General features: G+C 40.1%; 2 protein-coding genes and 1 non-coding gene across 3 annotated transcripts; all 3 read right to left on the bottom strand.

The window, feature by feature from the left end:
• Positions 1-498: 498 nt before the first annotated feature.
• Positions 499-33,820, bottom strand: Heatr3 (HEAT repeat containing 3). Its single transcript, XM_076838757.2, has 15 exons — positions 33,521-33,820; positions 33,221-33,393; positions 31,234-31,321; positions 28,831-28,943; positions 26,857-26,966; positions 24,114-24,254; positions 22,197-22,474; positions 17,985-18,075; positions 17,728-17,885; positions 17,388-17,470; positions 16,614-16,750; positions 10,072-10,160; positions 5,892-6,035; positions 3,467-3,643; positions 499-1,360 (listed from the first exon to the last, which is right to left on the bottom strand). Exons 1-15 carry the CDS (start codon positions 33,650-33,652, stop codon positions 1,238-1,240), a joined length of 2,037 nt encoding a protein of 678 aa, XP_076694872.1. The 5' UTR covers positions 33,653-33,820; the 3' UTR covers positions 499-1,237.
• Trnaa-cgc (transfer RNA alanine (anticodon CGC)) lies at positions 17,096-17,168 on the bottom strand. Its single transcript has one exon. It is a non-coding gene; the product is annotated as a tRNA-Ala (tRNA).
• A 9,851-nt stretch (positions 33,821-43,671) lies between the features above and the next one.
• Cnep1r1 (CTD nuclear envelope phosphatase 1 regulatory subunit 1) lies at positions 43,672-56,869 on the bottom strand. The gene is made up of 6 exons (XM_076838283.2): positions 56,751-56,869; positions 55,647-55,718; positions 52,552-52,625; positions 49,060-49,169; positions 48,882-48,936; positions 43,672-45,029 (listed from the first exon to the last, which is right to left on the bottom strand). The coding sequence occupies exons 1-6, from the start codon at positions 56,773-56,775 to the stop codon at positions 44,988-44,990; spliced, it is 378 nt and encodes a 125-aa protein (XP_076694398.1). The 5' UTR covers positions 56,776-56,869; the 3' UTR covers positions 43,672-44,987.
• Positions 56,870-57,546: the final 677 nt, after the last annotated feature.

The raw sequence follows: 57,546 nt of genomic DNA, 5'->3' as shown, positions 1-57,546 counted from the left end.
AGTCCCAGCTACTCGGGAAGTTGAGGAAGGAAAATTGTTTGAACCCATGAGAGCCTGAACCACACAGCAAGACTCTGCATCTTAAAAAAAAAAGTTCTAAAACAAAAAATCACCACGGAGTTCCTACCCCCACACTTACAGTGCTATGTATTTCTAGGGTACTGTTCTGGATGATTTTCAAAAAAATAAATATACATATATACATAAATGATAAATTTTCAAATCTCCATTGGCGACTCTTTTGATCTGGCAGATGGCTGGGTGATGGAGATGAGCCACGGGCTCCTCCCAATGATGTGCATTGAAATTTCCACCTCAATCCCCTGTTGTCACACTGTCACTCAAGGATATTGAGCGGTAATACTGGAAAGTCCTGCTGTCAGTCTTTTTTCAGGTCTCATATATTTGAAGCCATATTCTTTAGCAAGTAAATCACCCAGGAATAGGAATATTTGGTGAAAAAAAGATCGCAAAAAAAGGCTTTGTAAGACACAAAGCTTTCAATTAAAAAGTCATTTATTCAAAAATATTTTCTACCAGTTCTCATTCTATTAAATCAAGGGGCAGTGTTCTAAAACAACAGCTGATCAGACCTTCCTGTTTAGGAGGGCGGCGACCACCTCATTTAGCTCATCAGTACAATCTTTGGAGGGTGACATACAAACTCAATTCATTAATTTCTTCACAAAAGTTCATAATTGGTACATACTACTTCATACCAAAAAAATACTTTGCAAAGTTTGTCTTCATATTTCAGTTATAGATTCAGCAAATATAAAGTGATACAGGCTTTAATAAAGTACCCAAGCAATGATCTGGGCTTTCCTTTCTTGCAAAATTCAAGGACAATGATACTGAGGTTTCGTTCCTGTTCACACCGCAGTTAAGAACCACCTGAGGCTGAGCTGCATTTCCATGTTTTGTTTTGAGTGATGACAACACACTGGGGACAACAGTGAGCACACTAGAAATGCTCCAGGATCTCAAGGCTTAACCAGGAGTTTCTGACAGGATTTGAACCTCAAATTAATGTTCAGAATAAAGGCATTAAAAAAGGCCTCTAAGAAACATATAAAGGAATCCCTTTAGTATTCTCAGCCAAAAATACTTTGGGGAAGAACTTGTCATTCCCCCTCTTTCTTCTTTGCAGTGGAGAGAGGGACCCAGGGCCTTGCACTTCTAAGGGAGTGCTCTCCACTGAGCTCCATCCTCTAGCCCGGATCTCTCTTCCCGTGGTTCAAGAAGTTAGTCTTTTCTCAACAGTTTCTTGATAAGCAACAAACCTTCTCAAATTCATCTTCACATTGTCGAGAACACATAGCTGATCTGGACTGTATTTACCTCTCCCTTCTTTTCGTATCTGTGAAAAAAAATTTATTTATAAAATATTTCATTTGGGGTGTATTTAATCATTTTTTTGAATAAGACCACTGCAAGAATGTGGTAAAACAGTTTTACTTCCAAGGTAAACAGCACACAGAACATGAAGAATAAAGATAATTTAAAATGTACATCTTTAAAATGATAGTTACAGAAATAACCAAGACTTTAAAAAATAACTCTAGACTTTTAAAAACTGAGTTTTATAGCATGTGAGATATGTCTCACATCTGGTCTAGACAGATGGCTTTCAAGTTCTAGTGTGTAACAGTATCACCTGAAAGGTTTGTTTAAAAAAATGGGTTGGTGGGCCATCCACTGAGTTCCTGATGCAGAGGGTCTGGGGGTGGGGCTGAAAATCCATATTCCTAACAAGGTACCTGGTGCTGCTGGTGTTGCTGGTACCTTCACGAGGACACCTTGGGGGCTGGGGTTGTGGCTCAGAGGTAGAGCACTCGCCTAGCACATGTGAGGCACTGGGTTTGATCCTCAGCACCACATGAAAATAAAGTATTGTGTCCGTTTACAACTAAAACATATGTATTTAAAAGAAAAAGAGGGCACCTGGGAGAAACGCTGCTCTATTGAAGTTCTTAATAGAATGTGTGGTGTTATATTTAAATACAACTTGAGGCTAAATAGGTACTAAACATTTTTCAATGCAACTGTGGCCGGTTTCCCACAAAAGGGCTTCACATAAGCAACTGCAGGTGGGGGCTGGGGATGTGGCTCAGGGGTAGAGCACTTGCCCAGCATGTACGAGGCCCTGGTTTAGTTCCTAGCACTATAAAACAAAAAACAACAAAATCCCCAAACTTTAAGTTAGCCTTCCAGCTAACAAAAAAAATTTCATTAGGGCTGTATACCTTTGAGAAAAGAAATACGAAGAAATGTAATTACCACAGCAAAGCAGACTAAGTAGACAAATCAATTTGAACAATAGATTGAACAGACAGAAGCAAATGTCTAATTTAAAATCTAAAATATTGGGCTGGAAATGTGTTCAGTACTAGAATTTCATGCTAGCATGCTTGAGGCATTGGGTTTGATCCCTAGCACTATGAAAAAGGAAAAAAAAAACACCCTAAAATATACAATGATAAATATTTGTATTTTTTTAGAATTACATAATTTTAAAATTGAAATTTAGATAAAAGATTGACACATGATTCAACTTGTTTTTAAAATGCCTACAGGGTGGAGGTGTATCAAAGTGGAGGAGCAGGTGCTTGTTAACATGAGTGGGGCTCTAGGTTCAATCTGTAGCGCTCACACACGTGCATATACACACACAAGATCCTGGCTGCTGCCCTACCTGTCCCCGCCAAAGGTTTTTGAAATTATTTTTGATTCAAAGTTAGGGTTGTTATTTGTGATAAACACAGCAAATAGATAAAATTGCTAGTAAAGGTAGTAATAGCTACATTCTCCAGGATAGGAGGATTTGGAGTTTGCCTCTTTTCAAAAGAAAATATCCATAATAATAAAATCAAAATTTGATGTACTGTATGACATAAAATTCATTTAAAATGTACATGAAAGTGCTTTGTTATCTATAAACTATAGCACTTATGTATATGAAGACCCCCTCCCTTTTGCAGACTGGGAATTGAACCTAGAGCCTCACACATGCTAGACAAGCTTTCTATAAGCGAGCTACATCCCCAGTCCTTTTGAAAAACATTTTTTTTTTTTTTTTTTTTTTAGCTAGGGTCTTGCCAAACTGCCCACACTAGCCTCAAAATTGGCAATCCTCCTGCCTCAGCCTCCCAAGTAGCTGGGGCTACAGGCGTGTGCCACCACTCCTGGCTATATAAAGTATTTTAACAGTACTAACGTGTTAAAGAAATGAGGAACTTGTCAGATGTCATTCTGGCTCCAATTACAGTGATTCAACAGTCGGTGTGGAGCTATGACTCAGTCAAGAAGCATTTCACAAAGTACTGGGGATGAACTGCAATGTTAATCACTGAGATTTACAGGAATTCGACAGGCACAGGCCTCTAAACTGCAAGGTGCTAACTACACACACCCTCTTTCCCAGAGAATGCCGAGACCCGTGCACTCATATAAGACAGCTACAAACCTTCATCTTGAAGACTGGCTGGAACTCTTTCAGAGCTGATAACAATTTAATTTGAACTGAAGCTTTTTCAGCTTCTTCACCATCTGCAAAAACATCAAAGAGAGCATCCAAAGCTTCTCCTGCTACCACAAGGGAGGGATCTTTGGTGGCAACCTCAAGCAGAAAGCGCCCAATGGTCTGGAAACAGCAAACACATTACAACATGACTAAGGTCAGCCTCCAGATGCACGCTGACTTCAAATGAGGCAATGATTCACACATACTGTTTCTATAAAACACCAGGGGAGAAATGAAAACTTAAAGGACCAAACACTTCACAGATACTTATAAATATACCAATTATAACACCAGCAAGATAAACTAAACATATTATGGTTCCTAAGTAAAGTGAATGAACACCCATAAATGACATATGAAAAATTGATTTTGGAAATCATTAAATTTCTCTTTCCCTCTCTCAAATACAATTCTCTATGGTGTTAAAATACATAGAAATCTTATCTGTAATGAAAAAAAATCTGCTTTTAAAAGTATGTACACTAGAATAATTAAAAAAATAACCCAACACTTCATCTCATTTTGCTTTATTTACTGGTTGATTTTTAGCATCCATTCTTTCCTTCTCCCTACACGATTAGCTAGCAAAGGACTGTCCCAGGGTAACCTCACTCTACTTTGGCTACTCTGCATCACCCTTTATGCCTCGAGGGTGGTGTGCAACCCAGCATTATGGAGAGGGGACAGAAATGCTCAGGACACTGAGCCCCAAGTCCAACTATGCCCTAAGTAACAGGGTGACTGCTGGACAGTTAGTCAACCTCGCCAGGCTTCAGTTTTCTCATCTAAATTTACCAGGTCTACATAACCTCTAAGAGAGTATATACATATTGTATTCTAGAATGTCACACAAAGCACACAGAACCACCTATGAAGTCGTCTTATTAAAAACAATTCATGTGAATAGAATCCAGCTTTAGCTCCAAGTTCCAGGAAATACAGAGGATAAAGGAAGAATCCCAATCCTGTGAGAAAACCATCAGATGAATCAAGAAAACTGAAAACTGTTAACTGATCCAGGAGCCGAGAGCAGATAGTGCTGGGAGAACTGTTCTGGATCAACAGAGAGAAGATCCCAAACCAAACATATGGAATTTACTGATTCACACAAACTAAATAGGTCTCTCTAAGACAACTGGAAAATTATGAACACAGAACAGATATTAGACATATTAAGAAATAATTGTTAACTGCATGAGGCATGATAATGACATAAGGAACTATCCCTATTTTTAAGAGACGCTTACTGAGCCACAGGGGCCAAATACCATGTTGTCTTTCATTTACTTGTCTTTCATTTTCATATCCAGCAGAGACTCCATGATGAGTACAGGGTTGAACGGTAACTGTTAACTCTGCTGTGGGCACACAACTCATTGTACTTTTTCTTTACCCTTCATCCCCCATATTTGGAAACAAGACTAAATAAGAATATTTTAAAACTTTATATTTGAGAAAAACTTGCTGTTCAACTAGAATGGACCTCGGCAGCCAGTCTTATGGGCAAAGGAGCAACCCCACACCCCCATTTCACCTGTGTGTTGCACACACATGCCACGTAGCCAAGCTCACTCTTACCTGTGTGCACATTTATCAAACATCTCTGGAAGGATACAGAAGGAACAGATAACAGTGGTAAATGGGGGCACTGGAAATTTAGAAGTGGAGGTCAATCTTTTCATTATATACTGTTGTACTGTTTGAAATTTCTTGCTATGTTCATGTATCATTTTTCTGAAGGGATGCTTAAAATAATTCGTCATCACTATAAAGTTTTTAGCAGGTTAAGAGGTGCTTTACATAAACAGTTTATTAACCATTAGTCAGCAATCAGCACTCCAGCAGTTTTTAGTGCAATGAAGGGTCATTTCACTACTGCTGACCGTTGAGTGATTCCATACCTCTAGCAGGGCAGTTCCTGAGCAACTGTGCTGAGATTGAGTGCTGAAAGCAAACATGTCCAGTGAATTCCTATTGTGCTGGCGCTACCAGAGTTGCTGTTTGTAATTTGTGGAGTGATTAATTATTTGTATTTCTCAGAAATGTATTAGGTGGATTTTCATCAGCAGGAAAATATAACATCTTTAAAAATTCTGCATTTGATCTTTCACTGAAAACAAATTTATTTTTGAAAAGGTATCACCAGAGTAAAGTTAAATGACAAAATGAGGCTCAACATTTTACATACTTAGCTAATACCCGTAGCTAGAGCAAGCCAAAGGGCACATTCTAATAATATAACTTAGCAACTTTCTGATATGATATCTTCTCATCATGCTACAGAAGTTTTTAAAAATCCCACACCAACAGATACACTTCTTCCATTTCTGAAATTTTAACATTTTAGGTTAGAAGCAAAGTGTTTTACCTTGAGAGTTTCAAGTGTACCAGCTTCCTTGGCGAGGACACTGCCTGTGATTCCTAAAATGCCAACGACGTTCACTCTGACCCCGATGTTGCTACTGTGAATGCCTGCCTTGCAGAACGCCATCAGCTGATCAGGTGTCATGCACTGTTGGGAGAGCACAGGAGCATTCCCAGGGTTAGATTCAACCAAATCCAGTAGCACGTGAAGCCAGGGCTGATGGGCATCTCTTCTATAGCTGTATGGTGCCGGGAGCGGTAGGAATGCCTGGCTGAGAAGTTATTATGTATTCTGATCATTCCCAAATACAGCTGGCAATTCTGAGCTAAGACCAGCCCGTTCATGTCACTGTCATTATCCAATCTACAAGAGGCGCTTCAGGTCCTATTAGTTTCATTGAAGACTTTCATTCCAGATGTACACAGACTGAGATCTTAATTCCCTTTTAATGTTGATCATAAGGGTTTTGACAGTATAACAGAATCATGTAGATTTTAAAAAATAGGCTGAACCTATACAAGGTAAGAACTTTAATATGTTTTGTCATAAAGTATTAAAGACTGATATTACCTAGTGCTTCCACCAAGTGGTGGTAATTTTCAGTTTAAGATAATTTTTTTTCAATACTGAGGAGTAAACCCAGAGGTACTCTACCACTGAGCTACATCTCCAGTCCTTTTCATTTATTTTTATATAGTTTTTTAGTTATAGAGGGACACGATATCTTTATTTTATTTATTTATTTTTATGTGGTGCTGAAGATCAAACCCAGCGCCTCACACAAGGTAGGAGAGGGCTCTTACACTAAACCACAACCCCAGCCCCAGTCCTTTATTGATTTATTTATTTTTAAAATTTTGATACAGGGTCTTGTAGATTGCCCAGGCTGGTCTTGAACTTGTGATCTTCCTGCCTCAGTCTCCTGGGTTGTTGAGATTACAGATATGCGCCATTGTGCCTAGGAGTTAAATCTAACATGAGCACACATTTAGGCACAAGGACCATGAAAGAGCATGACTGTCGGGACATAGGCAATCTCTGGTGGGAAGCAGCACAGGGTGGTGATGAAGAGCTTGGATCTAGAGCCAGACACTCCAGGCTCCAATCCTAGCTTCACTCCCACTTGGCAGTCCATTTTCCCATCAGTAAAATGAGGGTGATAAAAGTCTTCATCACAGTTGTGACAGGGGTAAATGGTGCATATAAAACACTCACTAGTTATTATTTATAAAATTTATAAATTCTAAACTCATACTCATTTCTCAATCATGGGCATTGCTTCTGCCTACTCTACGGGCAACAGACTATGGGCCAGGCTCTCAGAAAATACTATAAGTCAAAAGCGGCGTCACTGTTCTTGTCAGGACTTTTGGTCCCAGCAGTGAGAAGGTGACCAAAACAACAACTAAGCTAGCACTACAGGTTCCTCATGGCTCGGACGAGGCTGCTGTGAATCATGAAGACAAGCTGCACCACTCCAGGTGATTTGTGAAGAAGCTGCGGAATGTATGCAAACCAACAAGGTACAGAACGGGCAGGAAGCAAGACAGCTGAATTCCAGGAGGGTTGCTGGCACTCAGCAAATAAGTTCTTGGTTTCTTCTCCCTGCGAAGCTTGGGAGAGTCAGAGTTCTTCCGGTTTGAACACTTTATGCTCATGTGCGGTATACAACCATTACGGTTTAGATATGAGATGTCCCTCAAAAGCTCATATGTGAGACAATGCAAGAAAGTTTAGCAGTGAAAGGCCTGGGCTAGAGCATTTTAACCTCATCAGTGCATTAATCCCAATAGGTGGTGACTATAGGCACAAAAGGTGTGGCTCGAGGAGGTAACTCATTGGAGGTCAGCCTTTGGGGTATATATATATTTTGTCCTTGGGGAGGGGAGTCTCTCTCTCTGCTTCTTGATGTCATATTCTAAGCCACCTTCCTCCATCATATTCTTCTGCCATGATGTTCTGCCACACTTTGAGCCCAGAACAATGGAGCCAGCGGTCTATGGACTGAAACCATGCGTGTGCCAAATAAACGTTTCCTCCTCTATAATTGTTCTTGGCAGGACTTTTGGTCACAGCAATGAAAAGCTGACTAAAACAACTAACCTAATAATTCAAGATCTTAATATGTATGAACGATTACCATTAACTGAGCATAAACTGAGTAATTTTTTTTTTAATTATCAGACTGATGCAGAAAATGATACCTGTACAATATGGAAAAATCAATAAACACTTTGTATTCCTATAAGGTTATAAGGTTATCTGATCCCCACCAAAAGCCATATGGCGGACTATGTATTATCAGCACTTCCATTTCATAAAAAGTGAGGGCCCAAAATTATGTCCTCAAAAAAAATCCTCAAACATACAAAGAAACCTTTTTAAATAATAAAGAATGCAATACTAACATGAAATCAATAGCACCTGCTATATTTAATAGTAAAACATCATTCCCATTAAACTCGGATAAGGTTTGGGAAGCACTGCTCTAAAGGGTGGCTTTGGAGGGATCAAAGACAAGGTCACTGGAGAAAAGGAGGCCCCAGGGCTGCACTACTAGGAGACCTTATCTCAAAATCTTGAAAAAGTAAAGTCTGCCAGTGTAACTCAGTGGTAGAACGCCCCGGGATTTAATCACCAGTACTGTTAAAAAAAAAAAAAAAAGAGTGAGATTCCGATATCTGCTAGCTGTATCATGGAGAAACCGCACCCAGACGGCCTGATCACAGACAGGAAAGGGGAGCAGTGGTTACCAGAGAGCAGGGCAGAGGGAGTCAGTGTGTAATGGGTTCAGTTTCAGTTTGGCAAAGTGAAAAACGTGTAAAGACAGTGGTGATGGGTACGCATTAGTGCACACTTGGCACCACTGAAGTACATTTAAAAATGGATGAAACAGCAAATTTGATGTTTCACCACAAAAAAAGAGAAGATATTTAAAGCTGGGGCATAGCTCAGTGGTAAGGCACGTGCCTAGTATAGTCTACCTTTTTAGTCTTTATCATTCTGTTTTTTATTTCGTGGTTTTTAAAAAATTTTTTTTTTTAAATTAAATTCAGGGGTGTTAAAGAAGAAAAAAACAAAGCTAACAAAAAAGTAATTTCTTTTTGCTGGGCAAAGTGGTGCATGCCTATAACTTCAGCTACTTGGGCCTAAAATAGGAGGATTGCAAATTCAAGGCCAGCCTGGGCAACCTAAGTGAGACCCCGTCTCAAAACAAAAAATTAAAAGGGCTGGGGATGTAGCTCTGTGGTAGAGCATGCCTAGTTTAATCCCTGCCCCCCATCTGTCTCCCACACACACACACAAGCACACACAAAAGTAATATTCCCCCCTTATTTATAAAAGTGAAAACTACAGCTAACTTTATTATAAGCATACACAGCTTTCAAGCAACTTTAAAACACAGTACTCTAGGGTGGGGAGGTAGTTCAGAGGTACAGCACTTTCCTAGCATGAACAAGGCCTTGGGTTCCATTCCTAGCACCACCACCAACACACACGCACACACACACACACACACACACACACACACAGAGCAAAACACCATACCCTTCTTCTTTAACCTGGAAATACCAGTGTGAACTTTATTTTGCTATTCCCTGGCTATTTCAACAAAAAGACTTAAAAGTGATGACAACATGGTGGCCATAAACCCCCCAAAATTCAGTTTTCCACTAAAGAAATCAGGGCTTTTAGAAAAATAGTTTCACGTTTTAAGCAGGAAAATTACAAGTTGAGTCTGAGACATTTTCTTTAACTTGAAAAGGAAAAAAAAATTAAAAATCTAGGGTTTGAATGTACAGTCCATGTCAAAGAGACACAGAAACTAATCTGAAGGGATTCCTATTATGTAAATATTGGTTTTTGCATGAAAGAAAAATATGAATCCATATTTTAAAAACCCTAAGATCACAATCTTCAATCACCAGTACCACGAAAGGAAAAGAGAAAAAAAAGCCAACGATATTCAGAAAATATTTTCAACATATATATCCAACAAGATCTTATAAAAAAGCACCTGTGTGTATTGCTTCACATTCTATTTCAAGCATTTCTGTTTTCTTTTTACAAAGATTGTACATTACTCTTGTAATAGAAATAAGGGTTTTAAAAAATTAGTTAATTTCACCTTCATAATACAGAATCTTCTTACGTTTCACATAAAAAAGCTTAAAACTCTTACCTGAGAAATGTTTTTGGAGGCCATTGTTTGTAAAAGGGCCCGCAAGGCACCACTTATGGCTTCCAGAAAGTCATCGTGTTTAGCAAAATCTAAAACACAAACAAAACATGAAGATAAAATGTAAGTCTTCTCTTTCTCCAGGACAAGCTATTTTGTAGAAAAAGAAACAGGATCAAAACAGAACATGTTAAGTATTCATCAACTATGATTAATAAAAATAATCTAGGTATTTAAACCCAGATGTACAGTGTGCACCAATTCTGACAATGAAACATATAAATGACAAGCTAGGGCATGGTGGAACTGTCACAGCAAGGGTGTGTCCCATAGACGGTTCTTGACTTGTGGGCTCTGGGTTTCATGTGATCTACGCTGCTCTGGCACATGATGAGCCTGAGCCAGTACCGTGAACTGAGTCCAGCCTTTTGCAGAGACCCGTCACGGAACTGGGCACACCTGTGGTACAGTCACCTCCTTGTCCAGTGCTTCCTTGTCCACCGAGCCCACAGCGGAGGGAAGAACTGCTGCTTGTGCAGAGACCTACCTTCTCCTTCACATTCCTGCTCCTAGTCACCACTTCTTTCTAGCTGTCCCTTCTGGCCATGCAGGATAGACCCAAGAGCAGCCATAAACAACTGTGCCAACACAGCCACATACAGGCCAGGGAGGGTCGCGCAGCAAGCTGGCTCCCTGTCCCCTTTTATAGGAAAGGAAAGCAATTCCCTTGGTGCTGTAGACTGTACTTTCCAAAAGGGCCACAGCAGTATCCCCAGTTCTGCGTGATCTCCTGGAGCCCTGCCACTTCCAGTAAAGATGTGCAGTCTGTTACTCTCCTCTTTGAGTCTGGGTAGGACTCTCTGACTTCTCAAAAACAAAACATATAAATGACAGGATGGGGCATAAAAAGCGAATGACTCGTGTGTGTCAGATGGAAGTCGTTTGCTTTTATGACCTTCTTCTCCTTAACTCTAGCCCTTGGAGCTGGGCCACCATGTTGTGAGGAAGCCTGGTCACATGAAGGGGTCATCTGTGGGTGTTCTGCCTCCCAGTTCTAGCACCAAATTTCAGACGAGTGAAAAACTTCCGATGATGCGGCCCCAAACCCTCAAGGTTTCCAGTATTCCTCCATCTCAGCACTATGGACACTTGGGACAGGATCACTAATGCTCTGTCATGTAGGCACAAGGTCTCCTGTGCACTGTAGGAAGTTTATTGCATCCCTGGACTAAATAATTTAGATTCCACTAGCAACTTCCAAGTTGTAACAATCGAAAATACCTCCAGACACTGCCAAATGTCCCTGCAGGTGGTGGTGCAAAATTGTCTCTGTCGAGATTCACTGCCTTAGACACCAACGGAGACAAACACTGTCCATGGTACCCTATGGGCGACCCAGAGGACAGTGAAATAACAGATTGGTTGTTTGATTTTTGAGTCAGGATCTCACTATGTTGCCCATGATGGTCTTGAACTCCTGAGCTATCATGCCCAGCTTGATTATTGTTGTTTTAAGCCATAACATTTTGGGGTAGTCTGTCGTACAGCAATAGAAATCTTGTGGTGCCTGGGACTCTGTCCCAGTCCTGACCCCCCTTTTAGGTTGCCTGGGTGAGAGATAAAGAGGTGACTCCCCACAATTTTTTTTTTTTTTCAGGGGCACTAGGGATTAAACCAAGGGGCATTTCACCACTGAACTATATCCCTAGCCTATTTTATTTTGAGACAGGGTTTTGCTAAGTTGCTTAGGGTCTTACTAAGTTGCTGAGGCTGTCCTCAAATTTGCAATCCTCTTCCTCAGCCTCCTGAGTCAAGAGGATTATAGGTGCACACCACCGTGCTTGGCTCCTTCCCACAAACTTTAAAGCTTATTAAATTTGTTGGTCCTTTCATTTTCAGATATATATTATGCACCGAAGTAGGGGATTTCCTGTAATTATCACAGGCCATAGAACAGGATAGATTTAGGATCAGATAGGCTGGGGATGAAGTCCTGCCTGACATTATGTGACCCTTGCCACTTCACTTTGGTCTCAGGTCACATGTTACCTCCTCAGAGAGGACTTCTGCACTTGCTTAGCCCAGCACTTCACACCACTCTGTTGAAATTACATTAAACATTATGTCAGAATGCAAGCTCCACAAACAAGTGCTCCTGCCTAACTCTTCAGGACCTAGATAGTGTACGGAATAAAGTAAGTGCTCAATGAACATATGCCAAACCATGAATGATCTGAAGAGGCCCCGTAACCTTTCTAAATCTCAGCTTCCTCTCCAGGAAAAGGGGACAATAAAGTATATCTCCTAACATTTGGCACCTTCTAATAGGCTCTTGAAAATTCATGTGAGGTTTATTTAACTTTTAAGAAGTTACCATATTGGCTCTTGGTTTAATGCTCCAAGAGTAGCCCTAGAAATTCACAAACTCCACATAAAACAATTAAGCTACAGTTGTGTCATGATAAACTTACTCAGTAAAACAAAACAAAACAAAACAAAAAAAACAAATCTCAGATTCAGTCTTTTTGCATTCTTTCTCAGGAAAATAACCATTATCTTAGATCTAGAACTAAACACCATTTTACATTATTTATAATTTGCACTTTATCTATATTAAGGAAAATGCTTGGGCGATTTTTATTTAATTCATATTTTTGGCCAAATATCCAGATTTAGGGAAGGCACTTTAAACCTCCTTGGTTTTCAGCTAAATTTTCAGATATGGTGTTGTCAGGGAAAGTAGGTAAACGACAAAAGTTAGACAAGAGGTACCTCAAAATGCCCTTCCCCTCGGGAATGCTACGCAATATCTAAGAAAGTGTAGCAGGTCTAAATGTAGGTGAATAATCAGCCTAGGAGTGAATCAAGAAGCAAATTGTATTTGTGAGTTTTTCAGACTTACTTTCAGCATTCTGAAAAGGCATCCCAGATGGGATACCACCATTCTAACCAAAAAAATAACTTTCTGATTACCAGAATCTGGGAAAACAGAAAACTTTAAATGATTTTAGAACTCATGTAATGGAGCAAAACTGACCAACTGACCCACTGCAAACATACAACATAGCTAAGGATCTGATGTTTTGAAAATCAACAGCTTTTAATGAAGGAGACAAAGATACTACAAAAACACTTTTTATCCTTGATGTCAGCCACAAATATAATGTAGGTATGTACAGAGAATCACAAATTTTGTAGCTATTCTGTATTTTAATATCAAAAATAAAACAAGTCAGGGCCTGGGGCTGTAGTGCTCAGTGGAGCAGCACTTGCCGAGCATGCACAAGGCCCGGGTTTGATCCTCAGCACTGCAACAACCAAAAACAAAAGAAAACAAAGTTAAAATAAGTTAGATAGAAGGGCTGGGGTTATGGCTCAGTGGTAGAGCACCTGCCTAGCAAGTGTGAGGCACTGGGTTCGATTCTTAGCAGCACATATAAGTACACAAATAAAAAATAAAGGTCCATCGACAACTAAAAAAACATTAAAAAAAAAAAAAAGGGCTGGGGTTGTAGCTCAGTGGTAGAGCATTTGCCTAGCATGCGTGAGGCACGGGTTCCAGGCTCAGTACTACATAATAAATAAATAAAGTTACTGTGCCCATCTACAACTGGGGGCGGAAAATAAGTTAGATAGAGTTATATGAACCTCATACCTTTAACTCTAAGTAGAGAAATTTAGCCTGTCCTCTCCACCAAAACTTTTCCAATAATGGTTTATACTATCTACATAGAATCTCTAGGATTACATTATTTAATAAATCCCAAACATTTAGAAGGACTACATTAGAATATCTTGTCTCAATATTGCGTGATTGTTTTTTAAATCAGATTTCATTCTAAGAAAATTTACTGCTATTTCAAAACAATAACAACTATTATTATTTATTTGTTTTTGATTCCCAGGATTGAACCCAGGGCCACTTACCCACTGAGAGCCACAACCCTAGCCCTTTCAGGTCTCACTGAGTTGCTTAGCCCCTTACTAAGTTGCTGAGGCTGGCTTTGAATTTGCGATCCTCCTTCCTCAGCCTCTGAGCTGCTGGGATCCCAGGTGTGTACCACTGCACCCAGCTCTATTATTATTTCTGAACCACTTCTTAATTCCATTTCTCTGAATACCAATGTTAAGGGATACCAAAGCCACAGATAGGATACAAGGATAGACTCCGAGCAATGGGGACAGTCCAGAGACATTTTAATGGCAATCTTTCCCCAGCAACAACCTTCCCCGTTTGCAATCCAAACCCTTTCATACACGGGAGGTCAATTAAAATTACAAATCACTGGGAATAATGGAGCCCACATCATTAGACAGGGAGCTTTTCAAAACTACTGATGGGACAGTGACCTGCAGTAGGTGATTTCTATAAAAATAACATTATAGCTCTCAGGAAATATTAATATGTTCTTAACCTAGCAGCACATCATATTTCTGAACTTTTTTAAAAGATTATTATTATTTTTTTAAAGATGGAGCTGGGGATATAGCTCAGTTGGTAGAGCTCTTGCCTCGCATGCACAAGGCCCTAGGTTCAATTCCCAGCACCACAAAAAAAAAACAAAAACAAAAAGTCATGAAACTGGAATTAATTTAAGATCAAAGTGCTTAGTTATATTTCCCCACAATTCAAAACACTCCCTTCTTCTCCAGGACTCAGCTTGGTGTGGTTTTCCTGTGGTCTGTGCATTGATGAATGTGCAGCTCAATGAGTGCACGCAGCCAGACAAGCCAGGACAAACACATCAAAGTGTTCCTGTCCGGCTAAGGCAGGTGCGTTTACTTCACTTCAAACAAACTCCTCCTGTTGCTGGGGATGGGACTGTGGCACCTTGACTGACCTGAGAAATGGCTTGGAGGCAAGAGACGGGCAGCTTGTAGATCTAGGGTTGGGCAGGGCTTGGAAGCAGTAAAAGTCTGGGGTATGGCCTGTTCACCCGAGGCCCTGGCTGTGGACTTCCCTGTTCAGTCCTGCCCTCTGCCTCAGACCATAAGAATGGGTGGATGGTTGTGGGCACCAGCAATATGGGCTCCTCCTTCCCACCCCCCGGGACATCTTGCTGGACTGATGGGAGGCAGAATGCCAGCAAAGGTCAGTGAAAGCATCCCTTACCACATGCAAGGTCTCTATGAAGGTTGGGAGAGAAATACGAAGCGACAGTCCCTGCTGGGCCTGCTCAGATATGCCACTGCTCAGAGGGACTGCGTGAGCTCCTCCAGCTGAACGAGATCGAGTTAAAATGGGATTCTACTATAACAGACTATGCAAATCTGTTAAAAGAACACGTGTCAAACCCTGTACAGACAGCCAGGCGTGATGGAGAACGCTTGTAATCCCAGTGACTAGGGAGGCTGAGGCAGGAGGATCACAAATTCAAAGTCAGCTACTTAGCGGTGCCCTAAGCAACTTAGTGAGACACTCTATTGAAATAAAAGATGAAAAGGGATGGGGATGTGGCTTAGAGGGTAAGCATCTATGGGTTCAATCCCTGGTGCCAAAAAACAATAAGGGAGTCTTACAGAATCTGTTCAGGTCCTAAGGGCTACCCAATTCATTACTGGACCAGTTAAATCCTGTTAAATTAAAAAATATATATATAGGGCTGGGGATGTGGCTCAAGTGGTAGCGCACTCGCCTGGCATGCATGGGGCGCTGGGTTCGATCCTCAGCACCACATAAAAATAAAAAAAAAAAATAAAGATGTTGTGTCCACTGAAAACTAAAACAATAAATATTAAAAAATTCTCTCTCTCTCTTTAAAATATATATATATCTATGTTGGGGATTTTCCTCAGTGGTAGAGTACTTGCCCAGCATATACAAGGAACTGGGTTCAAATCCTGGCACCCAAAAAAAAAAAAAAAAGTTTGACTATGGTATGTTATCCTGTCTAGGTTTCTGAGTACAAATGAAATTAATCCATTATGAGAGACCTGTAAATTAAAAGATTCAACTCCTACACTGTAAAAATGTTTGGAAAAAGATACAGGTTAGATAAAAGCTAGGTGAAGAATTATGGGTGATTTTATACCATTTCCCACCTCTTTCCTTTCCCCAAGTGGCCCAGAGAATGTTTCTGAAACCAAATATAAGAAACGGATGACTTGATTCTGGGAGAGAAACCGGCTGGGACAAAGGAGTAACACGGTCCACTTTACATCCTCTAATAATCTTTGAATTTTGTTCCAGATACAATGTATGTATTACCCAGTCAAATTTAAATTCCTATAATTAAAAAAAAATACAGAATTACCAAAATATCTTAATGAGGACCTGATGTTATATATGACTTCAGCCTTAATTGTCCTGACATAATTGGAAATAATTATAATTCTATTAAAGAAGAAAAACCCCCCCTCCACCCCTGCTGGCACACCTGGTTTGACTCTACACCACCGGTGACTATAAACACAAGCCTGCTAGTGACTGGGAAGGGTTCTGCAGGATGGATGATAAACAACACACAATCACAAAGTCCACGGTCTGCCCCTTAAAAAGTCTGCTCTGTCCCAGTAGTCTTTCTGATCAATTCCTAAATATTTACCTGGCTGAGAAAAAAGAAGTTGTGACAGGTGCTGTGCGAGTGTTTGGAGGGCTGGAGCTCCTCCCAGATGGTCCACATCCAGGAGTGACACCAGACTCTGAAGACACACGAGGGCTCTACACTGAATAGTGTTCATTCTGCAAAGGAAGAGAAATGATGCCGCCTCTTTAAAATTCATCCAGCAGGACTCAGTGTTAACTTTTAACCTAAGCTTCAAGGTCTGAAGGGAATATCTGTAAGTACAAGGGGTTCCGTGGGCAGGTCACAAAGAACTGTAAAGTGGGCTGTTAATCTGCCAATCAAACTGTTCACGCACAGAAGGGTTCTGCTGTACACTGTTTCCTGAGCCATAGAGAACTTCTGGGTCTTGGGAGGAGTTAGCAATTTTTACTTAATGTTCTAACACTTCACATAATGACCAGCTTTTTGTAAAAATATTTTTTAATTGTATATGGACACAATATCTTTATTTATTTATTTTTATGTGGCACTGAGGATTGAACTCAGGGCCTCATGCATGCGAGGCAAGTGCTCTACCACTGAGCTACAGCCCCAGCCCTGACCAACCTTTTTTTGAATATTTACTGTTTAGTGGTAGTTGGACCCAATACCTTTATTTTATTTATTTATTTTTATGTGGTGCTGAGGATCAAACCCAGAGCTTGCATGTGCTAGGCGAGTGCTCTACTTGCTGAGCTACAGCTCCATCCCATGACCAAAATTTCTGAAAATAGAAAAGTTCTTTAAAAAAAACTTTTTAAATAAAGTTCTTACTTTCTAATCAAAGGTTTCCACGTAGGGTTCCTTGAACATATGTCAAGTGCAACATTGTTTGGAGAGGCAGTTTTCTCAAAAACCTGGGTTTAAAAAAGGCAGTAGGGCAAAGGTCAGAGATCGTCATCTCACACACAATTTCTTTGTGAAGCGTCCACCCATTACTTCCAAGTAAAATGTTGAGGATGATCAAGAAGGAATGATCTTTTGGCCCATTTCCAGGCTGCTGGTTCTGTTCAAGCTGGAAGTGTGTGCTCACTGCTTGTGCACACAGGATGCACAGCTCTCTGAAGCCTTCCCCACACTCTGTCAGAGCCCAGAAAGAAGGCGGGTTGGTTACCTTCTTTGGGATGAGGCAGTTGGTGAGAGCGGAGTGAATCTCATGGGAGAGGCAGAGTGGGGACAGCAGCTGCCCCCCACACTCACTGAAGGAGTTCTCCATGCACGCATCGCTCTCGTCACTGCTGGAAAGCTCTTCCCACTCGTCGTCAGAGGGATCTGGGAAGAGTGCAGACCACCTGTAGCTGGATGCTAAAGGAAATCCCCTGGAAGCCGCCCCGCCTGGGGGAAAGGTCTACATGTCAGCTGGGAGCAAACCTTCACTGAAGCACATGTTGACGACAATTTCCAGAGCCGTCTGCTGAGCTGTCAGCACTGCTATGGTTTCTCTCAGTTCCTTGTCAGTGGGCTTAAAAAAAAAAAGGAGAGAGGGGATGACAAATTATTTTTGCATGAATTTTCTTAGTGAAAGCCTACTAGAAGATTTTTGCACTTGGAAGGGAGCATATGGGGGTGGGTAGGTAGAAGAAAAGCTATGGGGCTGGGGATGTGGCTCAAGCGGTAGTGCGCTCGCCTGGCATGCGTGCGGCCCGGGTTCGATCCTCAGCACCACATACAAAGATGTTGTGTCCGCCGATAACTAAAAAATAAATAATAAAATTCTCTCTCTCTCTCTAAAAAAAAGAAAAAAAAAAAGCTATGAAGGACTGAAGTACCAACAAGCGTTCTCACTCCCTTGGCACGGTCAAGCAGGCCACTGTTAACTGGGATTCCATCTATCTGCATGGTTATTCTCTAAAGCGTTGCTTAGTGAGCTGGAGAGAACAGATAGGTATTCAGGAATTTTGAACTAAATTCACCCTGAAACTTAATCTAATGTGTTAAGAAGTCAAAAATACTAAGATTAAAACAAAAGTTCATTTCAGACGCCAGGCACTTAAACACAGCAAACCTGCTTTAGGACACTGACTTCCTCTTGGAAAGACTGCATTAACAACTCTGCTAAAAGCCTTATATGACCAACAGAGCTTCGCCAGGGAGCACACAGCTTGCTTCCCGGTGTTTTTGAAGATGAAAATAAATATTCCTTTAAGATTAAAAAAAGAGGAAGACATTTTTCTCTGAAAATATATAGCATCAATTTAACTTCACCAATTAACATTTCTTAAAATGGGTATTTAAATTTATATACTTAAATTTACACGACCTAAATTCTTAAATAACCAATGGAAAAGTGAAATAGACACAATGATATTCCAAAAGACTGTATCCACTAAAGACAATGTATACTTTATTGTCAAAATGTTTCTAAATTTCTGCAGTGTTCTAATCATCTTCAAGGCTGTGTAACCTTCCATTAAATAGATACACTGTGACTTACTAAGCATTCGCTCTACTAGCATGAAATATTTCAGATTATAATAACCCTTCAGATTCTCAGTTCTACCTCTGTAGATTTAGCCAAATCAACCTACCTACTTACCTTCCTTCCTTCCTTCCTTTCTTTTTGGATAGATTCTCACTAGGTTGCCAAGGCCAGTCTCAAATTCCTGGGTTCAACTGATCCTCCTGCCTCAGCCTCCTATGTAGCTGGGACTACAGGCATATGTCATTGTGCCTGCCTAACCAACTTTGGATCAAAAAGCTGGGGCTGGGGCTCAATGGTAGCGCACTTGCCTGGTGTGAGTGAGGCACTGGGTTTGAGTCTCAGTACCACATGTAAATAAATAAAATAATGGTCTATCAACAACTAAAAAAATTATTAAAAAAATTTTTTTTGGGAAAAACTGTACTATACTAAACATGTACAGACTTTTTCCTTGTCATTATCCCCTAAACAATAGAACAACAATTATTTACATTGTACTGAGTGGTACAAATAATCTAGGGATTACTGAAAGCACAGGTAAGGACATGTGTAGGCTGTATGCAACAATGATGCTATTTTACATACAGGACTCCAGCATTTGAGGATTTTGAAATCCAAGCAGGGTCCTGAAACCAACCAATCCCCTGTGGATACGGATGGCCAAATGGACTGGGATATCTTAATTCCTCAGACAGACATACTGGATCCAAGGGTACAAGCACATTGATAAGTCCTAGACACCATCCCATTTTCCTTTCCAAGATGCTCCCATTCATTTAAAAATCTCACTAACAACTTCTTTGCCCAAGAATTTAACTGCAACTTTAAACTATGTCCTTTTAAAGAAGAGGAGGGGGTCAGTCAGGGTGGCACACAACTGTAATTCCAGTTACTCAGGAGGCTGAGGCAGGAAGATCCCAAGTTTGAGGACAGCCTAGGCAACTTAGTGAGAAGTGAGAACTTGAATCAAAATAAAATTTTAAAAAAGGTCTGGGGATGTAGCTCAGTAATATGAGTGTTTTTCTAGCACTGACAAGGCCCTGAGTTCAATCCCTAGCACCACATGCACACATATTCACACACAAACACACACATATGCACATAAAAAACAGCAATTTTCTCATTTTATAGATGTAACTCATGGATTCCTACATTTGTGTTCCATTTATTACTACTAACAATGTATATAAAATTGTTCCTCTTTGTGTGTGTGTGATACTCAACTAAACAAACCTTTGTCAGAGTAGATTCAAGCTAAAAGAGACTTGTTTCTTTCTTCTCATGTATGTAGAATGCCTGAAGATGAGGCTTAGAAGGAAATTAGGTTCTACTTTATGTAACTGCTGCTCAGAACATTTCTCTGCTTATTGTTATCAAGCTGACAAAAAGAATCAATTCAGATGAAATGTTATGACATCTGAGATTTGCTTTCAAGTAACCACAGAGAAAGGGGAGAGTGAGTGGGAAACAGATGAAATCAAACAGATTACGACAGGATCAATGATAACTGTGGGGGCGGGGGAGGGGGTACTCAACCTTGGCATGTGTTTAAAACAAACACATTAAACAGCTTTCTTTATATATTTGTGGCTATGCTATTAAATAATGTGATTAAGGGTTTTAATTCTAAAAGACTCCAGCAGAAACCACTAGGCAGCGTAAAAGACCACACTGACTCCACATCTCTATTCCTGGCACGCGGGACCATGGTGCTAGCACCCCACTGGCACTTGACGCTGGCTCGCTGAACCGCCAGCATGTTAATCAGCCAGGCCACTCAGGTAGGTCAAGACTTTAAAAAGCAAGTTTTGCTGTAAGTAAACACTGCACTTTATGAGCACATTTTTTTTGTGTGTGTGTGAACCCAGGACCTCAAACATGGTAAGCATGTTCTCTACCACTGAGCCCCTCTATTAAAAAAAAAAAAAACCTTATATAAAAATAAATGCTCTACGTAACAATATTTACTCCCTTAAGGAGTCCCTGGGAGCCAGGCTGGAGACGGGCAGCAGCACACAGGAATGCCTTCTTCCTACCCATGCCAGGGCCTTCACCAGGCTGCTGCTCTCTTTGCCTTTCTAAGAAAGTGCAGGCACTCTGTTCCCAAAGCCTTCTTAGCCAGCCGCCTCCTCTGCTCCAGGCAGGGATGAGATGCATGTCTCTACAGAAACCACTCCCTCAGAAACCTAGACCCAGCCCTGTCACTGTTCTCAGCACAGGCCTCACGACCACAGCTGTGTGGCTCTGTCTTCCTGAGTCGGAGGAGCGGTTCCTGAAGACAGGAACCATGTCTTAATGGTCCATGCTCACCATCAGGAGCACAGTCAAACGAGCACCTGCATGAATAAAGCCCGATCCTCTGTCCTCCAGAGAAACGTTCTCCCAAAGTCTGCTGAAGGTTTGTCTTGGCTGAAATGATTCCTGACCCCGACTCACCCTCACCCCCACATCATGCCCACCAGCAGAGGCACACCACAGTCGTCCAACCTTTGCTCGTCAGCAGTGGGTAGAGGTTTGGCCTGTCATTCTATTAAGGCTAAACACTTAAATAAGAGGGACCAGAAAACAAGGGACAGTCTGGCAAAGAACAAATTCCTTTAGTTTGAAGACAATCTGGAAGATAATGTGGAACCAAAGAGAGAGGCACAAGATTTAGGAAGACAACTTTTTGTTTTTTTTTCTTTTGTACTGGGGATTGAACCCAGGGATGTTTGAACACTGAGCCACAGCCCCAGGCCCTTTGTACTTTGAGAGAGGGTCTCGCCAAGTTGCTTTGGGCTTCACTAAGGTGCTGCAGCTAGCCTCAAGTTTGCAATTCCCCTGCCTCTGCCTCCCAAGTAACTAGGATCGTAGGAGTGCCCCACAGTGCCCTGCGATAACTGGGTTATTTCGGAAGCATTCCAAAATAATTGGTCTGTCTCATCTGAGATTCTCTCCTACATGCAAATTTCATTTAGGCAAAAAGTTTTTTTTTTTTCTCTCTCTTTGGGAGAGACTTCTGATGTTCTAATGAGAATCAACGGGAAAATATGACTAACTTTTATTGAAGTTCACTTTCTATAGTTCACTTTGCTACAGTACTTTTCTATAAAGCTCAGGATTAACCTGTTGAAAGAAAACTGCTGTATTAGTCCATGTTTTGGAACATCAATCTGACTTACTGGAAGTAAATCGGAAACAAAATTTTTCCTTCTGACTTTTCTTTTGTGAGGAATTTCTTCCATTTCAATGTCTTCAATCAAATCATCACCATTAACATTCTTTAACATCTCCTCAGTCTCTGCCGCAGTCTTTAATCTCTGAGTTTCAGCCTCCTTCATCCGAATAACTATTTCGCCAGCATCCATTTCCAAGACTTCGGATAAGATCTTTAGTATGGCATTTATGATCTCTGCCTGACTCTTAGACGGAATGACGTCCTTCAGATTCCAGATTGTGCCTGTGAAAAAAGGAGCACAAGGACACGGCCTCGCCTGTGAGTCTTACGGGGACTCCGTTTCCACAGATGGTCTCCAGGCTCAGGCGTCATTTTGAAATGTCTGGACCCCAGTCCCTTTGTTCAGCTTTTACTAACTGTCCAAAGGTACTGCACAGAGGCGGCACCTTTGTTAGGACCCTTGACCTTCACTTCCTGCCTCGGCACACAGGCCTTTCTCTAATTCAGACCTAGCAGCAGACCCAGAGAAGGCCTACCAGGTTTCTGGTGAAATGAAAACCCGAGTCGCCTTGTTTTCTTTCATCTTAACCCACGTCGCTCCCCTGAGTAGCTTTTTATATTCCAAGAGTGGAACGGAATGCACCAAAACTCCAAGATCTCACATACAAACCAAAAAGCAGGTTCCTGGTATTTTGCTTATCAAAACAGAACAGGAGCTGCCATTAAGTAGTCAGATGAATGTCTTTGAAAAATGACTGCAACAGAACACGAGGCAGAGGAACTGCAAGTTTGAGGCCAGCCCTTAGTAACTTAGCAAGACCCTGTCTTTTTTTTTTTTTTTCTTTTTGGTGCTACTGGGGATTGAACCCAGGTGCTTTACCACTGAGCCACATCCCTAATCCTTTATATTTTTTATTTTGAGACAGGGTCTCCCTAAGTTTCTTAGGGCCTCGATAAGTTGCTGAGGCTGGCCTTGAACTTGTTATCTTCCTGCCTCGGACTCCTCAGTTGCTGAGATTATATGCGTTTGCCACCATGCCTGGGTAAGATGGTAAATTTTATGTTATGTATATTTTACCACAGTTCAAAAACAAAACAAAACAAAACACACACAGCTGGATGTGGTGGTGCACTCCCAGTGGTCAGGAGGCTAAGGCAAGACAACAGCAGAGGCCAGCCTGTACCTTAGCAAGACCCTGTCTCAAAATAAAAAATAAACAGGGTTTGGGATGTAGTTAATTCCCAGAACTGGGAGAAAAAAAATGTAAAAACCCACAAAAAACCTCTAAGATAAAATGACCTCTGCAAAACCAAAGGGCAAAAGGAAACACATATAGACGTTGTATGCAATACATGAATACTCAACAGAGCCTCAGAGCAGTTCTTACTTCTGTATTCAGAGATACTAGGATGAAAAGGAGGGGCAGGAAGAACTCATGGAAAAGTAAGTGGCTGTGTCTTGGATACCTGGAGTCAGTCTCTCTCTCTCTCTCTTTTTTATATTAATTTTTTAGTTTTAGATGGACACAATATCTTTATTTTTTTATTTTTATGTGGTGCTGAGGATTGAACCCAGTGCCCCACGCATGCCAGGTGAGTGCGCTACTGCTTGAGCCACATCTCCAGCCCCTGGAGTCAATCTCTTAATGCATCAGTGCGTAATTAAGAAGAGGTACTGATAAAACATGTCTTTATCAGACAACAGCAGTTTGTTACCATCAAAACAAATCTCTTCTAATAGACTTCATAACTATGGGCAACTACGTGAATTAAGGGTCTTCACTTAAATATACAATTTCAGGACAGATGTAAGCACAGAAAACCCTAATGCGGTGAAATGAAAGAAAGACTGAACTTTGGGTCCCACCTCTATTAAAAGTTACCAAAAAAACCCACACTGTCTCATTTGGCTAAATGTTACCTGCTACCAATGTCTTTAATAAAATGTATTCCATGGAACTGACAGGACAGAGCATTGCCAACTCCAGCACCTGCAACGCTGTAGCACTGAAAGATTTCAGGAGCTCTGGGTTATCTTCAGTCACTGTCTGCAAACAGTGTGCTAGAAGACAAAAATGCGATACTTAGAAACAAGTGAATTATGACTCGGATAATTTAAACCAGTACAACTCATCAAAAGTGTGCATCTTTAAAGCTTCTATAGACATATGTAGCTTTGTAGGATACATACACTTTTCCTCAAGAATGGGAAATGCAAATGAAGCCTTCCAAACTCTCCCTGCAGTACACGATATTTTTTTCCCTAATTCTTTATAGATGTATACTTTAATTAAATAAAATTTAAAAGGCTCTTAAGTGTGGCAAATTTCTATAAATTATAAATGTTTCTAATGGTCTAACCTCAATTTATATACTTATCACGGATCAGTAGAGCACAGCTTATGGACCAAATGCCTGTATATGGATCAAACTCTTGCAGCTCTGTTTTTGAAACAAACCCTAAATTTTGGGAAACTCTGGCTTCCTTTCAATTCATCATGATCTTAAAAGCTAGGGTGCTTTCTAGTGAAATGATAGTTCTTTGAGGAAAAAAAAATCATTTTTCATAAAAATATGAGCAAATTGAGAGATGGGTAAAACATTAATTGCTGTGTATTTCATTTAGCACTTCTTCCCTTACATTAAAACAAGACAATGGATTATAACTTGCATTACAAAACATTATTGCTACCATAATACAAGTTCAAAAGAAGCTATATTAATATACAGGATAGGATCTTATAAATTTACTTTATTACATCTAAGCCTTGTTTAGCTTTTAAAACAAAAGTAAAGACATTTTTAAAAAATAATCATCACTTTAGTTAAATACAGAAAGAAAACAGTCTAATAAAATACAAAGTAACTTTACTCCAACACATTCAAAAAAGCCCACTAGAGGAAAAAGAATAAACAAACAAAATAAACAAAAATTCTACAAGAATAAAAGTACAAAGATAGTTTTTCTTTTAAAACTTAAAAATTCATTTTCCTAAAATTCTCTTATAATAAAAACCATCCTAAGATTAAATTACCTACAGATTTCCTAAACAGTTTAACTGTTTTTTGAAATCCTCATTTACTTATAAAACTACCCCAAAGGGCTGAGGATATAGCTCAGTTGGTAGAGTGCTTGCATAAAAGGCCTGGGTCTCAGCACCACAAAATAAATAAATAAATAATAAACAAACAAACAAAAAATTACTCCTACCAGATTCCATTTTGAAAAGTTCATTTTAAAATTTTTTCCAAAAGTATTTATACTCTTTCCCCCTTTTTCTCTTCTCTTAGAGCCAGGCATGATGACGCATGCCTGTAATCCCAGTGATTTAGGAGGCTGAGACAGGAGGATTGCAAGTTCAAGGCTAGGCTCCACAACTTAGAAAAGCCCTAAGCAACTTAGTGAGACCCTGTCTTAAAAACTAAAAAAGGGGGCTGGGATGTGGCTCAAGCAGTAACGTGCTCGCTTGGCATGCGTGGGGTGCTGGGTTCGATCCTCAGCACCACATAAAAATAAAAAAATAAAGATGTTGTATCCACTGAAAACTGAAAAATAAATATAAAAAACCCCCCAAAAACAAACAAACAAAAAAATCTAAAAAAGGCCAGGTGCGGTGGAGCATGCCTGTAATCCCAGCAACTCAGGAGGCTGAGACAGGAGGATTGCAGGTTCAAAGCTAGTCTCAGCAATAACGAGGCCTTAAGCAACTCAGTGAGACCCTGTCTCTAAATAAAATAAAAAATAGGGCTGGGAGTGTGGTTCAGTGGTTGAGTGCCCCTGAGTGTAATCACCAGTTAAAAAAATAAATAAATAAATAAATAAAAAAGGGCTGGGGATGTAACTCAGTGGTAAAGCACCTCTGGGTTCAATTTCCAATAGGTGTGTGTGTGCCTGCGTGCGTGCGTGCGTTCGTGCATATGTATATGTATGTGTGCGTGTGTATTATCCATTAGAGCCAAGAGAAGCAGAAAGCTTTTCTCCTTGTCAGGAGAAAAGCAGAGTTAAATAAAAGGATAGCTGGATACCTGCAAAGCTCTTCATCAGCTCCCACCCAGAATTCTGTAGAACTGCCCACCCTGCTGAGCCAAGGGTCCCTCATGGCTCCAGTCCAACATACAGAAGGTGGGGGACCAAGGCAGTTGAAATTGTTGGACTTCGTACTCCTGCCTCATGAAAGGGGCAGGCCTGAGTGAAAGTTCAATCATTCTATTCCTCTCTCAAAAAACAAAACAAAAACAAAAAGAACAAAACAAAACAGCACAGGCTATCAGTTTTCTGCCCGGAGTGTGAGACAGTGCTACAAGACATTTAAGTTTAGACTCCAATTAACTTTGGATCAAAGGCCTGGAAGTTGTGGTTACTGTTTTTCATAACTGGAGATAAAACTTCAAAATTTAATAAAGGCTTCTAAGCAATAACAGTCTAGAAACCACATAAGCTCATATAATTACCTTTCTCCCTTTCACAGCAAAAAGCAGAATAATATGAGTAAGTAAAGAATTAATCACAGATTTTAAAAGATTCAGAGCAGAATTCCTCGGGCACACATTCATATGCAATGAGACCCAAACTGCTCCTGCAGAATAAGCATGCTGCGTCTGAGTACAAATTTTTGAATAAGGTTACACATGTATTTAATAAATATCACCTTTTCTTCACTTACCTACTGAAATAGCCAGGTCAACATTGGTGGAAAACCTACTTAAATACTTTAATACAATCTCCAAACACCCTTCTTTGTTGAATATAGATACTGCTCTACTACTGCATTCACTAAATTGAAGGGGGGAAAAAAAAGTTTTACTATTCACATTTTAACATTAAGAAATCAACCACAGAAACCCCCACACAGAAAAACAGAACCAAAGAGCTGGCATCAAAATCCCCCACTTGATAGATGAAGTAACAAATGCCCATTCACATTCGCTGCCCATGAAAACTAGTTGTCTAGTTTACTTCCATCATGGGTGGACTTTGGTCCATCTCTTTACCATGGAAGTTCCCTTACAGCAGTTTAGACTGGAGGAGATTTAGAAATCATTTAATGCAACTCTCCATTTACAGATGAGAAAACCCAGGGTCTAAAAGGTAAAGGGATCTATCTGGAGATCACACATCTCATTAGTGACAGTGGCGGCCCAGTTTTCCTGGGTCCAGCCTGCTATTCTTTCCACATAAGCACAATAAAAAAGCTCACGTAAGGACGAAAGGTTTCTTTTCATACAGAAAGCACAGATTTAAGAAAATTTATATTTTATCCATTTCTTCTACAATTATAATCTCATCAAGTGGAATATGCAATCTGCAACAGAGATAATTACTCTAATAAATAATTACATTGGAAATTACACTGCCTTTTAATAAAAGAATCAGAGAGCTATCAATGTTACTAATGAGCATACACACTAAATACAGGGTAAACAGAGCTGATTATAATAATCTTACCCATGTTTCCTCCGTACATACCACATACACACAGGAATGCTGATGGGGCCAACAGAGCTGACTGCATTATTACATTAAAGCTGTTCTCCAAGAACAATATTTTCTGTCTGTCTATTTACCTTCCTCCCTCTAATTATTGTGGCACTGAAGTTAAACCAGGAAAACAAGGCATACACGAGTAAAGACAATGTAAAACAGAATCTATGAAACAAAAGTATTAACTTGAAGGTAATTATGAGAGTAAGTATCTTTATTGCAAAATGATAAAGATAGGGCTCATAGGTGTTTGAGAAAGAGAAATCACTTTAGACTATATTCAGGCTATTTTTCTAAGTAATTAAAAAAAAAAAACTTTCCATGTCAATGATTTACAGGGGTTGGAGGTATAACTCCCTGGTACAGGGCACGTTTAGCATGCTCCAGACACTGGGTTCAGAACCCAGCATCAATCAACCGATGAACTATCTGGTGCACAGAAAATAGCCCCCATCAGTTTGCTCCAGTGCCATTTCCTTACATCCTATCCCCCAGTATCTCTGTTGGGATTCCTGTGGCAGGTTTAGGATGAAATCACAGGCCAAGTTCAGACGACTACGGAGACAGCTTTTCAGGATTCAACTTAATGTATTCTAAGAAACACCTGTGCCTTTCTGAACTAAGGAACTATGACAGAAACCTGTTATAATTATGGACATAAAAAAGGGGAGAAAAAGCAAATCAGTTTGTTTCTAGCCACCTCCATTCCTAGCAGCAGGTAGGCTCTACCCCCAGGGCACTAAAATCACGGAATGGAAAGTGCCTTCTCCCCACTGGGGCCAAAGGACTCTTCTTGTGTGTGTACTTCACACTCCAATGATCACTGCCAGGAAAGAGGAGTCAGGCACCAAGGCTCGTGGCCCTCCTCTCATTCCTGACACCAAGGCAGGTAGGCACTGGGGCGACACTGTGAAGGCAACTGCTGCCTGGGACAGGAAGGAAGGAGCTGAGGCAGAGAGAGGAACACCAGGTGCTAATGGCGATGATTCCTCTTATTTTAGTCAGCAGCCATCCCTGGAGGGACGAGATATAAAATGAGAAAAGATGCACAGAAGCTACGAGGAAGAGGAGGGCAGGAGGGCTGATCTCAGGTCCCCGATACGTCATGGATGCACTGGCCTAACCCCGGGAGCAGCCCACTTGAGAAGCATCTTACCATATATTCCACAGCACGTTCACAGCCTCATTGGCTATGTTCTCAATAGAATTTTTGCTCTGATCTTTTTTCTCCTGTGGAGACATCTCATTTGAGTCCAGTCCAGCACTACACTGCAACCAAATATCATGATTAGCACCCCGGTTCAAAAGAATAATTAAACAAATAGTGAAGAAACACAAAAAACAAAACATTGGAAACGACAGTGGTTAACAAGCCTATCCATTCTCAGAAGCACTACCATTCCCACAACCTTGCTTCCCTTTGGCAAGAAATATGGACAAGAGGGCTGCGGCAGTAGCTCATTGGTAGAGCGCCCGCCTCACGCATGTGAGGCATTGGGTTTGATCCTCAGCACCACATAAAAATAAATAAAGACACTGTGTCCAACTACAACTAATATATATATATGTGGAAATATGGACAAGAAAGGTTCTTAAATCATTGGCAAACTAGATAGAAAACATTCACATTTTAAAATGTAAGAATAAAATCAAGATAAAGTATGGTAGCTTATGTGAAAAAACAGTAAGAAAGGCAAAGAAATGTTAAGAGCTAGATCTGTATAGCTCCTAAGGCACCATTCTAAGCACCTGACATATATCAATTATATGTGAACCTTGGAGGTGGATGACTAGCATGCCTAACCTCATTAGATGGCTAGGAAACTGAGGCCCTGGGAGGTTGCTGAAGGTGCAGCTTAGCATGTGGTGAGGCCGGACCAGAGCCGGCACCCTCTACCTCTCTGCAACCGCAGTCCATGACAAGAGCTTCTCAATCTAGGTCTCCTCTATCATTCCCATATTTGGATCAGATGATTCTTTGTTGTGAGAAGACTGCCCCCTGCGTTAAAGGAGGGTCAGCAACATCCCTGGCCTCTATTCACTACGTGCCAGCAGCAACCCTTACCCCTCCCCTCCAAACTGTGACAATCTGAATGTCTTCAGATGTTGTCAAATGTTCCCCGTGGAGCAAAATCACCCCCAGTCGAGCATCATTGCTCTAATAGAAATAATACTGATGCCTGGCATCAAAACAAAATCTTGGGCTGGGGCTGCAGCTCAGTGGTAGAGCACTTGCCTAGCACGTGTGAGTCCCTGGGTTCAATCCTCAGCACCACATAAAAATAAAAAATAAATAGAATAAAGGTTTGTGAAAAAAAATTCTTAAAAAAAAAAAAAAGGATAACTTTCAGGTAGCCCCCCCCCCTTTTTTTTTGGAGAGAGAGAGAGAGAGAATTTTAATATTTATTTTTTAGTTATTGGCAGGCACAACATCTTTGTTTGTATGTGGTGCTGAGGATCGAACCCGGGCCGCACGCAGGGCAGGCGAGCGCGCTACCGCTTGAGCCACATCCCCAGCCCCTCAGGTAGCCTTAAATGAAAGTTAATAGTTAATATAGAATAGTGGACGGGGATGTAGCCCAGTGGTTATACACTTGTGTAGGAAGCACAAGGCCCTGGGTGAATGTGAGAGTGTGAGTGTGTGTGTGTGTGTGTGTGAGAGAGAAAGTGGGCGTTCCTTAACCACCAAACTATACCATGTGATAAGAACTGTGTGATATTAAACATAAAAACTCAATACGATCTTCGTTAGTTCAAAAAGTCTGTGTCCTGGCTCTGTCATCTATAAAATGAGGATAATAATACCTGCCTATTATGGCTTGGATATAAGGTATTCCCCCAAAACTCCTGTGTTAATCCAGGAATATTCAGAGGTAAAATGACTGGATTAGGAATGTTATAAGCTAATCAGTCCATCCTAATTTGAATGGACTGAGTGGTCAACATGGCATGATGTTCTGGTCCAGAACAACGAAGCCAGCTGACTATGGACTGGACCTGAGAGCCAAAATGGACTCTTCCTCCTCTAAGTTGTTCTTGTCGGGTATTCTGATTACAACAACAAAAAGCTGACTAATCCACGGCTGCAGCCTGGGGGTACAGTTCAGGGCAGGGCACTTGCCTAGCATGCACTGGCCCTGGGTCTGATCCCAGCACTGCAAGAAAAAGAATCCTGTCTCACAGGATTGCTGTGAGGATTCAATTAACATGCACAACATAAAAACAATACCTGGTACATAAGATGCAATCAACACACACTTAACTATTTTCACCGTATAAAATTTAAAGTCTAAAAAATGGATATAAGAAATCTGCATAGTTTTAGGAAGGTCTTTTCCAACTATCATATAAATGTAAGGAAACAGGGTCAAAATAAGAGAGATTGGGATCAATGATGAGAGTAGATCAGTGTTTCCAAGAAAATAAATAAAATTTCTGTAGGATGTTTTGAGGAAAGACAAAGAACACTATAAAGTACTTTAAAAAAAATTCCATCTTAGCTTGCCTTCAAAAAGCAACGTTTGGAAGCTGCCATGCAGATACCTTAAAAACTGCATACCTCTTTTAGCAGTGCCACCAGAGGAGTCATGACGTCCTTAGTTACCATGTCATCGCAAATTTCAAAGCCTCCACAAGCACTGAGGTTTCTACATAAGAAGTTTAAAATATGTTTTACTTTCATTTCACAAGCCACAAAATACTATTAGGCCCTCAAATTTATTTCTACCTTTAACCATATGTACATTTTTCCAAAGGAAATCTTCATTATTTCTGTCATATGCTGCAAAACCAATCCATAGAATTCTACCCGTTCTGGTCCTTATTCTACTAGATGTAAACCACTAGTTATTTTACTAGATATTCTACTAGATGACTTTATTATTTAGCAATTTAACTGAGGTAGCACACAGGTGCTTGGCTAAAGGAAAGGGAAAGGGAGAAGACTTTAGGAAAGTGAATAAATTACATCTTGTATGAAGGGACCATTTCTTGCAATCAAGACTGCAAGAGGGGTTGGGGTGGGGCTTAGTGGTAGAAGATTTGCCTGTCGTGTAGGAAGACCTGGGTTTGATCCCCAGAATTGCCCAAATAAGACTACAGGGGCAAGAGCAGGTGAGGCTACTGGGAATTACACAGTCTGAAGTAGCCCTGGCTACATTTAATTTTAATTGAGAAAACACTGCTTGCCTTCTGAATGCACAGCTTTGTTCCAGCTCTAAAAACATAGAGATAAGTCAGAAGATGGCCTTAAAATATTCCAGGTGCTCCTGGTTTGTATTAGGGGGAATGGTAGGGCTTTCCACATGCCATTTTCTCCCCAGAGGTAGAAGGATGTTCAACCACCCTCTATCAAGTGGGCAATTCCCACTCATCCTTAATCTCACCTCAAACATCATTGGCTCAGGTTTTTCTTCCCTGAACTACTAGTTATATCCTCTCAAAGAAAGCATCTTTTGCACTTCCTACTGGTTGGAATTGCAAACTTAATGTAATTGGTTTGATTAATGCTTGTCTACCTCAATAGATATTCATTAAAGAAAGAAATTATGCCTGCCTTCCTCATTACCCCATGCCCAGACCCTAGCCAGTGCCTGGCACATAGTAGGCATGTGATACAAAATTGCTATCAGTAATGGAAACATAAATAATACATATACACAGAAATGTAAGAACAACAAATCATTACTTCTACTCTTGCCCCCCCTACAGTCCATTCTCTATACAGCCACCAAAGCAAATCAGACCATGTCACTCCCCAGCTTAGAGTAGGACCTTTGGCTCCACAATACCCTGCACCTTATCCAGCTCTCCCACCAGGGCTCCTACAATTCCCCACTCCTACTCTACTGAGCCCACACTAACCTTTCTGCTGTCTAACCACATCAGTCAAGCCACGTGCTGCCTCACTTCTCTGCTATTGCCGGTCTTCTCATGGGGAATGCTCTTCCCCCTAATCTCCCCATGCCTGGCTCTCTCATTCTTCAGGTCTCAGTTCACAAATGTCATCTAGAAAGCACCCAATTTAAACTTCCCACCGGCAAATCATCATTCTCATGTTTTTCCAGAGCACTTCTATCTAATATCATCTATTTATCATTTTACTAGTTTTCTCTCCCTATCAACGTAGCTTCTGCAAAGATAGGATCTTGGCTGTCATGCTCAAAGTCCTGCCTGCCCTTAGACCAATTCCTAACACAAACTGGAAGAGGTCATACAACTGAGTGACTCTCTGGAGAGTTCCAGGAGAGGAAGAAATGAGAGCCAGTTTTGAAGGCAAGGAGCCTCGCCAGGTGGCTGCTGCCAACCGACAGATGAAATGCGGGGGTCCTGGTGTGTCCTCTGAAGTCTAGATGCAGCGTAGGTTCACATCCCCAGACTCCTGCCACTGTGAGACCAGGAGCAGGTTTTTCCCCCTTCCAAGCGCCTGGGAATGGATCAAGGAGAGTGCGTGCCTGGCAAACATAAAGCGCTGGCTGCCTACTATGACAGCTCAGGCTCAGAGGACAGCAGCGGTGGGCACCACCCCGGACCCTCTCCCGGCTCACCTCAGCGCGCCGGCCGCCGTCTCCCTAACAGCCAGGCTGGGGTCCAGCAGCAGCGGCCCAAGTCGGCGCACAGCATCGCGGCGAGCCAGACCCGGGAGCACCGGCTTCTGCTGCACCAGACGGGCCAGCCCCGCGCAGGCGCACTCGCGAACCTCGGCGGTCGGGTGCTGGAGCTGCGGGACAGGAGCAGGGTGTCAGGGGACGCAGTGCGCACGCGCGCGCGGGGCTTGGCGCTGGAGCTCGGTCGGCCCCAGCCCAGTACCCGCTCCCCGGGTCTGGCGGTGTTCTCGCCTCACTCACCTTTTCCAGCAGCTCCGCCGCTGGCCCGTCGTCATCTTCTTCTCCGTTCTCTGCTGCTGCCGCCTCGGCCTGACAGTTGCCGGTAGGGGAGAACTGAGGTCGCTTGAAGCGTTTCGTCCGGCTCTTTCCCATGGCGACGCACGCTGTGGGGATGGACCGAGAAAGGAAAGCAACAGCAGACCGTGGGGGCTGCGGAGCTTGTGATAAGGCCTGGTCGCTGAGGGGTATTCGTGTTCTGCTTAGCTGGGCCGGGTGACGGCCCGAGCACACATGGACAAGGAGCGCGCATGCGTGCGTCGCGTTGGCGGCGAGGAGGGGGCTGGCGCGGGAATTGCGCAGGCGTGTGAGTGGGTGTGGGCGGGGCCAGCCCTGGCAGGAGGCGGAGTCCTGTGCTTTCTCCTGAGAATGACTGGGTCTCCGCCTCCATCCAATAAATGCATAGCTTTTAAGTGAGCTCTGTAAAGAAGGAAAGTTCCGTCTCGCGGTAATCCTATCCTCCAGGAGTTGAGTGTCTACCAAGGGAAATAACATATTTCCAAAACATATTTTAGAAAATAATTCCAGAGATGCAGTTCCCATACAGAAACACAGGCCTAGCAAAGATCTTCTTTAAATATAAGGAACTTTGGCGCTACCAATTTATGTTGAAAGTATTTTTTTTCCCTAAATCTCTCTCTTATCTGGCCACAGATTCTGCGTCTTCCTAGTCCAAGTTACTGTCTTCATTTGTCTCTCCATTTCCATCCTGCCCACCCGCTATCCACAGAGCAGTTGTGTGACATTTTCAAAATATCCCTCCACTTTCACTTTATTTTCACTCCCTTGCTTAAAAAATCTTTCAATGGCTATAGGCACCTCCACTGATTCTGTGGTCAGGGATAGATCTTTTTTTTTTTTTTTTTTTTTGGTGCTGGGGATTGAACCCAGGGCCTTGTGCATGCAAGGGGAGCACTCTACCAACTGAGCTATAGCCCCACACCCAGGTCCCTCTTGAAACAGTTTATACCTTGTTCCTTTGTTACAAAGCACAGGTCAAGATTACAGTCGTGAAACACAGTTTCTTTGTGTAGCTGTACAGTTACCAGCTTAACACCATCCTGTGAGGACAAAATGAACAGTTTCCACACATCACTGTATTTCCAACACTAGCCCAGGGTCTGGCACAAAATTGGCATACAACTTCTTGAATGAATGGAGACTACATAAATCAGGATATCTAGATGGAGTAAAATGATAAGAATTTTGATGAGATAAATCCAAATTCCTGCTTTTCTCTGTGGGGATAAGCAAGAAAAAAAAAAAAAAAACTGTTCAGAAACCATAACTGGTGCCTGGTATGGTGGTGCACCACTGCAATCCCAGGTACTTGGAAGGCTGAGGCAGGAGGATGGCAAGTTCCAGGCCAGCTTGGGCAACTTAGCAAGACCCTGTATTAAAATAAAAAAATTAAAAAAAAAAAGGCTTCGATGTAGCTCAGTAGTAGAGTGTCCCTGGCTGGGTTCAATCAGGAAATAAAGAAAGCTAAATACTACCTTGGACTTCTATTTCTCCCTCTTCACATGTTTGTAATGTGACCTGCTCTGCAGAACATGCTCTGCACCTAAAAACCTGACAGTCCCTTTTGTAGCTGCAGAATCCAGGTGGCCACAGCACCCTGCTATGTAGGGCCAACACCTCATCTCCAGCCACAGAAGCCTCTTCAGCCTTCCCAGAACCACATTTGGACCATTCTTTTCCTAAGCCTGGGGAACTGGAGAGCTCAGAAAACTTCCACTGCTCCCTCTGACATGGATCATTTCCACTTTCCCGGTATACAGTCTCAGATCTATTTACAACAACTGTAGGGACTTGTTGTGGGAGGGAAGGGAGACATTAAAAAAAAAAAAAAAAAAGATGGCCATCCCATTGGACCTGGCCTGTTGTCCTTACCCTCCCTGCTGTTCCATTAGATATATCAAGCATGGGCCCTCCATGTATTTCATGTCCTCTGCGTCTCTCTCTTTTGGAGTTGTCCAAGAATTGTGATCAAAGATGTGCGTGTAGGGGGCCGGGGCTGTAGCTCAGTGGCAGAACATTTTCCTAGCACTTGTTAGGCACTGGATTTGATCCTTTGCACATCTTGGCTGGTGTGTAGCAACTGGAATTCTCAAACATTGATGGATGATGGGGATGTAAAATGGCACAATTGTTTTAGGAAACAGTTTTGCAGTTTCTGATAAAGCTAATATGCAGGCTGAGGATGTGGTTTGGTGGTAGAGCACTTGCCTAGCCTACAAGAGGCCCAGGGTTCCATTCCTTATACCAAAAAATAAAAAATAAAAACTACATATACTTAGCCTATGACCCAGCAATTCCACTCCAAGATAATCCCAAGAAAGGTGAATGTATCCACATAGATTTGTACAAGACAATTCACAAAAGCTTTATTAATAATAGCCCCAAATTGAAAATAGCCCACATGTCCATCAATAGGTAAATAAGTAAATTTTTTAAATAAATAGGAACAAGTTACTAACATGTATTTACATAGATAAAAATCTCGAAAAACATGTTGAGAAAAAGAAGACCAAAAAGATTATGGTATTATATAATTATACTATAATTTCATTTACATGGAACTCTAGAAAAGACTAATGTAATCTATAGAGTCAGAAGCAGGGCAGAAGTTGCCTGGGACCAGGGGTTAGGGGACAGAACTTGACAAAGGAGTCTTTCAAGGTAACAGAAATGTTCTGTATCTTGCTTATGGTGATTGTTACATGGGCACAACATTTATTAAAATTCATCAAACTGTACAATTACACTGGGTGCATTTTATTATATATAAATTAACCTAAATAAAGTTGATTGTTTTGTGTGTATTTTGTGCTGGGATTAAACCCAGAGCTTGCACATAGTAGGCTAGTGCTCTACCTCGGAGTTACACCCCAGCCCCAAAGCTGATTAAAGAAAAGCTCACAGAATCTATCCCTGCTTTGACTGGTTCTCCAGATTCATTGATAATTATAAAGGTCTCCCCTCTCCCTCTTGAGAGCAGGCATCCCTCACTGTGTCAGACACTGCTCTAAGAGCTTTGACAATCCCCTGCAACGTTAATGTCCCCACTTCAGATGTGAGGGGACTGAGGTTCAGAAGCTAACTGATTTTCCTAAGAGTACATGATTTGTCAATGACAAAGACAGAATTTACCTACACAGTCACAATTCAGAGTTTGTGTACAGATTCTCCCTTTTTAAAACATATCTCATTTTTGCTTATTTCAACATGAATGTTATTTTGTTTGTGTGGGTTGTTGATTGATTGTTTTTTGAGACAGGGTGTCCTTGCGATACCCAGGCTGGTGCCCAATTCCTGGGCATGAGCAGTCTTCTTGCCTTGGCCTCCTAAGGAGCTGGAATTATGGGTGCACACCACTACACCTGGGGGTTCTTGATTAGATTGTCACTGTTTAAATTAGAAGGGTAATGCAAGTATTACTCACTTTTGAACTAAGAAGTCCACCAAACCACACTCCTTTCCTGCACAATCCTTCATTTTTCCTGAAGATAATAACTGATTTTTTTCATTATCCTGTTTTCCCATCAATGTCATTTCCCCCAAATGTCTAAACATCTTTATCTATCAATAGTATGTTCCATACTTTCAAACATATCTATTCCAAGGTCTTCCTGGCGGTCTCCCTCCTGAGTCTCTCTCTCTCTCTCTCTAACACACACACACACATATACACATGTGTGTGTGTGTGTGTGTGTGTGTGTGTGTGTGTATATATATATATATATATATATAATTTTTTTTAGTTGTTGATGAACCTTTATCTTATTTATTTATATGTGGTGCTGAGAATCAAACCCAGTGCCTCACACGTTAGTCAAGGGCTCTACCACTGAGCCACAACCCCAGCCCCTGAGTCACTCTTATTGGACTGAGTGCTCTCCAGTTTTTTGTTTTTTTTTGCTTTTTTTTCCAAGTGGGACTGAACTCGGGCACTCCACCACTGAGCCACATCCCCTGGACTGGGTGCTATCTAAAGATGCTACGTGGCACTTGCCCTGGACTTTCACTGTGGCTTATGTGTCGGATTCCCCATTTCCTGTGTGGCTATTAGTACATGAAGAGGCAGTGCTGAAGTTCACACCACGGGAGTGCTGGTTTGCTGTAGAGCCCCTGGCAGAAATCACTGGACATTACATATTGGAAAGTGTTCCTTATGCACAAATGTTAACAGATACAGAGATTTCAAAAACCTAGCTCCTAGGTTGTGTTTCCCCCAAACTGTTACTATTTGAGTTTCCTTTATCTGGATCTTAATTCAAAAATCAAAAGGAAAAGAGATATTTACAGTTGGGAGTATAACTCAGTGGTACAGTATGTGCTTAGTATGTGCAAAGATCTGGTTTTGAACCTCAGCATAGACAGAGAAAGACAGATTTATGAGATAGTTGGGGAAGGTTGAGCTGAATATTTGAAGGTATAAAATTATTGGGGTTTTTTTGTGTGTGTATGATACAGTTATTGTGATTTGCTAAAAAAGTCTTTGTCTTTTGGAAACATTTCCTGAAATATTTCTAGATGAAATGATGTGTGGGATGTTTCAAATTAATCCTTTGTGGGATTGAGGAAATAAGTAAAAATAGGGTATATATAAGAAATAAGACTTGCTATAATAGTTGGGGGGCCCATTATACTATCTTCTCTACTTTTACATGTGTTCAAAAATTTCCATAACACTTTGTGGCTTGATTTTTAAAATGGTGTTCATGGTAGAACAGGGGAAAAAAAGGTCTGATATTAATACATAATTTTAGGAAATTTAAAATTTAAAGATCAACTCCTAGCAAGGATATATTTCTGTTCTGATTTACTGACCAAACTTATAGTAGATTTATTTTATTTTTCCTACTCTTATTTAAACTACAAACCTTTCAAGAACCCGCCCCCACATTCACACACATACCAAGCCAGGTGCAGTGGCTCTTGCCTATAATCCCAGTTACTTGCGAAACTGAGACAGGAGGATCACAAGTTCAGGGCCAGCCTGGGAAACTTAGACCCTGTCTCAAAATAAAAAGGGCTGGGCTGGGGATGTGGCTCAAGCGGTAGCTCGCTCGCCTGGCATGCGTGGGACGCTGGGTTCGATCCTCAGCACCACATAAAAATAAAACAAAGATGTTGTATCCACTGAAAACTAAAAAAATAAAATTTTAAAAAATTCTCTCTCTCTTTAAAAAAAAGAAAAGAAAAAGGGCTGAGGATGTAGCTCAGTGGTAATGTGCCTGTCTAGCATATACAGGCCCTAGGTTAAATCCCCATCTACTCAAAAAGAACCCCCAAAACTATATGAACAGCATGATATAATAAAATTTTATGATGTAGGGTATTTATATACAAACACAGTTTAAATACCAAAGTAAGGTTTATTCATTCAACTGACAGTAACTGAGCATTTCCCACATGCCAGGTACTCCTGGGTGTTAAAGACACCGTGATAATCTGATTTCTGTTACTATAACAAAACACCTGAGCTAATATACTTAAACAGAAGACAGGTTTATTTTAACACAGTTTTGTAGGTGTCAGTTGCTTTAGGACCTGTGGCGAGGCAGCACATCATGACAAGGAGTGTGTAGCGGAATAAAATGCTACTTACCTCATGGGCAGGATGTGAAGGAGGGGTTGGGGTTCTAGTACCTGCATCAAGGGCATGCTCCTGATGTCTGGGAGAACCCCCACTAGGCTGTGTATCTTAAAGGCTCTACCACCCCTCATGCACCATGGGCTGAGATCATGCCTTCAATACAGGGGTCTTGGGGAACACTTCTTCAAACCATAGAAGATACATATATGACAAGAACTTAGAATAGGGACTCAAGATAAAAATTTGTAATTTAAAAAATGGAAAATTATATTTCTTACATATACTACTTAATTTATCCCTTAAGATGATTCCGAAAGATAGTTATTAATAGACCTAAGTGAAGAAAGTAGGGTTTGGAGAGAACAAGTCACTGGTCCAAGTGTTTGATGGAGGAAACCAGGACTGTAATCCAAGTCAGTGCTAAGCTGGGGGGCTCCGCCACACACATCCCTACACCCTCTTACCTGTCAGCTAGCGCTGGGCTGTCTGGAAGCAGCTTCCTAGTTTGCATACAGATCAGGGCTCCTCAAAGTGTGACCCTTGAGCCTAGTGGAGCAGAGGAAAGAAAATGGGAGAGGGGAGGAAGGATGGAAGGGGAAAGGGGACATCATGAACTGAAATTGAATTCCATGATGTATGAGTTTGTTGGGATGAACTCAACTACTACATATAACTATAAAGCTCCAATAAAAATATTAAAATAAAAAAGTATGTTCCTTGGAACACTGCTTCTGTTGCAATACTCCAGCAATCAGGTGAACAGAAATCTTTGCCTGATTAAACAGATTATTTAAAACATATTGGGTACCTTAGAATTTTGGAGTCCAGAAAGATTGGCTCAAAAACAAAAAGATTGGCTCAGAAAAAAATAGTCCAAAGCCTTGCCATACAACTGGTTTGAGGAGGAAAGTGATGGCACCATCCCTGAACATCACTGAGTGCCCAGCAACATGCCTGTGCCCCAGATGCAGGGTGCTGGGGGAGTTTTCTGTTTGTCACCGGGAGGCTGGACTGACTGCTGGCATCGCCCAAACCTAGTGAGGCCACTCAAAAGGAGCTGGGCAGACAGAAACCATGTCCAACATCTGGATTCACCATGAATGATAACAAGTCTTCAATGAAACAGCAAGGATACGGGCAGGCCAGGCACACAATGACAGGGCCCCCAGGAGTGTTTTAGAACGTGAGGGATCCCTAAGGGGAAGAGGTCATCACTTGGTGTGACCAGGAGGATCACAGGTTGGAGGCCAGCCTTGGCAGCTTACCCAGACCCTGTCTCAAAAAACAAAAGGGTTAGGGGTGTAGCTCAGTGATAAAGCACTCCTGGGCTCAATCCCCAGTGCCACAAAACCAAACCAACCCCAAACTTAGTAACAAAGATCCTCTTCTTTTTTGCCTCTGACACAAACTTACACAGCAAACATCAGTTGTACCCGAAACATCCATTTTAAAAATGTTTGTGCTCCATGATGAAGCAGACAAGGTGGATTTCCTGTTTTTAATGGGGGAGGAAAAGGAGAGGGAAGACAGAAAATGTACTTACCTTATAGAAGGATAAACAGAGTTTGGATTCTGAGGGGAAACAAGAAATTTCTGTTTCAACAGGACAAAGAGTGTTTAAACTCAGCTGACGAAGGCCGAGCCTTTGTCACAGAGGAAGCTTAGTCTGCAAAATACCATCTAAGAGGCTAGTTCTAAGGGAGCAAAAACCCTCAAAAAGCAGCATTGTCAGGTAGTCACCAGCTTGATTGCTTTCAGTGAGGTTACCTGAACCCCAAGATGCCACTTTAGTTTCTTCTTCATTAGAGGCCAAATATTCATTTAATCCACTATTCAAGAATCTGCTTAGTTCAAAACATAAGCAGAGCTTCCTGCCCAAGGATGCCACAAAGGAAGCATTGTTGAAGTCCCCCTTTGCGGTGCCATTGGGTCTGTCAAGTCTCCTCCAGAGCAGGAACAGCTGTGGAAGCTCTTTATTGGAGGGTTGAACTTTCAAACGACTGATCAGTCTGAGAAGCCATTCTGAGCAGTGGAGAACACTCTGCGGCTACATGGTAATGAGGGGTCTGAACACTAAGTGCTCCTGGGACTGTGGGTCTGTCACCCCTGCCACTGTGGAGGGGATGGATGCAGTATGAACATAAGGCCTAACAGATGGAAGAGTGTGGAACCAAAGACCCTCAAAAACCAGGGACTACTTAACTGTGAAAACAATCTTTGTTGGTGGCATTAAGATGGCACTGGAGAACATCACCTACAAAGCTTATATTGAACAATTTGGGAAAATAGAAGTGATTAAAATCATGACAGACTGTGGCAGTGGAACTTGGATGAGTACGCTGTTAGATTATTGTCACTCAAAAATATACTGTGGAGCCTGGGTCCCAACTAGGAAGTGAGGAGAGCCCTGCCAAGCAAGAGATGGCTAGTGCTTTGTGTGGCCAAAGAGGTCAAAGTGGTTCTGAAAACTTTGGTGATGGTCATAGAGACGGCTTTAGAGACAATGACAATTTTGGTAATAGAAGAAACTTCAGTGCTGGCTTTGAAGTCAACCATGGTGGGCCGGATATGGTGGCAGTGGACAGAAGCAGTTTGGAGGTGGTGGACCCTACAGTGATTTTGGCAGTTACAACAATCAACCTTAAACTGAAGGTAACTGGAGGGAGAGCTCTGGTCCTTATGGTGGAAGAGGTCAATACTTTGTCAAACTATGAAACCAAAGTGGCTCTGGTGGGCAGGTGCAGGAGCCGTGGAAGTGACAGATTTTAATTACTGCCAGAAAACAAGCCTAGCAGGAGAGGGGAACCACAGAAGTGACAGTGAAGCTCGAAGTTAGAGCACATTTGTAAACTGAGCCAAGCACAGTGTGGCAGGGCCTAGCTGCTACAGAAAACGTTTTAGACAATGCTCACATATGTTGGCAAAAAATCCCCAGGACCATATTTGTGACTAATTGTATAACAGACTATTTTTAGTTTCTGTTCTGTGGAAAGTGTAAAGCATTCCATCAAGATTTTTAAAGCACATTTAAAAATGTTGGTCATCACAATTAAAATGTTGCAAAGTTACAACAATGATTTTTTAATTTTTTTACTTTGATGATTTGGTATGACAACTAATCTTACAGAGAACGGACCCTCAGCCACACAGCTTTAAGTGTTTTACATGAATGAAGACTTCAATACTTAGAATAAACTTTGAAAGACTGGCATTAGGGCTGGAGTTGTGGCTCAGAGGTAGAGTGCTTGCCTCAGTGCGGGACCCTGGGTTCGATCCTGAGCACCACATAAAAATAAATAAGTGAAATAAAGGCATTGTGTCCCAAGTGCAACTAAAAAATAAATAAATAAATAAATAAATAAATAAATAAATATATATATATATAAAGACTGGCATTAGACCTACATCCTATATATCCATCTTCCTTTATCTAGGATATTGGTATTATGGCCATTTAATAAATGAAGAAACTAAGGTTGCATAATTTGACTTGTTAGAAAACTAGCAAGCAGCAAACCTAATTCAAAACCCAGTCTGACCTATAGGACTACACTCTTAACCATATTATAAAGACTCTTAAATTTGTAAGTCAGAGATTTGAGTTTTGATGTTAGGAATTGAAACTGGGGGTGCTAAACCACTGTGCATATCCCCAGCCTTTTTGTTTTTATTTTGAAACAGGGCCTCACTAAGTTGCTGAGGCTGGCCTGGAACTTGTGATCCTCTTGCCTCAGCCTCCCAAATCACTGGGATTACATATGAATACCACCATGTCTGACTTGGCTATCTTTAAATCCTGGGAACCCAGAGTAAGGTCATCACAAGTCTGAGACTGCTTTCCCTACTTGTAAAATTAGAGAACTGTTCAACTGTAACTCTCCCAACAGTGTGGAAGGAGAGAGGAGAGGATGGAGGTGGTGTTGAGAAACACATGAGGCAAGGATCCTTGAGTCATTTCATCTGGAGCAAAATTTTTTTGGGGAAATGAGATGTTCTGGTAGAAATAAAGTGAAGAAACTCTCTGGAAGGGTAACAGAATTTTTTTTTTTTTTTTTTTGAGCCAATGGACTCCAAGTAGTCTGGCATCAGGATATACCTTTCAAGTGCATGCAAATGCATACAGGCATATTTTTCTAGGGGAGAAGAGTCAAGATTTTTATTAAATATTCAAGAGTTCATAACTCCAAAAACAATTTAAGGACCTATAATCCCTCTTCAGCTTTATAGTCTTGGAGGAAACTGGAATTTAAGTTTGTAAAAAGCAACATGAGAAAACCTGCACTTTCTGATTAAAAGCCAAATGTTACTAGGTTATGATTAATAAGACATATTAAAGGTAACAATAACCTAATAAATTAGGTACCTACAATTAATGCTTCAAATTTGCTCTACTGGATACAGAGTTAAGGTAAATTATCTCATTTGGAATTGGCCTTTATCTGATACAGACAGTATGTTTAAAATATTTTTTTTTTCAGAGTTACATACTTACAATAAAGCAAAGAAAAAAGTCTAATCACTAGTTATATATAAAGTATTTATTTTTATGCACATATTTACCTACAAAATTTACAGAAAATAAAACAAAGCATAATATATAGAATACCCTCTAAGACTTCTTAGGAGTAGAGGGTTTTATTGCTGCAGTTCGAAGAATAAATTTTTTACATGTGAAAGCCAAGATGAATACATTTATGTTAAATGGCAGCCTTGTTAAAAAGTTTTGGTCTTATTATTGAAATTTCAGCTTTATGTTAAATGAAATTTAAAAGATTGCTCATGAAATAATTTAAACTTCCAAAATCTTCTATTAAACAGGTAAAAGGCACCTCCAGTACTTTAAAATATTTACAGCAATCCCAATAGTTTAATTTTAAGGGTTATTATAGTACATGTGGCTGTTATGCATACACAGTATGTCATTAACGCTCTCTAAACAGTGAGAATTGTAGACTCTAGTTTGTGGCACCGCTCCTATGTTATCCTGGGAATGGAGCAGGACACTCAGTCACACCTGTATAGTACTAGTGTAACAGTATATCCACCACAGCATTCAATCCAATTATCTAAAGCAACGACCATCAAATCCCCAAACAATACATAATTTATAACTAAAATTGTACATTCAGAAGACTTTGGGTGTTCTTAAAATTCTTAAAAAAATACAAAGTATATTTAGCATTAAATGAAAACAGTGAACTGAAAAACATGACAATAGTTGTGAGAGGTCAGTATCTGGTTTAGCAAAAATTGTCAAAAACATCTATAATTTCTTACAACATAATGGAGATGAGTTTTCCTCAGTCTAAGCGGAATCCAATGTTTTTCCTGCAGTACAATTAAAAGAGGAGTCACGAATGAAAGGCACACATAATAGCTGGTTTTGAAGAGCTGTGGGGATGGCAAGCAGATGTTCCTGAAAACACTGGTGCAGGAGAACAAAGTCCACACAACATTTTCCTCTTTAACATTGGCATTGATTTGCTATTTACAGTAGTTTGCAAAAATACATTATAAAAACTGAATGAGGTTCTGTTTCTAAGTTTAACTTAGTAACATACATACATACTTCATCTGCAAAAATCTTCGCAGGTGCTGAAGTACTAAAGTGACACTAATACTGAACACAGGTAATCAAAGGTACCAAAGCACTGATAACTTGAGTCATCACCATCATCAGGATAATTTGGGTATATATTGCACACTTCTTGTCAGTTGTTCTATAACCTTCACATATCCAACTGCAAAAGGAATCCTTTATGGCTTTTTGCTGTATCACTTATTTGAAGAAAAGACTGTTTTAGGTCCTATAACAATGAGTGCAGATTGTCATTGAACGTGAGGCCTAGGTTTCAAAATTAGTTTTCCTGTCTGTAAAAAAGAAAAATATTTTTTTTCAGTATAGTTCTATTAACATACCACCGTTTATTTATAAGCTTTAAAGGACATTTGCAGGAAATCAGAAATACTTAAAAATAGAAATACTTCTCTATACTTAGTCAATACTAAACAATTAACAGTTTTGTCTTCAAAGTTTCCTTTTTGTGGACTGAATTATTACTTTAACACACATGCACAAAGTTGGGGGTGTAACTCAAGGGAAGAAATCATGTTTAGCATGCACAAAGCTCTGGGTTCAATTTCCAGCATCAGAAACATAAAAAATAAAACCACACATATACATCTTTATTTGAAGACCCTGCCCACTGGTTACCCAGCCAATCAATCCACTTGATAAAATGCCAAACTGGTACAATTTATACTTCTTACCAAAGTCTGACACAAAAACCATTTCTCCTTTCCAACTTAAAAAAAAAAAAAAGTTCCTCACAAAAAAAAGTAAATGGTTTAGAACAATGAACATTTACACACTGCTCTTTAATTATGTTTGAAATTTCATAAATAAATACTTTTCCCATTGTTTTATTCAGTATGCTGGTAAAACTGTGTAAGCTGAGTCAAGTTTACAAAAAAAAAATCAATAAAAATAATAATAGTTAAGTGCATGTTACATAATCCAAACAATTCTGGGAATTTATCTTACGGAAACTAGATTCAAGTGCACAGATATACGTACTATTAACAATGCATTTATTCAATACTCATCAAACACCTACTATGTGCCAGGCCCTGTGTGAAGTGCTGGGATCTAGTAATGAACTAGACCAAGTCCCCTTATCATCATGGAGCTTAAGTTCCATCATAGAATACAAACACACATAGTATGGAAAGAAAGGAAACAACTGTATGTTCAATGGGGAATTAAATTATGATTCATAAAAATGGGACAATATGGGCTGGGGATGTGGCTCAAGTGGTGGCGCGCCCGCCTGGCATGCGTGCGGACCGGGTTCGATCCTCAGCACCACGTACAAACAAAGATGTTGTGTCCGCCAAGTACTAAAGAATAAATATTAAAAAAAAAAAAAATTTTCTCTCTCTCTCTCTCACACTCTTTCTTTAAAAAAAAAAAAAAAAAAGGGACAATATGCAAATAAAAAAAATCAAGACCAAAAATGAGATACAGGACCTGCATGTGATTATTGCCCAATAACTGGTGGTGAAAGAAGCAAATTTGAAAAATCTAGACCATATTCCTTTTATAAGTCAATAAGAGGGCTTGGGGATTTAGCTCAGTGGAGGGTGGTTACTCACATGCATAAGACTCTAGAGTTCAATCAGGAGCCCCCAGCACTCCCGCTCCCCAAGTCAATGAGAATATAAAACATGGTGGTTATCTTTGCTGGTGAAATTTCAGGTGGTTTTAATTATTTTTATCTTCAGTTTAAATGTGTTATTTAAACTGTATGGATTTTGTTTACCTCTTGATTCTTTCACTTAAATTTTGATCATTTAGTTTTTGGTAATTTCTTGATATCTTAGAATACTTTTTCCACTGTTTTACTGAGGCATAATTTTGATGCAAGAAAATGTGTAAAGGGCTGAGGGTATAGCTCAGTGGTACAGCATTTGCCCAGCTCGTGTGGCACTAGGTTTTAGGCTCAGAGTGAACACACACCCAAACAACCAACAATGACCAAAGCAAAACAAAACAAAAAGCAGAAAAGAATCTTGTAGTTTTGAGTTTGATAAACATGATGTTCATGTAGTCACCACTCTGAGCAAGCTATGGAACATTACCACCCAGAAAAATCCTCTGTGCCCTATTCCAGCCAATGGTGTCCATTCCCTACTCCACAGGGCCATAACCACTTTCAGCTTGGCCCGTATTTGATCTGTGAATAAACTGGATCGCATGTCTTCTTTTGTATCTGCTTCTTTCAATGTATTTCTGAGTTTCATCCATGTTAATTCATGTTTCACAATTTGTCCCTTTTAAATACTGAGTTCCACTGCATGCACATACCACTATTTATTTATCCACAGGGTTAGCCTATTTTAAATCTATTTTTAATCGTAAGATATTAACGCAATCCCATTATATATATATAAATAAATCAATACAGATATGCTAAGGCCATACTTTCTACCTAACTCAAATTCTAATTCTCTCCAGAAACTAATTCCAGCATGGGTTTATATATACAAATATAAATAAAAATTTCATGTCTCATATATGAAAATATTTACAGGTGAAATGTATCACTTGGGATTTGTTTCAAAATAATCAGGAGAAGAATGTAGGCAAAGGAACATATAAAATAGGAATGGCTTTGAGTTGATTACTGACACTAGGTACATGGAAGCTCATTATACTCTTCTCTTTAATTATATTGGAACATTTCCATAATTAAAACTTTAAAAAATGGTATCATACTATACATATTGTTTGGTAATTTGCTTTTTATGCCTAACATTCTGTTTTGGAAATCTCCCTTAGATTTATTTATTTTCTAAGACATGGCTACATCACAGTCAATTTTACCACTCCCTTGTTAAGAAACAAAGATTGTTTCCATTTTTTCAGTACTGCAAAAGATGTACAGTTAACAACCTTGTATTTGCTTCCTTCTTTCCAAGTGCAATGGTTCCCCACCACTGGTGGGTAGAATGGATACATCTGGAAGCCTAAGCCTGCACATTACAATTTATAACAATAATGAAAAGCTGCTCTCCAAATTGGCTGAACCAATTTAAATTCCCAACACAGCAATATATGGGTACATCCATTTTACCATTAGTAATAGAGTTATCAAGGTATTTAACTTTTGCCAATAAGACAGGTAAAGCAAATGGAACTATTTCATTTTGCATTTCCCTGATAAAAATGTCTAGTCTCATGCTGCCAAGGATGGCCCCAAATTCCTAGGCTCAAGTAATCTTCCTGTCTCAGTCTCTGGAGTAGCTGGGATTACAGGCATGTGACATTGTGACCAGTTATCAATGTCTTTTTAAACATATTTAAGACTTTAATCTATATGGAATTTAGTTTTTTTATTGATGCAAGGGGAGAGCTAAATTCATTTTATTCCAAATGAAGAGCCAATTCTTTCTCTTACTTTGAAATACTATCTTTTATCCTCTAATTCTAAAAAACAAATGTGAGTTCAGTCTTTATTCTTCTCTATTGATCCAGCTGTTTTCTTGCCTTATTGCCGTTTTTTCCCTTTTTGTGGTGCTGGGAATGGAACTCAAGGCCTCACACATGCTAGGCAAATGCTCTACTGCTGAGTTACATTCCCAGCCCCCTCATGCTTCTTTTGAGTTTTTATTCTAATTTTATATAATGAACAGTATTATTTAATTTTTTAAATGGAGGTAAAAAATACTTTTATAAATAAAACAAGCAAATAGAAGGTAACAATCAAAACCATGAGACACTTGTAATGCACTGGTCCTCGATCTATTGTTTAAAACACAGCAGGCCATCTATCTATAGCCCACAAATTAATGTATGCCTTATTTTACAAAGATACTGAATACCACAAGATATAAACCAATATGTTTTGAGCTATTTGGGGCCAATATTTGTCATATTTTATTGAATCTAAGATGGCTTCAATTTTAGGACATATCATGACTGCATGCCATTAATAATGATTAAACTGTCAACTCTGCCAATTTAATTGATACTATTATTACATGTACCTCAATTGTAGAGATATTAAAATGTAGAAAACTGTTTCTTAGAATCAACACTATAAGAGACATTCTATTAATTTCACAAATAATTTATTATTAATAAAATGTCTGTTTTTCTAAAGCTAAACACTTGAGTTCTTTCATGTAGTTCTACAATTTTCTAACAAAAAGAATACTTACATCATCACAAGACATATTGTACTCTGCTAATACTGTTCGACATCGAGCTGCTATACTGAAGAAATGTGGTCAAAGGAAAATTTCTCATTTAAAAATAAGTTTCTAATAAGCACCTAGATAACCGAGAAAATGCTTTAGTTTTGTTCAGAGAATAAAGTCAATTGGTGGTAAAGGATACATTGACGGTGCAACTACTCTCTTGTGTATTCCAGCAAAGAACAAGCCTATTAGAGTGATACAGCTAATTGTAAAAAATGGATGATTCCATAATGATGTGAAGAAGGACACCTGTAAAAGAAAAGTGTGAAATATAAAAATGTTAAAATCTTAAGATATTGATTGCAACCTCCCCACATGTACAGAAATAAATGTAGTATTTTTATTATCTAAAGTACAAGAATTTGATGACTTCCAATAGTCCTAGTTATCTTTATTGCTACTCTGTAAAACTGAAAATGATGTGCATAAGATACACATATAGCCTCAATATAGCAAGACAATACAGCAATATCCAGTCTATTCATTTCAAATACTTGAACCATTACAAATTCATTCCTATAATCAAAAAACAAGCCTATTACAAATATTTACTAAATTCTGTGTTCAGTGAATGAAGATGAGGCCTGTAGTTAAATGTGATCTAGCTACTTTTCCTGTAAAAGTTTCCTTAAGAGTGGGCCAGCTCTGACATTCACAATCTGGTCCTGGTCAAGTCTCTAACCCCTGCCACACTTCCCCACACGTTACCTTCCCTATGTGGCTAACTCCTACACACAAACCCTTATGGGCTCAGCTTCAGCAACACCATTCTTCCTCCAAGCAAAAAATGAGTTTGGTTTTGAAACTACTGAGATTTTTAATGGTTACAGAATATTCAAGCAGAGAAAAAATGATTCATGGCTATCTGAATAAAACTAGAATTCAAGAGAAAGAAAAGACTTTTTTTAGATCTGAATATAATCTCAGATGATGGCAGAAAACGGGACAACACAAAATTCTAAGATATGCAGAGGGACAAGAGTTTAGGACCTACGAATAGAATAAGAGAGGGCATCTAAAACACATGACTGGGGAATAAAACAGGCTGAACAGAGAGAGAACAAGCATTTAAGAGAATCTAGGAGAAATCAAATTGGATCAGTTAACTAGATGGGACTAATAAATTCAAGCTAAGCACATCCCTACTCCACTTCAGATGTGTCCTATTTTTTTATTTGTTCTTTTTAAATATACATAGCAGTAGAGTATATATGACATAACATACACGGAGTGTAACTTATTCTAATCAGAACCCCATTCTTGTGGTTATACATAATGTGAAGTTTCACTGGTTGTGTAGTCTTACATGAACACAGGAAGATGTGTCCTATTTTTAAGACAGAGAAGTAAACACACGTGCATATTTCAAAACAAAGAAAAGCACCAGGTAGATGGTTCAGCAAGGCATTATTTAAAAAAAATCTGCCAAATAAAGAGATGAAAAGCTGAATATATCAGGACAGAAGAAGCACCCCAAAAAGATGAGATCCTAACGAGAGGCTAATATTCCAGAGGAGTGTTTTCCTAAAAACCTCTGAGGACAGTTTTGATTCCTGTAAGCCAGCTGTGTGGTCTGCACAATTAGCAGATATAATGCTTTACTTTTTAATTTTAATTATGTCAGTCAGTTTTAGCCTCTTTTCCTCCATATTAACAATCAACTGCCTCCAAACAGCAGCTGTCCCCTTTGACCAGGCATCTGCTACATCCCTTCTCTCACAGTCTCTTCCAGCTAGCATATGGCTTCTGTGTTTGCAACTCCTGCTTAAGTCACAACTGCTGGTTAAGACTCTTGTCAGGTCTGGGGTTATTAAATACTGAAATAAAAAGAGCCAACCCTAAGGCTAATGGTTATATTCTCACCTAATTTAGAAAATTATATTAACTACATAGTTTTGGTTCTATTTCAAATTACATTTAATTCTGTGTTTTATTAAGATCTCAACTAGCTGAAATCAGCTTATATTTTTCCCAATTAGAAGTCAGACTCATTTCCCAAGATAGATCTTTTTCAATCTTCTTGCCAGCCTCTTTCTACTCTCGCCCTAAAGATGAGTACCAAACGCAGCCTTGAGATCAGAATTTTACAAATGAACACACAGGAGAGTTTCCTGTCTGCCATAAAACCCCTCTATTAACATAAAACTCCATCACCAACTTCCCTTACTTCCTTATCCTTTTATATCTCCCCTTTGGTGAACAGTCAGGGAGACTACATGCTAAATAAACCCTGGCCACCTGAAATTCCACTTAAACTGATAACAAAAAGCCTTACTCTATGTTTTTCTCTTGTATAACCTAAAAGCTTATAAATAAAATTACAAGAAGTAGTGTTCTAATTAGAGTTTAAGGGGGGAGGGTGTAGCTCAGTGGTAGAATGCTTGCCTAGCATATATGAAGCAATGGGTTCAATCCTCAGCACCACATAAAAATAAATAAATAAAATAAAGGTATTACATCCATCTACAATTAGAAAAATAAAAATAAATTAAAAATTTTAAAGAGGGGAAAGGGATTTTTAAGATTTGTGAAAATTATAACATTGTTATTATCTAAATAAAAACTGCACTGGGGGAAAAAGTTCATGAAAAATTGAAGACTACTGCTTCTCTAATAAAAAAGCCAAAGTTTGAAATTAAGGCACAATACAGTAGAAAGAGGCAGAAATTTGAGAAACATTTTATCAGCTTTCATCAAAGAATGCTTCAAGAAATAACATTATGAAATCTTTTATTGCATTTGGTGTAGAAATGTTCTCGCACAGTGCCCAATGGGAGATTTCTTGGCATTTCCTATATTAAACTCCAGGCAGGAAATTTTTTACAGATAAATGCTGAGAAAGAAAAACTTTGCTAGCTCAAGGACTGATACATGTGTTCTCCTCACAGACAACGAAAAGCGTAGAATTAACCTGTGACTTCACTGATTATGCAACTCAGATTAATTGATAACTCAATTCTGGTAATTGTATGGGGTTACATAGCCTATATACCAATAACCTGGTTTCCTTCCTGGTTTTGACCTCCTGGTCTGTTTTTTGTTTTTTGGTTTTTTTTTAAATACCTTTATTCCATTTATTCATTTGTATGTGGTGCTGAGGATTGAAGCCAGGGTCTCACAAATTCTAGGCAAGCACTCTACTGCTGAGCTATAGCCCCAGTCCCGCTAATCGGGTTTTTAATCACACTTAGTTTGCTATTTTGTCATGTTTCCTATAAAATCACCCCAAAAGCTTTATGGGATGAAGAAAGGTATTAACAGAGATAACTCAGAAAAAAATATAATTTATAAAAGTTGGCACTGATGACACTAAATAAACAAAGCAGGATAGAGATGTTCACACTGAAATAAACAAAAATGAGATGTAAAAAAATGGAAAATCTGTTCACAAACTCAGCAGTGAATTGAGAAATAACATAAATGGAGTAACATTTCTTAGGCCTTTTCCCTTGTAAAAATAATTCACAACAGTCAAAGTTTTCCTTAAGCAAATTAATGTAGGGCATATTTTAATAGAATGATTAATATCATTAGTAGTAGTTACAGGTAGCATATTAATAATACTTTACAATTAACAAAGAACTACTATATCTCATTTAATCTACTAAAGATTTTAAAACGAAACTTCTACCTTTTGTGTCTCAGGATCTATTAACCAGTTCCAGGCACCAGTAGCTGTACAGACAGATACCACTATAAGCAGCACTGATGAAAGATAAACACGAAATTAGTAAGCAAATGTACCCTTAATACATGACACTACAACCACCAGTTCCTAATAAATGACAGTCAAGGAATGTAGCACTTCATTAAATGGAAAATTCCTTGATTGGATTAAAGAATCAGGAGAATTGCCACAAGACCTTGAGAATTCTCTTAAATATTCTGAACCTCAGTAATTGATAACAACTTCCTTATTAGTTAAAATTTATGAGAATGAACATTAATGAAATTAAAACCAAGAATCCAGATGGCGAAACTTTAATATAAGATTCTGTTATATAACTTTCACTGTGCTTTGTGTTGATTTTGCAGATCTGATAAACAACCAAAAACTTCTCATTTTTTAATGTAAACAAGCCAAACAAAGACTCCTTTTTGAATGCACTGAGAATTCTGTTTAAGGGGTGCTGCCCTGCAGACAACTGCCTGCTGTTGAATTAACAAAGGTCAGTGTTAGAAGTATGGAGTCAGTGTGGAGCAGACCAATCAATATCAGATTTCCCATAAGGACTTAAAGGAAAGTGAGCATAGAAATTACAGCTAGTTTAGAGCTTGTAAAAGGTTTATTTTTTCCTACTAAGCTAGACTTATTTTAGAAATTCTAAATAGATCAGAAATAAAACTTAAGTCACTAAAGAACTGTAAATGGGCATGAAGAGCTAGTTTATATTCTGAAGGTGAGGACAGCTGCATGTCTTTCAGTTAGGATACATAAAACTTTCAAATATGCAGATCAAAAAAAAAATACTAAAACCTTATTTCTTCCAGAGTTGGAAGAGTTAAATCACAGAAAAAAATTAATTTAATAACAAAATCAAAATTTCAAATTTATGTTCTGAGCTAAAAGAAATTTCAATTTCTTTTTTTAAATGTGGATATTTTATTTTTTTATTTATTCTAATTAAACTCAATTTCTTATAATTCTGTATTTCCAGAAACAAATATACAATATCATCCAATTTTCTTCAAATGAAGTAAAACCAAAATTAAAATACCAGAAAGAATCTCATATACATGCTTTTTATTTGATTGGTGCATTAACCAAGCTGATGTCATTTATATTTCAGCACTGAGACACATGTCAGAGGAAGAGTAAAGTGTGTTCATTGTATCATTTTATAAAACAGCAGCATCATATGCATTTTAAAAGATTCTCAAATAACAGTGAAACAAATTTTGGGGGGGAGCAATTCCTAGTTAAACCAGAGAATATGATAAAATCATTACTTCAGGATTCTGACCAACCAGAATTGAAGTATATGATTAAAACTTCACAAATAGATCTAATAAAAATTTCACAAAAAATTCTGATGTGGGGGGGAAAACCCTTAACTTCAACATTTCTCTTTTGGTCCTGCAAACTAAGGTACAGTTAGAAATGAATTGTGTTTTTGGGGTGCGGATATAGCTCAGAGGTAGAGTACTTGCCTAGCAGGCTTGAGGCCCTGGGTTCCATCCCCAGTACCACCATAAAAAATGTATGACCGGGCTGGGGCTGTGGCTCAGAGGCAGAGTGCTTGCCTACCATGTGTGAGGCACTGGGTTCGATCCCCAGCACCACATACACATAAAATCAAGATATTGTGTCCACCTATAACTAAAAAATAAATATTAAAAAAAAAATGTATGATCTCAATGTGTGCTACTGTACTTTCTTCTAGCAGGAATTAAATTTCAATCATGAACATCCAAGACATTAGCTCATTATGTCCCATGGTCTTATACAGAATTTGAAAACTTAGAACTTAATGAATTAAGACTGGTCCACAGCCAGCATGGTGGCACATTCAGTTATTAGACAGGCAGGGACAAGAGGATCACTTGAGCCCAGAAGTTGAGACCAGCCTGGATAACATGAGACCCCACTGAAAAAAAGAACTGGTCCTAACACAAGTTAGCAAAGCTTTTTGTTTGATATCTCTTCACTTATGTATTTGTCCATATTTCCTACATAGTATTTTTAAATGGGGCAGTGACTATAATTCATTCAAATAACATTTTGCAGCACTGATATTTATGAATAGATAGTAATAATGTGAATTGCTTGTCTGGGTCAGGCTCCAAAGCAGTGCAATTATGCAGTAAAATTCAACTAAGAAATTTAATAATGTTGGCAGATACACACTAAATATTATGATTTTAAATTTTTTGATGCTGGGGACTGAACCAAAAGCCTGGCACAAACTAAGCACATACTCTACCACTAAGTTATAAGTTCCAGCCAAAATGTAGTTTTTCTTTTTCTACTACTGGGGATTGAAACTGGGGTGCACTACCACTGGGCTACATTCCCAGTCCTTTTCATTTTATTTTGAGACAAGCTTGCTAAGTTGCTGAGGTTGGCCTCAAACTTTTGATCCTCCTGCCTAGGCCTCTTGAGCTGCTAGGATTACAGGTGTGTGCCACTCCATCAAGCATTTTTTTTTTTTTTTTTGAGTGCTGGGGATTGAACCCAGGAACAGTCTACCACTGAGCTATATCCCCAGCCCTTTTCATTTTTAGATAGGTTCTCATGATATTGCTCAGCTGGCCTTGAACTCTTGAGTTCTCTTGTCCCAGCCTTGGTGGTAGCTGGGATTACAAATTCACTCCACTGTACCCAGCTGCCTTTTCTTAAAATTTATTTCAATACTTTGTAGGCAAACTGTAAAACTGTTAAAAAGGGTAATAAAATTCGTATTACTTGTGTTCTTATCTAAATAGTGATAGTATCTTTTATAACAAATTAAAGTGTATGTATTTTTATGGAAAAATTAAAATTCATCCATAAAATATATGGTGTTCTTTTAGAGTAGCCAGTTATAATGTTCCTTTTCTTAAATATTTCTTTGTAATGCATTGTGATGTTAAATAAAGTTTAAAATTGTTTAAAGAAAAATCTTATGAATTAGTAAAGCAAGCATTTGTTAATCAGAAGTTTTATGTAAAAGCAAATCAGTCCTTCTAAGGGATAAAAGATCAACTATCACTTTATCCTCCCATACAAAACATTGAGGAACTTACTTCTCCAACGTCCAGTGGCAGGTTGCAAACAATGAATATATTCAGTAAGTCTCCTCTCGAAAGCCTTGAGATCTAGGTAAAAAGATTTTGGTTCTCTAATTAGCCACTCCAACTATTTTTGAATCCATCAAAAGGAAATTTTAGAAAGACTAAGTGCTTCAGATCTCACACACCAACTTATATGTATCCCTGCGCTGTTCGTTTACTGTAACAGTTTTAACCACGTGACAAAAACATTAGATTTCCAATTTCACGTTGAGGAAATTGGCTGGTTCACTTTTAGAAGCTTCAAAAACTGGTAGGTGGAAAATCAGCAGCTTCAACGGGCACCAAAACCCAACGGCGGAAGGCTGCAAATCAAAGAATTAAAAAGAAGTCGAGTTCTAATTCTCTTGGAACCAAGAACTTTCTACTAGAACACCACCCAAACCTTCGAGGACTGCCATTATCCGGTTGCGCCTTCTAAGTCTATTTCTTTACTAGACTTATTGACACTTGTAACGTGTGCGTGTGTAAAGACGCTAGCCTTTATCCTGATCCCTCTGCAAGGGTTGCAAGGTGATCTGGGTGGCACCATCAAAGCGCCTACACCTTGCTCTGAGACCGGGGCGCCCGAGGAGCTTGCTCTGAAAAAGAGGTGGGGTTTCACTTCCACGCTGGTGTTTTTAAACCTTCAGACCTCGAAGCACTTCCTAACCCCGAAAGTTACCGGAAACCACGGAGCCGACGAGGGATTCAGCTCTCAGCTCGCTGGGTTATCGGGTATGGAATGAAAACGAGTCAGCACCCCGTAACCTGCGAGGGGCAAGCGTTCGCCAATGAATAGGAAATAAAAGTACAGCCCTGCAGGAGCTCCGCGGTCCAGGCCGGGGTGGCCGGGGTGGCCAGAGAGGGGGCGCGGGGGAGGAGAGAGCTGACGCGCCGCCCCCGGCGTGGGGCCACCTCGCCGGCCCCTGAGCACCCCCAAGAAGCTCCGGGCCGCATCACTCCATCCTCCACGGCCTCCGCTGTCCGAGAGGGGGGTCTCCGCGACGCCGCCCCCACCCCCGAACCCCGCCGGCTACCGGGAGGAGCCCCAGGACCATCCTGGGTGACCCGCCTTACCTTCCGCCTGCTCCAGCGAGTTCATTTCGGGCGGCAACTCCGGTCACCGCCGCTGCCCCGTCCGCATCGCAGCCCCGCGGCCCCCGCCCGGTCCACGGCGCCAACTCCCACCTCTAACCGCTCCCTTCTACCCCTCCCCGTCGCACCGCCCCTTACCTAGATCCGCCGCGCTCATTGGATACCTCTGCCGGACTCGCCAACTAAGACGGTTTTCTATTGGCTAATTTTCGCACTAGCCTCGGGATCCAGCGTTGGACGGTCAGCCGGAGGGACCAAGAACTGCTGGAGGCCGGAGTGATGTAACGCTGATGCCGCCTCCTGCCCCGGGGAGGAACTGCAGGTTACCCGAATCACTTCGTTCATTCTTACACTCCTCCCTAATTCCCTGCTTGCTTCTTTCATTCATCAAATAGCAATTGATCGGCCACTACCTTCCGGGCAGTATTCTGGTCGGTATCGAGGGGTACAGAAATCCACAGGTTTTTCCTCCCCTCCAGGAGCTCAAGGAGAAATCAAATATGTACAGAACTAGGTAGAACCCCAAATGGTGGATTCTCTTAATTATGGCACCTCTTTCCCAGATACCCAACCCCTTAAGCATTTCTTTCTTGCTTTCTTCTGACGTCACCTATGTTTTATAAACCATAAAGAAGTCTCAATATCTATAACTTTAAAAAGATCTGTAAGGGGTTGGGTACACTTATATTTGATGACTGTGCATTCTTGCCTATTTCCTGATGATGATTCATTCATTCAAGTTATTTATTGCATGACGTGATAGGCACTTTATTCAATT

The sequence above is a fragment of the Callospermophilus lateralis genome, chromosome 18 (genome assembly GCF_048772815.1).
Source record: "Callospermophilus lateralis isolate mCalLat2 chromosome 18, mCalLat2.hap1, whole genome shotgun sequence".
NCBI lineage: Eukaryota > Metazoa > Chordata > Mammalia > Rodentia > Sciuridae > Callospermophilus > Callospermophilus lateralis.
Note: the sequence above shows the minus strand (reverse complement) of the source record. Positions and strands in the feature narration are given on the sequence as shown.

Excerpts from the sequence above, each read along its gene's own strand:
- Heatr3 (XM_076838757.2), bottom strand. The coding sequence starts at position 33,652 with ATGGGAAAGAGCCGGACGAAACGCTTCAAGCGACCTCAGTTCTCCCCT. Across the intron at positions 3,644-5,891 it reads GTACACTTGAAACTCTCAAG|ACCATTGGGCGCTTTCTGCT; the intron begins GTAAAACACTTT and ends TGCTGTTTCCAG. Across the intron at positions 1,361-3,466 it reads AGCCAGTCTTCAAGATGAAG|ATACGAAAAGAAGGGAGAGG; the intron begins GTTTGTAGCTGT and ends TTTTTTTCACAG.
- Cnep1r1 (XM_076838283.2), bottom strand. The coding sequence starts at position 56,775 with ATGAACTCGCTGGAGCAGGCGGAAG. Across the intron at positions 52,626-55,646 it reads TGCCACTGGACGTTGGAGAA|TGCTGCTTATAGTGGTATCT; the intron begins GTAAGTTCCTCA and ends ATCTTTCATCAG. Across the intron at positions 49,170-52,551 it reads TAGATCCTGAGACACAAAAG|GTGTCCTTCTTCACATCATT; the intron begins GTAGAAGTTTCG and ends TTTCTTTTACAG.